The sequence below is a fragment of the Salarias fasciatus genome, chromosome 1, assembly GCF_902148845.1.
Source record: "Salarias fasciatus chromosome 1, fSalaFa1.1, whole genome shotgun sequence".
Lineage (NCBI taxonomy): Eukaryota > Metazoa > Chordata > Actinopteri > Blenniiformes > Blenniidae > Salarias > Salarias fasciatus.
The window spans coordinates 5,439,172-5,510,698 of record NC_043745.1 but is presented as its reverse complement, the minus strand read 5'-3'; the positions used below and the strand labels follow the sequence as shown (position 1 = coordinate 5,510,698).

At 45.9% G+C, this 71,527-nt stretch overlaps 2 protein-coding genes across 4 annotated transcripts; one reads left to right on the top strand and one right to left on the bottom strand.

Annotated features, from left to right (window-relative positions):
* Positions 1–12,588: 12,588 nt before the first annotated feature.
* On the bottom strand, positions 12,589–24,844 carry LOC115389472 (adhesion G-protein coupled receptor G5). 3 transcript variants are annotated; one of them, XM_030092874.1, is made up of 14 exons: positions 24,731–24,844; positions 17,937–18,262; positions 17,775–17,850; positions 17,477–17,618; positions 17,263–17,376; positions 16,494–16,613; positions 16,365–16,410; positions 16,190–16,284; positions 15,531–15,649; positions 15,182–15,450; positions 14,996–15,092; positions 14,455–14,584; positions 13,982–14,138; positions 12,589–13,568 (listed from the first exon to the last, which is right to left on the bottom strand). In XM_030092874.1, exons 1-14 carry the CDS (start codon positions 24,736–24,738, stop codon positions 13,474–13,476), a joined length of 1,794 nt encoding a protein of 597 aa, XP_029948734.1. In that variant the 5' UTR covers positions 24,739–24,844; the 3' UTR covers positions 12,589–13,473. The 3 variants fall into 3 exon arrangements, with proteins under 3 accessions (XP_029948734.1, XP_029948725.1, XP_029948742.1); XM_030092865.1 differs by lacking the exon at positions 12,589–13,568 and having other exon boundaries at positions 13,643–14,138; XM_030092882.1 differs by lacking the exons at positions 12,589–13,568; positions 16,190–16,284 and having other exon boundaries at positions 13,643–14,138; positions 15,531–15,636.
* A 3,946-nt stretch (positions 24,845–28,790) lies between these two features.
* mmp15b (matrix metallopeptidase 15b) lies at positions 28,791–51,249 on the top strand. The gene is made up of 10 exons (XM_030092854.1): positions 28,791–29,340; positions 39,532–39,680; positions 39,831–39,953; positions 40,073–40,380; positions 42,700–42,861; positions 43,099–43,295; positions 45,440–45,578; positions 49,624–49,774; positions 50,063–50,181; positions 50,339–51,249. Exons 1-10 carry the CDS (start codon positions 29,221–29,223, stop codon positions 50,845–50,847), a joined length of 1,977 nt encoding a protein of 658 aa, XP_029948714.1. The 5' UTR covers positions 28,791–29,220; the 3' UTR covers positions 50,848–51,249.
* Positions 51,250–71,527: the final 20,278 nt, after the last annotated feature.

Genomic DNA, 71,527 nt, shown 5'->3' with positions numbered 1-71,527 from the left:
TAAATGATGTCTAAATGACATCTAATTGTTCTTCGACGTCTAGTCTAAAATTGGTCCACCAGTGGTCTGAAAATGTAAGTTTTTTAGCGGTCTAAGCTAGGCGTCTTTTAGACGTCTATGCATTAGCCGTCTTTTAGCTGTCTATTAGCCGTCTATTAGCCCTCTATGTCTGTACGTCTCGTCTCATCTTAGACGTTTAAATAACCACTAATATACGTCTATTTGTAGACGTCTAAACTTAGACGTTTATTAGACGTTCATTTATATACCAAATTTATACGCCTCTTCTGATCTTAGACGTTTAAATAACCGCTAATGAACGTCTATTTATAGACGTACAAATTTAGACGTTTGCTAGACGTTTACTTTTGTACCAAATTTAAACCCCTTACAGAAACCGCTAGTCTTATAGACGTCTATCGAACGTATTAGGATATTCTAATAAAAATGCAGCCATTGCAATTTTTTAATTATTCATCACAAACCTGTATTTAATTTTCTTTAATCTTATCTCCTTTTTTAACCATTAGTACTGTAATCTAAACCAATACCTTTTAAATAAAATTCAAAAATATGAATGTCCAAAAAATATTTTTAATTTCTTTACACCACTTGAAAAGAGAAGCACAAACTCTAATACAAACTACCTACATAAAATATTTAAAAAAGTTTTTTTTTTTTTTAAATGTAACCCACTTCAGGGTATGTACACGTCACATACTAGGTTCGTAGGAGCCGAGTGAAACAATAACCACTGGACACAGAGGCAGAATGATTTGAAACTCTTTAGTTCCACAAAGATCTTAACAATACAAAACACAATAACATTACAACCTTGGGCCCATAAACTAAGAAATAAAATAAAATAAATAAATGTCCAAATGGGAGTGTTCCTCGGTGGTTTGGATCCAAAAGTCAAAGTCAAAAGTCAAGATTCAAGAATATCCAAGGAAAGCTTTCGTTGGTGCCGGTCAGTTGTACTGACACAAATCCTACCACTTAACCTGTTAAACCCTTGGGTTTTTTGTGGCAAGGTTCGCCTGAAAATGCCTATCCATTTTAAATCAACAATATCTCCACCATTATTTGGACAGTATGCATAATCTTGGTCTCAATTGATAGCTGAGACCTTACAGAATATAGTTCCAGTGTCAGAAACACTGTGAATTTTAACATGCCTGAGCAAATTGTGATAAAATAGAGGAAAAAAATGAAATTTTTACCTTCACCGAATTTTTTTTTAGATTCCGCATTGAAAAACTCCATGATGACAATGAAGCCAGCCATAATGATGCCACTGCCTGTATACAGTAACTCCTTGACTACAACTATACCATGTTTCATGAGAATAGCACAAAGCACATAGATTTTATAGGGGTCAGTTTGGATAGTACCAGGCGAACCCCCATTTGGCCACTTGGAGACCAACCTGTGCCAAACTACACTAAGTGGGTTTTTTTTTCTTTGAAAGGAATCTGACTTTAAAACACCTTTAATTTCCACTACAAGGGTCTGTATATATACAAAGGACCCTTTGGTTCTGACATTTAGCTACTATATTATCAGTTTCTGCACAGTTTTTGTAGAGAAACTTATAATTGTGCACAGTATTGTGCACAGTATGAAATACATTTTTATACATGACTGAACCATAACATTTAGCTTCCAACTAAAATATATTTATAATAATATAATCAATACCAAAATAGCCAATTATATCACTGGGAAAACAAAAAAATATCCCCTTTGAAATATGTAAACAATAATATCTGCAAAATGTGCATCAAGAAAAAAACAAAAACAACGTACAATTAGCTGTAAAAAAGCTCAATGAAGATAAATGTGCATGTTTCAGAATTAAAAAATTGCCAAATATATCAGAAACAATCACTAATTGCCATCCGCGTGCGTCTCACTCTGCAGTGCGCACCGGCGCACCTGCGATCCAAGATGGCGGCGGCGCTCGTGGGGAGCAGTGGAGAGACAAACGGAGACACGTTGAGTGGGAGCAGGTGCCAGCGCCATCGGGCCACTACTGCTGAAGTAAAAAAAAAGTGGTCCGACTTGAAGGTGAGTTGACATAATTCATAGTGTCTCAACATTGCAGAAACACCTTAAAAAAAGCTAAATATAAAATTGTTGTAGAAATTGGTTGCACAGTATGACGTGTTCATGCATTATCAAAATTGTTTTGCCTCTTGAGTCAACAGGATTTAACGCGCTGCAGCACATAGAGGCTGTGAACCCTTGATGATTCGGGGTTCGGACGTCAGATTTGGCCATGGCAAAATAGCAAACATTTTTTGTGTCAATTTGTCATTTAATTGAGAACAATTTGAAGTGTGTATCATGAGAAAAATTATGTCATTAGTGACAGTCGGCATTTGTAAGTGCAGAGACATTGTAGGTGTTTTTGTTACGTGATGTGTTGGATTGCTCCCTTTGAACTATTTATTTTGTGTTTATTTTAGCAGATGTAGAAAGGTGAGGGTACAGGATGAAAACATTCCAAAGCCACTGAACGTGACTTCCTCAAAGTGTCTCCCCTCATGTGCAGTCATCACCAATTCACTGTCTGTCTTAAATGTATATTTAAATTATATCGAACTTATGTCTGTTATTTATTTCATTATCTCTGTCTTGGATCTGGTGTAAATTATGTTTGATTTATATCTGTCGGCTTCTATCTATTATTTAATTATATGTGTCTTCGATTTGTATTTCCGTAATATTTAATTTAACTTGAATAATTAGTTGTGTCGGTCAGTATATTCCTGTTATGCAATTACATCTAATTTTACATACAGATTATATTTAACTTGCCCTTGTATGGTTAAGCTTTGTATTTTTCTACTTTTCTTTCTACGTTTGTTGCCGCTGCAACCCTGCATTTTCCCCATGCGGGACAAATAACGGACTTTCAATTCCGTTTCCTTCTGCTTTGTCGTCTCCACGTAGTTTTTCTGAATTGTGTGGTCCTGTACGGCAGCTATTTTGTTGGCGGTGAGGACCGCAAAGTCACGCGCATTTTTTCCCTTCGCAAAATGTGTATAGGTACCTGCTTTGGCGCAGTGGAGCCGCTGCGCAAAGTTTGGGGCTCGTTTTGTGCGCCGCAAGCTTTATAGGTGAGGCCCCTGAGCATCCTAAGATTAAGACAAGATCAAGAACAGAGCATCTCAAGATTAAGACAAGACTAAGGCCAAGACCAGAGCATCAAAAGACCAAGTCAAGACCAAGACCAGAGCATCCCAAGATCAAGTTAAGACCAAGGCTTTAAGGCAATAAGAGCAAGTCAAGACGAAGACCAGAGTATCCCAAGACCAAGAATTCAGGGGTGGAGACAAGTCTGAAGACCGAGACCAGTCACAGGTCCTACAAATAGTACAGCGTACTTACATAGAACTGGTTTGGCTGCTGTCAGCCATGGTAATCTCTGTAAATCCATAAAACTGCTTGAAGTCCTTCACTCCCAGAGAAACTGAAACAATTATTCCAGGAATTCCTGAAAGAAAAAAGAAAATCAATGACACACACACACAAGACCAAGACCAGAGCATCGCAAGATTAAGACAAGACCAAGACCAAGACCAAGACCAAGACCAAGACAGACTGAAAACAGTCTCAGGATGAAAACAGCTTTTCACGTGATAAGTAATCTAAAGTATGCTTCAGACAGTTTTAACTTGGTGAATCTACCTTCAGGATACCAAACATGGAAATTCCGTGTAAACGGAGTTGAAGCCTCATCTGACCTCTCTTGTTGCCCCCGGCAGGACTCACCCCATCCACCGAGCGACAGCTTGAGCAGGTAGTGTTTGTAGTCGATGTTGAACACCTTGATGAGCAGCAAGTAAAGGTGAAGCGCTTCGATGGCCATCCAGGAGAAACAGCACAGCAGAGAGTAATGCAGGAAAGCCGCCACCGACACACACACCCACGCCTGGCGGGCCGTGGCCGCCCACTCCGTCAGCAGGAAGGTGGAGTTCAGCAGGAACAGAGCCGAGCTCAGAGACACGTGGATGGAGATGGACTGGTCCAGTTTGTGTTTTCTGAGGACAGCAGACGCAGCAGTTGACCCTCCAGAGGACATTCACCCAAAGATATCCCAGGAGGGAGGACATCTAGAGACATATAAACGGAGTTTTTTTGAGGCTGATTTGTGTCTCTGTAGTTGTATTCAGTTTCTTTGTAATACATTTTATGATTTACTTGTGTTTAAGTGTATTGAGCAGCTTTACATACAGGTAATTTCCAACATACCTACCGACTAAACACATAAATGACAGGCGACAGAGCTGTGAAGAACGCTGAGAGGCCACAGCCTATGTAGCTGATGTATGACAGTATTTCCCACTGGACTCCCGCCAATGGTGTCCTCACCTGGGACAGAGAACAAACACGGGCAAACCTTGGATTTACAGTCAGGAACACAGGATGCTCAGCAAGAACATTGCACATCGCTGCAAATATACACTGAAGCACGGTGGTGGCAGCATCATGCTGTAGGGGATGCCTCGTATGGAGAAATTCTACACAAATCATTTGATTCTTCAACTTCATTTGGCAACAACAACAAAAAAAAAATACTGGATCTAAAGGATAACTAAAGGATCTTGTCGGATCGTGTTCTTGAAGTAATCAGTTTCATGCTTTATTTACTGTGCTAACACTGTGGTGAACGGCTTGTATAACGAGCTGGTTGATCACTGATTGTTGCCGTCAGACGTAACAAAGTGTGTGTTGTTACCAGCAGGACGGCGAAGGCTGTCGCATGGTCGCAGCGACAGGTGATGTTAGTTTGGTTGAGGTGAAAGTTGAAGGTTTCACATCCGTCTGGTTTCCACAGAGAAGCTGTGACCACAAAAATAAATAAATAAATAAATAAATTAATAAATAAAACAAGAACACAGCAAATCGTTTCTCACAACAGGCTGATTAAGTCAACACAAGTGTTAAATCAGTATTCTACTAAAATACAGCATTTTGATGCTCATAACTGAAGAGTAATTACCTGCTTCATCAAAATAGTGACAGAGGAGCTGTGAGTCGTTCTGTAAAAACCACACAGAGTTACAGTGAACTCAACAAGACAACAGTCTGCAGTCATTTCTCTCTTGGTGTGAAATAAAGGATTTGCTCTAAATCAGGAGATTTATCAGAACCGTGCACACCGTTCAGGCTGGTCACAGAGGAGAAACTTGGTGGAGGTTAGGCATGGGCCGGTTACCGGTTTTAAGGTATACCACGGTATGAAAAAGTCAAGGTTTCAAAACCACTAAAATTTTCCGTCATACCGTTCCGGCGGTATGAGCGTTTTTTTTAATGTGACGCCTAATCAGGGAGAAAGTAGAGGTCCCTCACGCTGTCTGAAGCTGCAGCCTGAAGCGCCCATCCCCCCTCCCCCCTCCCCCCGCGCTTGTTGTGAGTGACAAGCACGCAGCTCTGCAGGCTGTGTGATGGCTGGAGGAGGCGAGCCCCCGGGACTTTTTCCGCCGTCCAAGCGGACTTAAAGGGGCTGTATCATGCTTTTTTAGCTAGTCCAAACCCTAGAAATGGCTCTAACATGGTAATAGTTTATTTTTGGCGCTAAGGAAAAGTCATTTTGTGTGAAATAAAAGATTTTCTGGGGCTAATTCTAAAACCCGGAAGAGAAAACGCTCCGTTAAACTGATAATCCCGCCTCTCCCCCTGTGGACTTTGACTGACAGCGTACTTCAACCAATCAGCGCTTCAAAACAAATACGCTAGCTAGCTTTAGCTCTTTAGCTGTAGCTTCTCCACGCGCAAAAACGTCTTTTCCTGTGAGAAACTCACCAAGCGCAGACCCTTCAGACCCTTCAGACCCTTCAGACTCTTGCTCCTGCTTGACTGTTGCTTTCAGACGATGGTCAAAGTTTATCCTCGAAATCGGAGTTACAAAAAGCAGCAACGCTGATTGCCGAGGGCCTGCGGGAGGGGGGCTCAGGGGAGCCATCTTCACCGTGTGACGTGAACGTGGGAAAACAGAGCGTTTTCACGGGTGTGGGAGGGGCTGCCTCTCTGAGCAGCACAAACAGGAGGGAAGCTTAAACATGCAGGCACGGAGGAAAAAAACGCTTTGGGGGTGTTTTTGGTGAGTACATAACTATATCACAAGGTTAAAACATACAAAAAGTGAATTTTGCATGATATAGCCCCTTTAAAGTCGGCTGTTTGGGAATACTTCGGCTACCGTGAACGGCCACGGCTTGGAGGAAGAAGGTCGCCCGACGTGCAAAACGTGCTTGAGGACAGTGGCAGCCCGAGGAGGCAATACATCGAATATGATAGCGCATCTACGGAGCACCACCCATCGCTGTATGCTAAATTTAAGGAAAAGTTAATGCTGTCTTGAAATGAACGAGCGTATTAGCGTCTGACATTAGTGAAATGAGCTCGTTACTGAGGCAGATATGGTAACTACCATATCTTATCTTTTATTTATCTCTACCTTTTAGTGACTTTTTTAATATTTTAACTGAGGCAGATATGGTAACTAGCTTGCTAAAGATTTATCATAGCATGCTAGTTACCATATCTGCCTCAGTATCTGCCTTTCCTTTTATTCTCTTTTTTTCTAATGGATGTGGGATTCAATTTGTGCGATTCTTAAATGTGAAGGGGTAGATTTAATAAGTTCTTCGAACTTCTACCTGCTCTTTTTTGAGCACAGTTCAAATTTTACTGTACTACTACTACTATAAATGGACAATTGATGTTATTATTGTTGCTCAAATAAAGACATTGATTGATTGATCGAGTAAAAAATAAGTTATCTACAACTTTTTTCTTTCATCAGTCTTTATTGCTAAGATTGATAACTGATTACTCGCCAACATGTGAGGAAGAGAGACACAAGTGTAATGTTTTATTTTGTATGTCTTTTTTTATTTTTAGGACAGAAAAAGCAGAAAAAATAAAAGACTGTTCAATTGAAATGTTTTTCCTTTTTTTTAAAAAAAAAATACAGACACTCAAAGTACACATTTTAGAGCTGCAATCATAATACCGTGAAACCGTGATACCGTGATATTTTTGCCTAAGGTTATCATACCGTCAAAATCTCATACCGGCCCATGCCTAGTGGAGGTCAAAATGTTCTCAGCTGATACACACCGTAAAACGTCAAGCTGACCCAAACGAACTCACGTCAATGTCCTGGAGTGTGTGGAGGTTAAAAACCATCTGTATCGGAGGGTTCAGATTCCGGAGTCGCTGTTTTCCGAGAACCTCGATCCTCAGAACCTTTGATAAGATCTTTTCCTGGTGAAACTAATGAACAGATGGAAGTGAGCACAAACTGGTATCTATAAATTTTTCTTTACCCCTTGGATGCATGGCCCAATACCTGCACTCTTCCATGAGTGGGTCAAAATTTACCCCTATTAGAATCAATGTGTTTTTGCAAAAAACTTCAGAAATGTTTTTTATTTTAGCTACAAAAGATGGTTTTTGTTGTTTTTTTTATTAAAAGAGCACTTTCATTTTTGACATTACCATTTTTCACATTTTATAACATTTTATCACAAAAAAAAACATAAAAAAATGTAAAAATTCTTTGCTTGCGTGAGTTGGTTCATCACAGTTCTCACTTCCTTCAAAAAAGGTCAATCCAATGAAGGCCAAGAGCTCCTCTTTTGCTTATGTCTTTCCACTCTTTTCCTCTGACTGCTCATCCCTTCATGTCTGTGCGTGTGATAAATAGCTTCCATGTATCTATTGCTGAAACAGTGCTAAACCATAGGTGCAGGCTTTGACCGATTTCTTTGTTGGTGTTTTATTCTCAGCTTGATGTTTTAGCCTGACTGGGAGGTAACTCTGACCAGTAAGAGCCCGTATGGTCCATTCTGTTGGACTAAATATCCATGTCCTCTTTGGAGGACTCATGTTCTCTGTTCTAACTGATCTTGATCAGCAGGGGGAGGTGGATTCCCAGCTGACAATAGGTGGACAATAGACTGGGTCCTCTATATCTGAGATGGCAGATCCTGAGGCAGTCCCTCCAGTGTTATCTTCATCCCATCCATCCACGATCATTTGTCAGCAGGAATCTTAGCCGCCCTTCTACATGCTATGATACTCTAAACCCGGGTTCCTCAATTAGCGACCGGACCGCGGCACTCCTCGCTGTGGACCCAGGGCAAATGGCGCTTTTCCACAAAAAAAAAATCTTTCTTTAAACATATATTATTTTTATGAATCACCAATCTATCGCTACGCGCTACTATTCTATCGCTAATTTTTGTTTCATTTTTAGTCAAATATCTCTCATGTTCCCAGTTCTGTTGTATTCAATAGCAATCACTCAGCGCCCTGTGTGCTGTGTGTGTGCGCGTGTGTGTACGTGCATGCATGTGTGTGTTTGAGAGAAGAGGGAGACAGCGCTGATTGGCTGTTGCCTGGGTGACAGGATATTATGGGCTGTCATCTCAATGACAACGATGCGCTGATTGGCTGAGAGAGCGTGCATGCTGCTAGCAAGACGCGATGGACAGCACCTACAACCTGCCTTGTACATGACCGACATTAATAAATGGACCCAGGGCCGGTCCCAGGCATAGGCGAACTACACGGCGGCCTAGGGCGCAATGTACGGGGGGGTTGTGAGCACCGCTCTGCACCGCCCCGCTCGGCGGCGCGCTCCGTCGCACCGCACTGCCCGGCATCGCTACCTCCCCCGAGCTTCCCCCCCCTCACAGGGCGCTGAAGCCTGGACCCATGCTTGTATGTAAAAAACAAATGTGGACCTTCAAGATTTGTATTTGAGGACCCCTGCTCTAAACAAAACGCAAAAAAATCTAGAAATCAGGGCTTCTCAATCCTGGTCCCCACAGTCCGGGGTCCTTGAATGTTTCTGCTCTCTCCCTATCTCCCTATCTGATGTTGATGTCTTCATCGTGCATGTAAAATAACTCATAAATTCCATCAACACACACACGCAATTGAATAATTAGTCTTCATATAAAAGGCTATCTGACAGATTTGTTTTTTATTAGCCTGTGTTCCAGGGAAGTTGCAAATCTATGTATGTAAATGGATTTGGAAAATAGGAAAATAAGACTATAAATGAAGACAACACTGACATGTATTTGTTAAAATGAGCTCCTGGGTGGTGAAACTGCTGACATTAGATGTGTAACTGGGACAGTATATATGTATACGGAGAGTGACAGTTGATGAGAATCAAAGGTTTCTGGGGCGAAACCTTGAGGTTCCATAGAAAATGCCCGGGATCATTTTTGACCCCACTTACGGAAAAGCGGGGTAGTGATACAAAAGTTTAAATTTCCTAAAATATATGAAATATTTAGAAAAAAATACTAATGGATATATGTCACAAACATGTTTTATGAGGAATATTAAAGTATAAAAAGTTTTACTGTCAAAGATATTGAAGAATAACGACCCTCATTTTGACCCCACTTATGCATCCAAGGGTTAAATAACTTTCCAAACACTTGGATTGATGACTGAAACAAGTTTTCGATCAGACATAAGACGAAGAGCAGGATGAAGGACGTACTTGGAAGTTGCGGTGCTCCTTGTAGGTGATCAGACCGATCGTCCTTGCGTCCGCTGACGTGCTGAACAGGGCGCTGGCCGGCAGCCGAACCTCAGGGATGAATGATAAGTTCTCAGGCAGCAGCTGTCAGTGGACGCAGAAACATGAAGACAGAGGTTCGCTCTGAAGGCGGACATGAAACGCCGAAGGTCTCGGAGCGGCCGCAGTACCCGGGGAGCTTCGATCTGGAAACTATCTGGAGCTTCAGGAGAGCCGAGAGCGGCGCGGAACACGTTCAGGGACAAAGCCCTCAGGTCGTAGCTTTCATAGCTTCCAGCCTGGACGTTGGACGATCCCATGATGTTGTGGATCAACTGCTTTTCCAGTCTGAAAGAAAACGACTGCATCAGGCAATCATTCACTATGGAGACACGTCTCCTTATCGTACAAAAGGCTCAATCTAAGCCATCCGATACTTTTTTAAATACTAGTTCGAGCCTCATTGGTGAATCCATTCTGAAGCTGTGCTTCAAACCAGACGGCCTCTCACTCGATGAAGTCTGTCTTGATTCGACTGTCGTTGAAAAGCTGAGAACAGGAATCCTGCATGTTGAGGAGCAGCATCATTTCCCTCCACCCACATCTGTCGCACTTCAGAGACTCCATCATTTGCTGAATGGCAGTTTTGTTGCACAAGGTTTCAGAGCAGGTGCTGTCTGGGAAGAGAGACAGGAAACCGTTGAAGGCACTTGGGCGTCGTGAGCAAACAGGTGATTCTAGAAGACAGTGGTTCCCAACTTGACCACGTCTGAGCATCTCATTGTTTTCCATCTAATAACAGGACTGTAGAGCCACAGTACTTACAGTTATATATTTCATGCACCGTTTTAAAGGCTTCCGTCACGTTGGCCTCTAAACAAGCAGAAGATTCACTGAACCAGGTCTCATTGTTATGTGTTGTACATTCAAAGTAGCAGGGGGAGTTAACCGTCTTGCACTTCACTCCATCAATTTGGTCAAAAATGTGACCGCTGGCCAGAGAAATATCGATGTCGTGTCCTGAGATGTTGAGACACACTTAAGAAAGAAGCAGAAATGATGAATACACACCGAAAACATGTCAAAACATTTAAAAATTCACCAACAAACGGTTTTATTTGTGTAAATAAAGGCCTAAATAAAGACATGAGTACCTTCTTCAGTTTGGGATTGTTGCAGCAGCAGTAACAGAAGGAAAGGAACCATCGTTCTTCCTCTGAGAACACGCCACAAATACAGGAGAAGAAATAACTTCAAGAGCCCCGAGAAAGAAATATAGGTCTCTTCTCAGATCTCTCCTTCCCACAGACACAGGCATGAAAAGTCAAAAGAGAAAATAATCATAAAATTAGTTTATTCTCAAGTTTAAAGTCAAATTTGACTCCATTAAATATATTTAAAAAGAATAAAACCTTACAGTTTATCTCAAAAACATCAAGAAATGTCTTGAACTTTCTAATTAGACCAAAATCAACAACAACAGAAAAATTCTTCCAGACTTTGTCAGGTAGTTTTACCAGAAATAAAATAAATAAAATAAATAAAACGTCGACAGTCCAAACTCACCTTGGTTCTGAGTGCAGATGGAGGCGAGTGGAGGCGAGTTCCCAGTGAAACAGTAGTGCTCCTGTTTGTTCTTGGTGTTCATGTAGAACAGTTGTGGGAAAAGAAATATAACTCGTCACGATGCTGTGGTGATTTCCATCCCTCTGTTATCTTCACCTGCTTTACCCAGCAGAGTCCCAGCTGACGGTGAACGCTCCCAAAACTGAGAGTATGGATCTTAAAGCTCGTGTCCGGAGTTTTGAAAGAGAGAGGTTTTTTTTTTTTTAATCCAATGTCTCGAGGTTCCGCCCTACCCCGCCCTCCCTCTACTTTCATGAGCGACCAAGCCACGCCCCTTTAATTGTGCACGCTATTATCCGTCCGGTGAAAATGAGAGCCTCTGAGTCCTGCAGCATCCTCCATGTTTAGCTGTATACGGTGGATGTTCAGCAGACAGTGGATATATCCGAGGTAAACGGGGCGGCTGCTGCGGAGCTAACTCACCTCTGCCTGGGCGAGCGGCCGTGCTCTCGGGCACACTTTGATTGACAACACGAGAATGCGGAAGCTCGAACTCTATTGGCTGAAGCTGACCGGCGCTTTTTCGGATAACATGGGGGTCTATGAGACGAAGGCGGGGCTCATAAATACATTTTTATATTGCTTTATGCTAATATTATATTGTAGTATCGAACCAGACTGACACATTTAAGCTCTGTTGAAAAATGAAACATACATTGGAAATGAACGGAAACTCCGGACACGAGCTTTAAGTAAGTGAATGACAACCAGCTAATACCGTATTGGCCCGAATACAAGACGACTCCGATTATAACACGACCCATATTTTTCAAAGATCATTTTGTGAAAAAAAAAATGCTGAAGACAATGAGGTCACTCATAAAACAACTTTTTATTATACAATTAAGAAGCCTTTTCTGTGCTCTCCAATAAGAACGAGGCACTCTGCTCCACCAGATCTCCTGGCGGCTTGTTTGATGACTCTGCTGCGTTGATCACCATCAGTTTAAAGTTGGTATCATAGCTTCGCCTCTGCTGTTTGCTCAGTTGTCCAGTGTTCGAGCCCCTTTGTTCCAGATGATCCGCCATTTTTCATCAGGTCATTCGATCTCATTTCATCACTCCACGCGCTCTCTGCTCAGTGACACTTTGGCTCCATCTAGCGGCGCGGATGCGTATTGACATCTACCGTAAGTCCGCGATTATAACACGACCCCACTTTTTAGGACGCAATTTCTAGAAAAAAAAAACATCGTCTTATATTCGGGCCAATACGGTACTTATTTTTAACAAGAAAACTGCACAAAGCCTGCAAAAAAGGCTTTTTATTTCCAAGAAATGCATCACTATTAATATATTATTACAATATTAAGACGCTTTGAAAGAATTTTAATGTTTCTTCAATCAAATAATTCATTGCATTATTGACAAAATGTTGTCTTGAAAATGACTCAAAGCAGGGATGCATACATACCATTTTATTAAGGGTAAGTACAAGTACAAGTACAAGTAATAGCCTTTAGCTACTTACAGGTGAAAATATCATTTAATGCCATAAAGCTTATTTTATACTCCATATGCAAGTGATACATGAAGCAAATGGGGACATCCAGGCCAAAGTATGACTACAGACTGGAATCTTTCTGAGTTGTCTGAAAATGATCGATCGATCGATCAATCGATCAATCAATCAATCAATCAATCAATCAATCAATCAATCAATCAATCTGTCTATCTGTCTATCTATCTGTCATAAATCTTGTGGGTCATACAGAGCAGCAGAATCCTGAGGTCTGCTGGAACAACCTGCATTGAATACATCTCAAACTGGAAACGTCCCACTGGCAAAATGGGAAGTTAAAGACCTTCTTCAATGGAAATCCTGATTTTCATGCTGTTCACATGTTCATGCAGCATTTTTCTGACGCTTGAGAAAACTATGGCCAAATTGCATTTCTGAGTATTTCTGCATTTGAATGGCTGTGAACGATAATCCGACCACAAAAATGCAGATTCAGAGAGACTGGATTTGATCGGTCACAACCCACCCACTCCAACAGAGGCTCGGCACTTTGCCCGCTATCGCCGCCGAGCGCCTGGCGGCGTGGCTCTGCTCGGAGATTGACAGGCTGGAGGGTCCCTGGAGAGAAGCCCCCGCCGGCAGCCTGGCCATATTGAAACACTCCTGATGCTTTGAAATAGCTACAATAGGCGACTGGAAGTTGGAAGACTACAGTACACTGTTTTGGACAGTTAAGCTTAAAAACATCATGACTCAAAGCAAAAAAAAACAGTATGGTTGAAAGTTTACATTTCTCAGCAAAGCACACACGCTAGTGTGAGCAGGGCTAACTGTTGGTGCTTCGCGTTTCACTGCTGGTCTTTGTGGACAAGTTTCTGGTCTTCCTCAAAGACAAGACAAACCAGAGGAAGATGAAGAAACCTGTAGGTGAGAGAGAGAGAGAGAGAGAGAGAGAGAGAGAGAGAGAGAGAGAGAGAGAGAGAGAAGTTTGGATAGTGAATACATGAGGAACATGCAAATCATCTAAATGAAACAAAAAAAGACCCGATTGTGGAGGTTTATCACTGATCTACACCGGCGTCTGCAGCTCATGTAAAGCAGCATGTTCACCAGAGTGTGTTTTGCCTATTTAATTAAACACTGACCTTCATGGGACAAAGGAGTTCAGTTGAAGCTCTAATGAGCCTCAGGGCGGCCAAACCATGAGCCAATGACAACAGGAAAACCAACAACAGGTTCCAAGAGGTTCACGTAACCACCAGAGCTCAGAACCAGGACGAACCAGACTACGGGCCGAGAACCGGAAACAACCGGCCGGCCACACAGAAGCAGACCTTGCAGTGAGTTGAGGATGCAGAAGGCGTAGAGGCCGGGCGTGGTCAGGGAGCCCTGTGAGAAGAAGACCAGGCCCCAGGTGATGCCCAGCAGGGCGCTGATCCCCAGCAGGGTGCACGCCGCTCGCTTGCTCCTTCCACGCTCCCTCTGTCCGCACTGACGTGCCAAAGGAAGCACAAACCGGGGGGTTACAGACCTTTGGGTATGTGGAGAGTGGTCTCTGCAGACTTCAATATGCCTGTTTCCTGCTCCTCTTACAAAGACGTTGCTGTCCGTATTAAAATATTGAGACTTAATTAAAAAGGTACATTAACATCATAGACATTTTGCTTCTAAATCATTCAAATAAAATCTGAAATACCCAACATAATGCACAAAAAAGCAGCTATAACTGCTCTTAGCTGATGTTCCTCACTAGATCTTTGTCTGTGAAAGAACATGTGAAGAGAGAAGGCCTTTAATAACCGCATACCTCTTTCCTGAAGTGGAAACTCATAATCCGCTTGACCGACACCCCAAACATAATAAAGTTGAAGAGGAAGACGAAGCAGAACACCCCCAGCGTCGTCACCATCTTCACCGTGTTGTCGGTTATGTAACATCTGAAATGTAGAGGACCAAAGAAATCCACTACACTCCAATTATCAATTGAAATTCATTAAAAACAAAAAAGCATCTGATGAGGTTTGGCAAATCCTCAGGGAAAACGTAAAACACCCAACAGCACTGCTGCTGACTGGGAGTTGAACCTGTGGTAACTGAGCTGTGAACAGGCCAAACGAAGGGTCCCGCGGTCTACAGAAGTCCTTTAATAAAGGACTATTACACAAATAATATATATATTATTATACTATATTATATCAAATTTTTATATATAGAGGGAAACTGTTGTGGTTGTTAAAGTAAATGTATTTTATAACGCTCAGTGAGTCCTTGCATTTCAAAAACACTTGATACACAAAAGAAACCAAATCTTAGGCATCCTTGTCAGTTTGCAGCAGTTTCTTCCTCACATTTCCGTGGCGTTGGGGTTGGAGGAGTCCATCGAGACACGGCCGTACGAGTCCGTGTCGATGATCGCCACCAACGACACGATGACTGCAGGCAGGCCTGAAACCCAAACACAAAGCGACGGTCTCAGTGCGAGGTCATCACCCTTCAGCAGGACGTTCTCCGCCCCCCACGGCGCCGCCGCTCACCCCAGCCCACCACGCTGAGCTTCAGCAGGTACCACCTCACGTAGATGTTGAAGACCTTGATGAAGAGCCGGTAGAGGTGGTAGCCCTCCAGGGCCATCCAGGCCAAGGTGGCCAGCAGCGAGTAGTGAAGGCCGACGGCCACGTAAAGACACGGGCCGTCGGACTGGAGCGCCGCGGCCGCCTGGCTGGGCAGGAAGTGGAGGTTGAGGAGGATGAGGGCGATGGCCAAGTTGACGTGGACCTTCACCGACAGGTCCGCTCTCATCTGGCTGTTCAATGGTGCAGAAACAGCGTTTGATTTTCATAGGGATAAAAAAGACATGAAGAGATGAATGAAGGAATGAATGACCTGTTTGTGGCAAAGAGCAAAACCGTGATGAGCAGGAAGAAAAGAGAAAGGCTGCAGCCGATCAGGGTGATGTACGTCAGGATCTCCTGGTCTTTGTCTGACACATCTATCGGTGAAAGCTGTGGAGAAAACACCAAATCCATCAGAGTAAAGACACAATAAATACATCCTGCATGCATCAAGATGAGAGGATTCCTCAGTAGAGAAATCATGACTGACTGTAGCTTAGAGTACATCTAGTGGCAGCACTGAGAATAACAGTGTAACACTGCTTTCTTTCTTATGAACTGGAAGAAGATGACCAGGATCTTATACCAACAACAGGAAGTGAAGAAAAGATGATATTAAAATGCAACACTTTCATTTTTAGCATATTAATGTAACAAATTGATACCAAATAGCAAAAACATGCCCGTTCTTAACAGTGGTCGCAGAAACATTTTGTCAGCTTCTGCATCCAAATGGATTAGTTGTGGATCACATTCAGCTCTTCTAGCGAGGCTTTCCTCAACATTTCGGAGTGTTCATGGGCATTTTGGACCATTTGATGATGGAGGAGAAGGCCTGGCTCACAGTCTGGACTCTGTTTTGTCAGACTGAGGTCTGGACTCTGTGCAGGACTCCGTGATTTTCACACATAAAGAAACAGCAGTTCCTACCAAAAGTATGCCAAAGTACGTGAGATGATCACAGGAACAGGTGATGGATCCCCGGTCCCGGTGCCACTCAGTGTCACAGCCACTTTTATTAAACTCTGGAGAGAGAAACAGAAACACACAACGTCTCTCCGCACCCCCAGAAACTCATGGGATCCATATCTGCTCTGATACTCACTTCTAGTGGAGAAGTCATAGAACTGACACTCGGGGGTTTCGTTTCTCTGTGATATTGAACGTTTATATGAGATTATGTTTGTTTTATCCCATAAAGGTTGCAGAAGGTAAGAGAAGAAGTCGTAGTTACGCTGATGCTGGTGGTCAGCGTCATGCTGATGTTTACACGCTCCTGGAGTCCTGAAACGGTCCTCCCCAGACTCAGGCCGACCAGTCTGCTGTCGTACAGCCTCGTGGATCCACCTAAAGACTGAAGGACAACACACAGGCCATCGGTTACACACACCTCCAAAAACCTGGAAGGATCTCGTATATGACTGTGTCTACTGTACGAACATGGCAGCACAACTATCCCCTGTATTAACTCATTTACAGACATGTACAGTCATTGACCGTCATTTATCGTCATATGCAGTCATTTGCATGTTTCCTGGTAAGCTCACTTGTGCACCGTCACGGTGTGAATGCAGAGAACAATGGTGTACTGTGAAGCTGGAGGATGTTGCCTTCTGTCACAAACTTTCTTCCTGTTTTGCAAAAATACTTTGCCCCTGTGCGGTTTGCTTTGTCATCATGAACTGCCTTGACGCTGACTGCAATTGTTTTTTTTTTTTTGTTTTTTTTTAAAGTGTTCCTCTTTTTTTTAATCTGACCTACATCTGAGTTTCTCCGTCACTTAGCACATAGCTTCACTAGAAAGGTGCTGGACTTCCTGTTTTTCTGCATTTGTGTATCATTATGAAACTTTTTTCTCAGACCAAAGCTCAGGTCGATTGAAATATTCGCCTGAAGAGCCAAAACATTCATAGAAAAGAAGAAAAGAAAAATCACTCGATGGCGTTGATTTAACAAGGCGCTCAGTGTCGGGTTGCGCGCTGAGAGAGTGTGGCTCCACTGACCCCTTCGCTCACGTTCAGCATGCAGAACACGATGGTGTCGTTCGGCGTCGGGTTCAGCTCCGCCGGCAGCCAGACGCTCACTCGGCTGTTTGCGACCGCTCGGCTAGGCATCGCCTGTGAAAGACACCAAACAGGAAGTGGATCACTGTGTGAAGACCTTCGATGCTTTGAGAACTCCTGGTTCAGAAGTACGACCAGGCCGAGTCCATTCTACCTCACTGTCGCTGGCAGAGATTCGGAGACCGTGGAAGCGGCCTCGGTGTTTGTGCAGAAGCGCCACCACGTTGTCGCTGGACATCGGCGTCGTCTCGTTGACGTCTGTTCTCTCCAGAACTTGCTCCAAAGACTCAATAGCACTTGCGGGGTAAAACAAACATCGTGTTATTACTTTCACTAGTACTCCACCAGTACTCCACCTGATACCTGACACTGGGATCAGTATCAGCATCGCCGCATCCCTGCTAATTTATGATAAGGAATTAAAAAGACTTGATATAAAATAAGATTATTACCCAATGACGTCATCACGGTTCCCTTTTTTCAGAGTGTTGGTGATGTTGTTCATGCAGCATCTGGCGTTTGAAACACCTGAGGGGTGAATAAAGATGCAGATGTTGAACAAGACAGTTTGGATGATGAAGATGATCTGAAGGACATTTATCGAGGCTTCTTACCCAGCTTTCTATGAGATGGAATTCCGCAGTGATTCTTGCAAGAACCTCTGTTGTTCTGGGGATTTCCCTTGCCTTTGTTTACATTTCCTTTCTTTTTTTTCTCAGGCCTGTGTTTGTTGCCTTCTGACTTCTTGTCTTTACACTGTGATTTTGTGGAAGTCTTTATTTGAACCTCCAACAATCCCTGTCCGGATTGTGAAAATTCAACTGAATCCAGTTCCTCACTTTGATGCTCTAAAGAATGTTTCCTTTCTGGATCAGAAAGACAGGGACCCTGCTGAGACATGAAGCACAGGAACAGCCACCAGAGGAGCCCCGACATCACCCTGTGGAATCAGAATCCTCGTCAGATCTCCAGATACCGTCGGCGTATTTTGACCCTCATTGGGAGATACTCGGTCCAAACAACACGAGACTGAATTCAAGGCACTCGAACCCTTTGGAAGCTGCTGGTACACACACCACTCTCTGAGAATCAGCGAAAATATTTACTGCTTGTACCGACTACAGTCTAATAAAAATAGATGCCGTTTCAATTCAGTCTCTCGGATCTTTTTACATATTCCTTCACAATGATTCCATATCCATGTTTATACAGATTATATGTGTGCACCACTACCGGCCCATTAGATTTTTATTCATTTATTTTGCTATATTTTACTTTATTTATCTTCCCGGATAATGAAATCAGCTCATTTACGACATTTTCAGAGGCAACATGTTTCAAAGAAAGTTGAAATTTTTCAAAACATTTTTATGTTGTGTGTTGTGTGTAAATATCTTTTTGACTGGTGAAGTGCATAGTATGCTAAACTTGCCAGTGTGTGTGGGTGTCTAAGGACTTGTTGTCATGTCACTACATGACTGAGCTTCAACTTAATTTTGAACCATCGTCAGTAAGCATGCTTAGAATATTTGAACTTTGAAATTTATTTTGAATATGTGAACACAGTTAAACAATGAATAATAATTTAAAAGAGAAAAAGAGAATGAAAGAAAGAAATGAAAGAAAAAGAACATCCAAATACGTGATAAGTCTTCTTGTTATCCATGTCCGAAAGGGAGTAGGAAGAAGTCAAAAGCCCATTTCATCTTTGTCAGTTTGATAATTTCAGTGCCTCAATGAGCCAAAAGTCTACAGTGAAACCACACCCATCACCCAGTGACATAAACTAAACGACCCTCTAATCACAGAATCCTGGATCTATATGCCCATTTAAACTCAGTTACATTTGAGATTTGTCTAGTTTCCACTGATAATTTGTTCCATAATTTTCCTCCCAGTATTGTGACACAGAAACTCTTCAGGGCGGTTCGGATTTTATGAACTATAAACTGGAGCTCTCCCCTCAGATGATAACTTTTCTTTCTTTCACAGAACAATTTTTGAATATTATGTGGTAATAAATGATTCTTTGCTTTGTTTATTATTTTAATAGTTTTAGACACTACAACATCCATAAATTTCAAAGATTTTGAATATACAAACAGTGGTTTAGTGTGTTCATGGAAGTCGACCTTGTGAACAATTATTATTACTTTTTTCTGCAGCATAACAAGTCTTTTTAATTTCCCCAAATTTCCACACAGTAAGTGAAATATGTCAAAATCGGTGATTTGTATAGAATATGGAGAGATTTCTGGTCCAGTACATTGTGGGCTTTGGGCAGGACTGAGATGCTTCTTTTTCTTCTGAATTTGTTTGATGTGAGGTTTCCAGCAAATGTTGTCATCAATTAATACTCCTAGGAATTTGTTTTGATTCACCCTCTCTATGTTTACCCCCTCTATCTGTGCATTTAAATGATAATTCATATTTTCCAAAATTCATGAATTTTGTTTTACATTAATTTGAAGATCAAATCAAATCAAATGAAATCAAAAAGTATGAATTATTGATAAAATAGTATGAACAGTTTAGGTCCCAACACTGATACCTGAGGGACCCCACACACAATATCCAAATGTTCAGAGAGACAGTCTCCCAACACCACAGACTGTTTCCTGTCCTCCAGAGAGCTTCTCACCCAGTTCAGTACAACTCCTCTGACTCCAATCTGCTCCAGTTTACTGATTACGTCATGATATATAGAATCAAATGCTTTTTCCAGCTTCTGCTGTGAGTTTTTTATTGTTTGTAGAATTAGTAGTTACTAAATGTAACTCCAGTTCTACGAGTGTGTGCGTGCCCACCTACGGGCTTCGCCATTGGTACTCCCCTCTGGCGCCAGCCAATCACTGAGACAAGTCCAAAACGCCAATCACCTATGTGCGCTGGCACACTGCCACGCCCCTCACCAAGAGGATATAATCAGCGCACGCAGGCTCAACTTCCTTCTTCTGAACAGCCAGTAGAAAATGAAGCAGGGCAGCTGGGCCTGCAGGTAGGTGGTCACTGGGCATGCACACACTCGTAGAACTGGAGTTACGTTTAGTAACTACTAATTCTACTTCGTGTAGTGCTTAGCCCACCTACGGGCTTCGCTATTGGTACTCACCAAGGCGGAGGCCGTAGGGATGAATGTACTCCCAGCTAGCATGCTGACAGGATTGGTGCAGAAAAAAGGAGAAAACAGACTGTACGCCCAGTACAGCCACATCAACCTCCAAGACAACAGCGGCAGGCAGCCTCGCGCTGTGGTACCGTCCGCAGACGTGTCCAAGCACCGTAACAACAGCACACACACGCCGGCCGAGACACAGGTCATAACGGCGGGCGGTAAAAGCCTCAGTATGCTTCCCCGTTGCAGCGACGCTGTTGCAGTGACACCGTTCCTACGCCGTGTACGTAGCACCCTACGCAGCGCCTACTCCGGGGCTTGACGTGCATCTCCCGAAAATCATGACTTCGCATCGAGGCGATGCGTGGTGACGTGAACGTCAAGGAATGTGTGTAGAACTCACCCCGAATGCTTTTCTGATCCGAACAGTGCTTCGGGAGAAATTTAGTTCCAAAATTGAGCGGCGCACATCCCTATACTGTTAGCAGTGTTAGCACTGCTAGCAGACAGGGCTATGTGTATAGCCGCTCCTAAAACGGCTTTAATCGTCCAAAAGCTCATTAGTTTCACCAATATTTCATCATGGTCCGCTCAGCCTCTCCTCCACGGCAGCCCGGTGTTGCCAGATATGTCATATATGCAGATATATGTTCGGTAAGTGCACGCATGTCTAGATATGCACGTCTAGAAATCTATGTCTATAGATCTATGTCTAGGTAAAGCCGGAGCTACGGAAGCCGCGTTGTTGTTGTGACTGCTAGCGGCTTGGCGGTGAAATTGCAGAGGAGGGCGTCCCCTGCGACTGCGCGCAGAAAAGCGGCCGAAGCCGCCGTGGCCTGCCGTCGTGGCCCGCCGCAATGGCCGATGTAAACACTGTGAGAGTGGATGCAGTGCAACCGCTGTCCAGCAGGGCCTGCAGAAACTCCAATACTCCACCAATAGCGCAGGAGACCGGGTCCAAACCTCTCTCCGAGCACCACGACGTGAAGAGATGCCACCGAGAATTGTAGGCCTTGACAGTAGAGGTGGCCCTGGCGCTCTGGATGGTGGAAACCACTGCCAGTGGGAGATCTAGTCCCACTAGTCTCACCCTTTCAGCTTCCACGCGAAGAGTCTCCTGCCCAGGACAGGGCAGGACTGGAGGGCGCCCCCTGCCTGCAGTAAAGTGTTGGGCCCGTCAGAAATCGGCCACGGGTCTTCGACTGCCAACTGGTCCAGGTCCAGGAACCACGGGCGCTCGGGGTGTCCGGGGCCACCACAATGACGTGGAGGCTCTGCACCTTCACCCTGCGGAACAACGGGGCTAAGAGGTGGGTCGGAGGAAATGCATACAGGAGGCCCGTAGGCCAGACCCTGTGCGCGAAGGCGTCTACCCTGAGAGGGGGTCCATCTGATGACCTAAGCGAGAACCAGAGTGGGCACTGTGCGTTCTCTGCACTGGCGAAAAGGTCTGCCACTGGGTGGCCGAACCTGGACCAGAGTCCGGCTGCCATCCACAGGGACAGGCCCCACTCATCGCGGAGTGGGCCTCCCTGGGACATCCTGTCTGCGCCGACGTTGAGAGCCCCGGGCATGTGTCAGGCTCTCAGAGAGGACAGGTGCCGGTCCGCCCACAGCAGGATCTCTGCCGCTTTGCGATGTAGGTGGGGAGACCGCGTCCCCCCGTCTGTTCAGATACGCCACCACCGTGGTGTTGTCTGACCTGACGAGCACATGGCTGTCCTGCAGCCTGGCTTGGAAATGGAGCAGAACCCGCTGCACCGCCGTCATTTCCGGCACATTGATGTGAATGGATGTGGAGTCCCAGGCACCGGCCACCGTGAGGTGGCCTAGGGTGCCTCCCAATCCTGTGAGAGACGCATCCGTGAACACCTCAACGTGATGCGACACGTAACCCATGGGAACTCCTTCCATAAGGAGAGCAGGATCCATCCAGAAGAGGAGATCCTGACGCGCCTGGGGTGGGATCGAGACCTTTCTGCGTCCGTCCCGCTTCCCCGAGAGGCGGAGGCGACTGAAACACCGTTGGAGCCTGCGCATGTGCAGAAGGCCCAACTGAACCACCGGGCCCCAGGCAAAAGGGCTGCGTACAGGGGGAGGGGTCCCAAGAAGTACCGCGCACCAGTGCTTTGCTGTAGCCGAAGCTGGTGGAGGCGGCGTGATCCCGAGACATTTCGGGCCGCTAGCCTCCCCAAAAGATGCTGGGGTCCGAGTGCTCGCCGGCGGGGACGTGAGCCGGCATAATCCCAGCGCTCTGAAGCTCCACTGTGCTCATACAGGGAGAAGCAGGTGGGAAACCCAGCCTGGGGCGCTTGCGAGCTGACGGTAAGTCATTGGAGGCGCTCCTTTTGCGCGTCACGCACGGCGTGAGGGCAAACGAGTCCGGCTTGCTGCTGTGACCTGCTCCCACGGTCGCAGAGCGGCGAAACCTCTGTGGAGGAAGAGCCGGTAAAGGAGCAGGGGGAACGGCGCTGAGCGCCCCTCTCTTGAGGAAGAGGTGTTCAGGCCCGGCTCGCCGCTGACTGTGGCGCGCCCCTCTCTAGAGGAAGTGGCGTGAAGAGAGGATCTCAGCGGAGCGAGTGCGACGCCGCGGACGCGCTCCGCTCTGTCCCGCAAGGCAGATGCGGCGCAGGGCTGCTGCTCGCCGGGGCGCCCGGACACCATCGCGAGCGCGCCGCTCACCTCGACACTCCGCTTTATGAGGCAGCGGAGGGAGAGAGAGGGAGAGCCCTGCCGGGCTTGACATGCTTCAGTCACGGGCCGGCTTGTCCAACTTGAAATCTTGCATCTTCGTGATGAAACCTTGAAACCTTGAAGTGGCTTCGTAAGTCTCAAGGGCTGAGAAAGAAGAAGGAAGTTGAGCGTGCGTGTGCTGATTATATCCTCTTAGTGAGGGCCGTGGCAGTGTGACAGCGTGCGTTGGGGATTGACGCGTTGGTTTCGGACTTGTCTCAGTGATTGTCTGGCGCCAGAGGAGAGTACCAACAGGCGAAGCCCGTGGGTGGGCTAAGCACTACACGAAGTAGAATGTGTAATTTCTTTTCTTTTTGTATACATTGTTTATTGAAATACATGTATGTTGAATACTTTATGCATATACTGATTTAATCAATATTTTATTTACCGCAGATCTTATTTAGGGTGTTTTTTTTTCTTTCTTTTTGCTTTTGTGTTTTTTTGTCTTCTTGTGTTTTTGTTTTTTTTTTCGTTTTGTCTTGTGTGTTTTAAATTATTCTTGTGTTATTTGTGTTGTGCTTTACTTGTTTGTTGTCTGTCTGTTTCTTAAAATGGAAAATGAATAAACAGATTGTGGAGAATGTGTAATTTCTTCAGAGAATTCAGTTAAAGCAACTGTCGTTGACCAGTTAGCTCCAAATCCATACGGACTATATGACAGTCAGTTGAATTCTTCTATGAAATTATCTAATCTGTCATGATTTTGTTTTGGAGGATACCAGAGAACTGTGGGGGAAGGAAATAAGGTTTGCAGCTTGCGAAGTAGTGTCTGTCGCTGTTTTTCTACAGAGGAATGACTGTGGCTGTTTTAATTTAATATGGAAATTTCCCTGTTTGAAATGATATATTGAAAGATATGAGTAATGACCAACACGTTAATTCCGTCACAGTCAGTGGAGGTTTTGTTTTTACATTTCTTAACAGTTTCTTATTTCTTTTTCATCAGTAGCTTTGAAGAACATTGAATTTGGGGGTTTTTTTCTATTAATATCTCATCACTGCCATATGCTGCAACAGGGCTGTTTGCCAGGTTTGGACCAACGTTAAAGATTCATTAAATTTATTTAATGTTATTGATATCATTTGGTTATCCTCTGTTATCACTGTGATTTTCTTTTTTTTTTTGTATATTGTTTGATTGGACAGTGTTTATCATACAATAAAATAAATATTCTTAAACTTTCATGAGTATGATCAATTTGTTTCTCTTTATAAACTGGTTCCCAGTTATATGACTGCAGACCGTTTTATGGTTTATTCAGAGCTTCCTCAGTTCTGATTCGTCTGTGGAGAATCGTGTTGTCTGTCTTCGTGTTTCCGTAATTGTTAGTGAAAACTACATATACATGTATTAAAAAATGTGAAGAAAAGTGTAATTTTAGGTGAAAATCTAAATATTTTTTCATCAGATGATCTTAACCTGAGATAAGGAAGTAGGAACTGATGATAGAACTAATGATACTAATATATGATGATGTGTGGATCATGAGCATCAGCGATTTCTCAGGTGTGCTAACAGATCAACGTGAAGACAACGAAGAGAAAAGCAAGACCTACCTTGGCATGGTGCTCAGTGGAAGTGATCACCTGAGGAGAGGACAGACGTGTGTGACAGCAGAGGAACAGCAAGAGAGGAAACCTGATGGAAGACCTATATTTTTTAGGAAGTTAACAACAAAAAGCTCAAACAAACCGTGCAAATGAGATTGTGACAGAAAAGAGGAAACCAACACATACTACAGCTGCTGAAAGTGGTCACAAAATAACACGGGCAGCAGCTTCAGCTGCACGTGTTCATCATGATATCACAGAAGTTTTAATTGGATTGGAGCTCGAAGGGTTTTTTTTTTGTCTTGTCGTGTCGCTAACAGCTGCGGCCAGCAGGTGGCAGTACCGTATAAAGACTCAAGTGTCGCTGCTGCATTGAAATAAATAAAAAAATAACCTCCATATTTTGCATTTATTGTTGTTTTCTTGCTTTAAGAGCATAAATAAAAGACATAATGGATTCAGTGGTCGAATGCAATCCGACTGGGTAAAAAGTTAACGTTAAATGTCTGTCATATCTCAATCTACTTGACTTTTTCTTTCTTTAATGTCAATAAACAATAAAACAATTAAAACAAAACTAGGTCAATGTGTCGTGCTGGGTCAAGTGAGTTAATATAATTTCAAAGATGTTTTAAAAGAAGTCAAAGAAAAGGCTTGTCTGATGTATGAAGGCAGATTGTTCCACATTTTAAGGGCAGCGATTGAAAATGCTTCGTTCCCTCTGAGACTCTGCTTTGATTTAGATATCACCAGTTTAAAACCATATTACAATCAGATTAAAATCAGTTTTAAAACAGGTTAAAACCAATTAAAATTAGGTTAAAACCATTCTTCAACCATCTTAAACCCAGATTAGGAGCGTCTATCGTTTCTGCGCTTGCCCACTAGGGGGAGCAGGATGTGTGTGTGCGCACAGGTGATGAGCGGCAGGTGTGGATGGCAGAAAGCCTGTCGACAGTGTTTCTGTTGGGCGTGCCAGACGTATTGAGGAACGACATTAAAAGGGAACTGTATCAGTGAGCTTATCGGCTCCAACTGCTGCAAACAGACTCTATAAACTGGGTTTATATGAGTTATAATTGTAGGTTATAAGGTTATAAGGTTATACTGGGTTTGTAAATGGGTCACCGCACCCCTGTGTGGAACACTAGATTATTGGTTCATATTGGAGCAAATGGAGCCCTCTCCACCCTCATAATGAAAACTAAAGTGCATTAGTCCACTTTGGAAGAGGGCTGGAAACCCCAATTCTAGTTTAAAACCAGTTGAAAACCATCTGAAACCCAGTTTAAACCCAGCTTTAGAACCAGTTTCAAAACATCTTAAACCCAGTTTAGAACCATTTTAAATCCAGGTTGCCCCCAGTGTACAACCAGTAAACTCAAGTTTAGAACCAGGCCCTGTTCCTTCTAACCTTCTTCTTTGATTGGAGCGTCATCATCAGCAGTTGATCATCTGCCCTGAGAGATGGAGCAGTTGTTTAAAGCAGCTCTGAAGGGGTTTTTATTATTGTGGAGAGAGACCATTTAAGAATTACCTGAAAAAAAAAAACAAGCAAAAAATAAATAAATAAAAAATAAAAACACACAAAACAAAGAAAAAACAATCAAAAGTTTTTAAATGCACTCTAATCTGCAGGCAGTCGGTGAAGTGAAGCCAGTTATAAACATGAAGAACCAGTGTTTTCAGGAACCTTCTATTCCAGCACAGATGCAGATGTTCTGCCTGCAGCACCTGCAGAGTGTGACGCTGTGTGTGCACGGGCGTGTCCCGTCCTGCTTTTCCCATCAGCAGGTTTACTGGCTGCGCCGTTCAGGACCACACGGTGAAGCCTGCAGATGGATGCTGCCTGCTCGGAGGGGATTTCCCTGCTTCTGGGCTGACGGCTGCCAGTTGAAGTCATGGCTGCGGGTGGAGGTTGACGGATGTCAGCCTCTGGGGAGGGAAGCCAGCTGTGACACTCGGTCAAAAGGTGCTCAGCTGGAGAGAGAGTTAGGGGTGAGGCACACACAGCAGGCGTTGGACAACAAACGGCAAAAAGACATCTGAATCAGTCAGCAAACAAAGAGGTCCAGGGTGTCGAACATATGGCACGAGGGCCACAACCAGGCCGACACAGCTCAAAGCTTCAAAACTAAAGTAGAACTTACCTTTAATTAAGGTGTAACACAACACTGAGCCCTCATTTAAACGTTTCAATTGAAAATTGATTATTTGGTGTTTTAGTTTCAGAAAAGTTTTGTGTTGACACGTTTTGAAAACAATGTTGACATGTTGACCCACCAGTTGGGGATGTTGTGTGTTTTTGTAATGAAGCATGCACACAGAGAGAACAATATGCTGTGAATATTAAACAGTTGAAGAACACAGACATCAAGGACAAAAACTGAATCGTTATAGCGAGTGACTGTCATTAAAGTTACCACGTCCAGGAGAATGTTGACGCACGAACCTGTTGTTCATGCACAGTAGCAGCATATCAAAAAGCATACGCTTTCACCTGTTTTCACATAGAAGGCATGATTTTGAAAAGTTGCATTTCCCCCATTCCCATAGGGTGTCATAGCATTTTCGAAAAAGTTACGTTTTACCCCATTTCTGCAGGGTAGAACAAAAAGTAGAAAAAGCTGTGTTTTCAGTGGTTTTGACACTGCTGTCCTGTAAACGAATGCAGTGAAACTCAATGAAACTCAATGAAAGTTTTGCATTTTTACTTCAAATCTTGGTGTAAACGAACCTGAAATGAGTGATGCAGTGAAAACAAAGAAGTGAAAAAAGTAAATAAATGGAAAATGCATCAATGCATTTGAATATGAAGGTGAATTTGTAACAAGGTTGCAGAGTCAGTTCTGTTGTTCTTTTGCTCCTTCAAAAAAAAAAAAAAGAGAAACAGATCACAAACTGACGAAATCCAAGCTGCTAATAGATGACATTTTTTTTACATTTACCCTCAGCTAATATGAGTTTGACACTGATTAAACTCAAGTGTGCTTCATCTATTGCTTCTTTTGCTTTCTGATGAATCAACGTGTTCAGCTTGTTTTATTTCCATTGACACAAATCCATTATGTGTGAAACGCACTGGAAAATGGAAGGAATTACTGAGCACAAAAAAAAGAAAGAAAACAGTTTACAAGATTACTACACACTATCTCCTGCAATAACAAACACAAGCTGAATAAATAAACCAAGTCTCGGTGATCTGAAGAGAAATCACATGAAACTATTGTGTTTCTGAGTCCTTTCAAGGACCTAGTGACTGACATTTTGCAGTATGTCTTCCAGACATGGCTATTGATTGGTGATCCTTCCCCTATGCCTTGGATGAGATCCTCTGATAGGACATCCGTCACAAAGAAACACTGAAGAACTGCTCAGCATCTTCTTTCATACCTGGAGGCACGTGGAGACACTAAACACAGCAAATGCTCAGCTCACTTTTTAATGTACTGTCGGAAGGATGGGTCACAGACAGAATAAAAGAGGGCCACCATCTACTCTGACGATGCACATGGAATGAATCTCAGAGAGGACTGGTTCATGAATGATGATTTTAATGTGCGTGCATGCGTGCCAGTGTGTGGTGTTGCTCGTAGAGCAGGAGATGGGATGGATTTGTGTGTGTGTGTGTGTGTGTGTGTGTGTGTGTGTGTGTGTGTGTGTGTGTGTGTGTGCGCGCGCGCGCGTCCATTGAATCACTCAGAGGCCGGCCCACATTTTGCCTTCAACAGAAAAGAAAAATTATTCGACTTTATCTTTTCTGTGAGAACAGGACACTTTCCTTTTACTGATTATACAACATCTCATATTAAATGTATGTATTTACAACATAAATACAATCCTACACAAACGTAATGTTTTCGCACGGCTTCAAAAAAAGACAAACTATGTGAGAACAGTCGGTGACTTTTGTTTTGAAGGCGGTGGGCGGGTGACGTCACCGCGGCGGCGTGACTTGTAGGCTGGTCCACGCGCGGGACCGAAACACTCCGAACAGCTCCGAACTGCTCCGAAACACTCCGATCAGCGGAGCGCCGGAGCGCCAGACCCCCGGAGCACCGGGAGCGGAACGCGACCTGCAGCGGAGGGGACGACCCTCCCACAGCGAGCACTTGAGCGCCGCGGAGAACTTTAATGCGGGTAGGGGGGGCTGCAGGAATATGTTCTAAAAGAAAGCCGAACTTTTCGCTGACAGTCAGAACTTTTCCTGCGCTCCCGGTGTGGATGTGACCATGTTAGCGGGGACATGAGGTAGTGACAGCGGGTGGAGCGGACTGAAGCGGCCGTGGAGGAGACCAGACCCCCCCGCCGCCTCCTCCTCCTGCGGGGAGAAGATGTTTGAGGAGCGGACCGAGCCGGTTCACACGATGTGAGCGGACTCTCCCACTCTGCTGGAGGATTCTTCCACACGGAGAGCTTCTACGAGCCTTCTGAGACGCCGCATCGCCGCTTTCCCGAACGCTGCTCCCCCCCGGACCATCCGGACCGTCCGGACCATGGCCCCGTCACGGGACAGCGGCTCGCGGTTGCCCTGGAGACGGAGCGTGCTCGCGCTGCTGTGGCTGTGTGCGGTGGGCACGCGCGGAGCGGAGGACCGGAGCGGCTTCAACGCCGAGGTAAAGAGAGCCACTTCCCCCTGGAAGCAGGCTCCACTTCCCGCTGCACTTCCAGCCCCGCTCAGGCTCTGCAGAGAGACCGGGCATCCGCACAACAACTCACCGCCACAGTGAATTTATATTTGATACATATATGACCTGAAAAAGTGTAAAAACCGCACATGTAAAGTGGTGTTTATAGTGACTCTGAAAATCTAGAAATTCACCAAAAACATAGGCATGAGGCTCACAATACAAAATCAAAATACAGATTTACTGGGAAAAGCCGGAGCAAAATAAGTAGCTTCAGTAAGCACAAACACAGCCTTGTAATCCTCCACATTTTCCCATAAACATCAGCATTTCTACGACTTTGCCTGTTAATCTACTTTGGTTTTCAAAATGAGCTGAAAAAACGCCTGCCTGTTCACACAGAAACATCAGAAACTCTGAAAACGCTTTTTTTTTTTTTTTTTTTTTGGAGGGCCTCTAGTGGATGGTGTTGGATGTTTGTACAATAAAATCTCCTTTGTATGGCAGAGAACAACAATCAACAATGGTGATTTCACAAACGTTCATTGACAGGAATAGTGTGATCCTGCCTGAGATGACGATATAAAGTGTGAAAAACGGCACACGTAAGGTTTTCCAAAACAGTTTATAACAGTGCTATAGATATTTTACATACATCATATTTTTACCTGTAAATCTACTTTGGTTTTGAAAATTAGCATCTTTCTTCTCTGTCAAAAATTTCACTTGTCCAGGTTTTCGTAGAAATCTTGTTTGAGGCTTTTCATAACGTACCTGAATGTAATAAAACACACTGAGTGCTCGGTGTTTATAGGTCATCCTTTACATTTTGACATTAAACTGGATTGTAAGTGACGTGGCCTCTGAGCATGAGTGAGTTTGAGGAGCTCTGAATGAAGCCCATCTTGTGTCATTAAAATGACAGTGTCGTAACAATCTGAACTGCACAATATGAGGTAAACCCAAACTCTATTTTATGCAGATTTCTTCCCTCTCATTTCTATATCTGCAGTTCCTACCAGCAGCACTTCAGAGCAGTTTGAGTTTATTCTTTTTTCAGTGCTATCACACTTTTTAAATGAGTTTATTGCTTAGTTTTTGTAAAATATCCACTCTTTCTTTCATATCTGAAGTTCTCTCCATTTGAAAAAACAATATATTTGCTCTGTATTGTCCGTGTTAGTGATTACAAAAAAAATATATTGTGCAGCCAGCCCAGGCTTGAATATCTTCCCACTCTCATTATTTTCCCATCTCATCACTGAAGGGTGTTACAGTGTATAAAACTCCTCAGATTAGGAGTGTGTGTGCTTCATTTCTAAAACTTGTCACTTTGTCTTTGTTTGATTCGTCTCAACGTCTTTCTGCTTGCTTGAATAGAGTTTAAGAGTGAATGGAAACGCTCCTGCCTGGGAGCTGGTATCGCTCATCAACAATACGTCCTCCAACAGGAGGGGGCTGTTCTTCCTCCGGGGCAGTTATCTCTACCTCTTCAACAATGAGGACACCCGGACGTTTGCCCCGTGTTTATTTAGGTGTGTCATCACACACTCGGGTGTCAGGCTGAGACTTAAGCAGCAGTCCAGCAGTTTATGGCCACATTTGTTTGTTTTGAGAGACAATTAAAGAGATAAGAGCCGGCCCCAACCGGTAGGAGGTGATTAGCGCGCGAGCTTTTGTTTATCGTCTTCCTGAGAGACAGAGACGGGCTGACAGACACAGAGACCCCCCCGGGGTGTTAGAGATGAGCCGGCATTACCAGAATCAGGGTGACAACTTGACTGTGAGCTGGTTATTGTGCAGCTGCAGCACTGATGTGTTTTAATGCATTTACCCACAGTGGGGTTGAGTTCAGGGTTAGGGTGACTCTGCGTGTGTGTGTGTGTGTGAGCACACAGGTGTGTGTTAATGGCGTGACTTGCTGAGACAGCAGATGGGGTTTTTGATAAGAAAAATCTCCCTCCTCGTGTTGCTACATGTGGTGGTGTGTGTCAGCTGAAATGCGAGGAGGGATTTCAAGACCTGTCTTGTCTGATTCGCTTTAAGGAAAATCTCTGACCTTCACGACTAAAGCCCCGTTTACACGACAACATTGTCAAGAGAAAAGGAAAACCCTTCGTCGGGATTTCCGGGTCAGATTTCATGACTGTGGTGCTCAGATCCGCCGAGAATGGAAGTATGTCAAGGTGTCAAGGTCGAACCTTTTGAAAGCAGTTACATTTGTCTGTGTACCTGCCGTTGTTAATGCTCGTGTGTTTCGGTGTGTGTGGTTTCATTACATGAACAACCAACCACCTCATGGCCCAACATGCTGACTACACCATTTTCAGCATTTCTGCCAATAGCAATGTGTTTCACTTGAAAAGTCGTGTAAACAGGGTTTGATGGTTGGCAGATTCAAATCTACTCATCTTTGATGCATTTTTAGTTGTTTTTTGGCTTCACTTTTCTTCAGAGCTACTTCAACTTCATATATAAATCTGCTTTAAACAAGAAAAGAAACACAACAGAAGAGAACATTTCACAGTGATATCAGTATGAGATCTATTTTTTTGGGAGAAAATGTGAACATTTGACGGGTTGAGAATGTATCTATAATCAGAGAAAGTACTCTTCCTCATCTTCTGGAGTATGTCAGTGGATATGGACCTCTGTTCTCAAATATATATAAAAAATATCATGAACAAAGCAATCCAGGGTTACATATTGATATTGAAGACCTTTACCAGAGCAGTGTCATTCAGAGGGACCAGGAGCTGAGCCGTGCAGACATCCAGCTTCATGCTCAGACTCACAGTGACACGCTGCGATGGAAATGTTTTGACGTCATGATGAAACCTCACAGCTGTCGTAGCAACATTCATAATATCTGTCAGTGGTGAGAACAGAGCAGCTGCAGTGGAACCCTTCAAATCTCTTCAGTCGTTCTGATCTCATCCAGTTCACCTGAACATGTGTTTCTTTGGACTGGGGAAGCCAGAATTCTTGGCACAGGGAGAACATGCTAATTTTACTGAGACGGCCTGTTGGTGAGCAGACTTCAGCTCTCAGCCTTTGTTTAAAGAACTGTTTACGCCACAAGTCAAAATGTGGTTTCATTGCAAAAAAAAACCCCAAAAAACCAGCCTGCAGCGCCAACCCGTGGCCTGGCATGCCGACTGCATCGATTTCAGCGTTTTCAAAACGTTGCTGTGTAAACAAACCTTTCTGAAACGGAGTTTAAGTGCTTAAAAACCCTGCCTGCTGATGGTCCCGATCATAATCTCCCACTCATGGGTTTGGAGAGCGTGCATTTATGGAGACACTAATGGTCACACTGTGTCTTTGCGGTAGATGAATATTTCTCAGGAGTGTGTGGACTTTTGCTTTCACACGTCAGGAATTCAGTCTCCTCTCTGAGATAAAAGCCTGGTTACAGAAAAGAAAGTAATCAATGATTAAAACCAGCTCGGCCATGCGGGATTGTCTTACAGATGCATTAAACACCTGCTGGGTCGTGTGCTCACATGTCGGAGGTTTGAAACCTCAGCTCCTACTCTGTCTGGACCGAGAGGATGAAGTGGAAGCTTTAAAGGTTTGAGGAGGAGAAGACGGATTATTAGAAGTGTGTGACAAGCATTATCAAACAAAAAAAAGGTTGAATATGACGGTGTCTGCAGAGAGTGACGGAGTCGTTGTTGGAAGTTGACGGGGACCGTAGCGGTAGATCTCAGCTGTGCAACATGTGATGGCTGAATGTGACAGCTGTTCTTTAACTGGGACACACACACACATACACATACACATACACACACACACCGTGCACAGGCATGCTGAGGCCTGGGACTCTGAGGCATCACTGGAAATACAATGGAGCCTCTTGTCTGAGGAGAAAGAGCTGTGAGAGCGAAGTGGTGAATGGGGCGAGAAGAGGGCCCGACGGAAAACATGGCCGCGATAAGAAAGGCCGGCCGTGTCGGGGGCAGCCGGTCAGATACAGGACGGCTCGCGTCCGCACATTGAGCGCTCGGCTCCGTCCATCCGTATTCTCCACGTGTCCGTGTAATCGGCAGCACGCCGTTTCCTCGCATTCCTGCCACTTCCTGTCACACCGCGCTGCGATCGGCCGTCACAGCGTCGGCAGAGCCCGAGGAAGGGAAGCTCTCAGCGTGCGCCCTGAATTATTCAGCTGCTTTTATAGGAATATTTTCTGTGTTTGTTTAACTTCGGCATGGCTCTGTTTGTTTTTTGGGCTCTGAGTAGTGTGAGTTCTGTCATGCGCTGAACTTTCACACGAACTGATCTGGTGTCTACAGAGATTTGGAGACAGCTGTTTCCTTGTTTCAGTATTGTATTAATAATGAGTTTGAATGTTGGTATCACGGGAACTGTATGAGTAAAGAAATCCACTCATTGAATTCTCCTCCTTCCTCCTTCCTCGTCGTCCTCCTCCTCCTCCTCTTTCACTCTCACTCCTCCATTTACTCATCCATCCTCTCAGCGAGACTTGGGGGGGTAAGAGGTGGCAGCGGCCCAAGCCAGAAGAAAAGCTCTGTTAGTATCTTGGCTGACATTGTGGCGGACACAGACACACACACACACACACACACACACACACACACACACACACACACACACACACACTGGCAGGTTTTACTACTCCTTGTATATTGCTTGGTCTGGATTTGGCAGGTAGTCTCAAGGACTCTTTGAAAGACCGTTTAATAGACGAGGCCCGTCGTGCACACACACACACACACACGCACACACACACTCTTTCCCAGGGTTGTTTTGTATTCAGCCAGCTGATGAGGGAAGGTGAGTGTCCAGACTGAGGTGCTTTACTGTTGTGGACGACGGGGGTGAAGGTTCACCGGCCCCCCCATACGTCTTCCTAACAGCACTGTAACTCTGCGGCGGTACCCGACAGCAGCCCGCCGTAGATCCTCCCGCGGACAGGCTGGAGCTGGAAATGCATCACCACACACACACACACACACACACACACACACACACACACACACACACACACACACACACTTACTCCACATGTGCAGCAACATGAAAAGTTAATTTTCTTTTTCATTAAGTTTCTACATGAAGAACATGCAGATCACAGAGAGGGAAAGAAAGCAGCTGGACCCTGAATAAACACACATGAGAGGGTACTCGCCGGGTCACTTCATTGTATTTCTAATCCAGAACGTAATTTTAGCACATAGTTGGTTTCTTCGTAGCTGATCGACCATTACTGGGTATATTACAGCATGGCAGAGTTCTTTGTTTTGACCCGCAGACAGTTTGAAATATGAACAGCATTAGCCCAAATGAAATGAAAATCAATAGTGCTCATTACTAATCAGCTCATGAAAGATTTTCTGTCTCTTGGGGGCATGTTTTCTTGTCATTTCGGAAATTCATTCATTTTCTTCTACCCCTCAGTCGGAATCCAGCCCCCAAAGCACCATTTAAATCAAAACCTCGAGATGAATGGGAGAAAGTATTGAGCAGAATTATTCACAATATGCAAATGGAGATATTCACTTTCAAATGTGTGAAAAAATAGAACCTCGTCAGACTGAATGGTGGGAAAAGCTTTTCTTTTTAGCTGGGAGGACCAGTGCTGTGACGCACTGCTGCGTCAAGCCTCGACGTTAAACTGCAGTAGTTTGTGTTTCGTGTTCGACCACACAGGATAGTCTTCACAGCTCACGTGCTTCGCTGAGCCTCGGACGTCCGTGATTCCACGACGCTGCTGTTGAATCACTGCCCGTCTGCCCTTGCTTCTCTGCTTTGGATGGATACTGACCACTCTGCCGTCAGGGAGACGTTCGGACCCAGCCGTCCAGCCGTCACGACTCCGCCCCAGTCAGACTTCATTAAATCTTTAAACCCATTTCCTGCTTTTAACTCATCAAGGAAAGGAAACGTTTGTTTGCTGACCAGTATAAACTGTACTGATAGCGTGAATGCTGAAGGCTCAAATCTTTATTTATTTATTTATTTTTAATCTTTATTTTTTAAACAACTTTTACTGACCAATCATGGAACGTAGGCGCTACAAACTTTTCTTGATTTTTGTGCTTCTGATTTCTGCAGTCACCAGGTCTGAAACAAGACCGAGGAAATGAAGTGAAGTCCTGTTTTCAGTGCATTTCAGTACATTGTTGAAGTATTATTAAGTTCCCTGTGGAATCCTCCATTGTTATCCAGTCGATCAACAAGCACAGAGCCCATGTGCCGCTACTACCGTCCACACTCAGCCGAAGCTGTTTCCACCTGAGAGCGTCACGTAAACACGGCCTTGGACGTCTTGTTTGTCCACATTTTCCTGACTTGTTTCTGTCTCTTCCTAAACTCTCGACACACACACACTCACGCTGTATTGGAATACGGTGTTTCTTTTGCAGTTGACAGTGTTTGGAGGAGAGAAGGTCCTGACGTGTTTGCATCAGAGTGAATTTTCTGGGCGGCAGGTGAATGTGGAGCAGTACAGCGTGGTGAATTATTGACGAGAGTTTGGCCGAGCTTCTGAAGGATGAAACGCTCTCAGTCCAGCAGCTTCCCTGCGACGCGTCCAGATTTCTGCGGCCGTCTTCTTCATGAACTCACGGCAGAGGAGCAGCGTCGGGAGAGCGCTGCCACCTGTTTTTCGAGTGTTCAGATAGGGTTTCAGGAAGCGTGTGTTTGCCTCTGCCGTCATGTGTGATTGTGTGTCAGCGTGTTTGAAGCCTCCTTATCTCGGCGCAGAGGTGGGTCATGGTCACGTCCCGCTCAGCCTCCCATCTCCTCTTCCTGCTCCCGCGCTGCACGTGAGCATTCTCTCAGAGCCGAGACGGCCGCAACGTCACCCTGAACCATCAACACCGCCCTTTAATTACTTCAGAATTTGCCTAATTTTATGTGAGCTTGTGAACCGAGCACTTTTACATCTTACTGTTTTTGTTCAGCACTCTGTGGTGTTTTTAAAGTGCTTTATAGATAAAGCTGCTCTCTGGCTTGACCTGAACTTAAAAATCTCAGCATCAGTTGAGAACCAACACACACTCTTCATTAAGGCGTCTGCAGACAGAAAACTCTCCAGGGTAAGTTGTGAAGAGCCTCAGGGCTCAGCCGCTCTGGAGTTTCATCTTCCACCTGCTCAGCCACCGAGCAGACTTTTAAAGATCTCAAAATCTCATCTGCAGCATGACAAAGGATTTTGACTCTTTGAGGCCCCATTTATTTGACATTTCATGTGACAATGCAATGTTTTTTCTTTTTTTTTAAATATTTACTCAGCAACATCTTGAAAACAATGTGTGCTCAGATAGAATGAAACCACACACCTGCTCAGAGAACAATACGCTTTAACATTAACAGTGTACACGGAGATTTGTATGGACGGGCGAGCAAGTTGGAGTACGTTTGCAGAAGAACTTCTCTCTTTGGCCGTGGTGCTCATGTGCAGTAGCAGCAATTCAGAAAAGTGGATGTTTTCCACTTTTCCACAGAGAAGGAGCTTTTTCAAAAAGTTCCACCCTGGTGGTTGTTTTCAAAAAGCTGCATTCGGTGGCTCTGAACACCGTTGTTTTGAATAGACACTCAAAAATGAAAGTTTACCATTTTCACTCGACAAGGTTGTGTAAATGTTGTTAATTGGAAGGCTGCAGCTTGAAGAGTAGCTCATTGGCATTGTGTATATATTTTTATGGAAGGTGAGTGATTGTTAAATATGGCTGGATATGAACAATAAGATCTTGAACTAAGTGAATGTCCTCAGCCACACACTGACTTCCTGCCGTTGGCTGGAAGGCTCTGCTGATGGTGGAGCCAGACGCTGCTGTGATGGTAGATAGGGGGTGCGTTTAGCTGATAATCCATGAATCTGGTCAGAGTCAGTCACACTACCCTCTGCAGCAGCAGCAGCAGCTGCTGACGCTCCGGAGCGCCACTTTACTCACGATCGTAGGTCATTTCTGAAAGATCGCTGCTGCTTTATTGGTGGTCTTCTTAAAGGATGAAACTCTTAGATTTAGAACTACATAGATCAGTGTTCAGACATGGTCTTATCAATCACTTTTTTACTCTCATGTCGAAGCGGACCTGCCATTTTGCTTTACAGACACTTCAAGTCAGACGTAATAAACTAAAAGCCACCGTCTCTGTCACAACCGGATTCATTTCTGTGCATCATGCGCCTCCCGTTACTTCTAGGATTAGTCATCAGTCTTATTTCCATTATTTGGCTGACTGAGTGACCTTCCCGCAGGTTTCACTGACAAGAAAACGAAATCGTTTTGATGTAAAACCTCAACCTTCAGGGGGAAAAAGAGAAGAAGAGCCATTACAACAACGGCCGTATATCCGGTGAGGGATTGCAGCGGTCCACTCCTTTAGCTGATCAGGAAAAGGATGAGACGCTGTCAGGATGCATCTGACTCAGCTCAGCTATTGACAGTGATTGATTGATCGGGCATTATACCCTCACCTCACAGTGATAAATCACATCAGGCAGGAAGGACATCAGACAAGATGAGGAAACAAAGACAACAGTTCAACAGAAGTTAAAGGATACTGAAAAAACTGAACTAAATTAATAAACATCAGCTTAATCTGTGTTGAACGTAGCTTAAGTTGCAGTGTAAACACTAGAAACGTGTTCTGAACATGGATAAAAAAGGCTCGGGTATCTGGTCTGTGGGCTTAGAGGGTTTGACGATTACACTGTGATCAGCTTTTTACAAGAAATGCACTGATTCCAGGATCCGATACTGGAGGGAGGACTTGTACTTGTGAACGTGGCGTCATCTGTCAGTTGTTCGGATGTAGCGGTGACTCACAGCAACGCATAGCCTTCACGTACCTTTAGCACATAATCAGTACTGGTAATTTAAGGTTAGAACGCTTGTCCTTGAAAAAAATTGCGTTGTTGCGTCCTTACGTTTTACTTTCAGTTGCATCAGTGTTTGAAATTTATACTCACTCGGACTCGCCAACAACCTGTTAAAGATAAAGCGCGTGTGCCCGTTTTCTGCATGACAGATCTGAATTTATAAAAGAATGGAACAAACAAGGGAGGGAGGCTTAATCATTAACTGCTGTTAATGGTGTTGCCGGGAAGACGAGGAGTCAAACACACATGACACAGAGTCAGAGAAGCACACTGTCAGATTGCAGTGGGACAGAATCCTGGTATCTAACTCCTAAACTTTATGTTTACACACGCTATTTTAGCGATTCAGCTTTGGTCGGACATGTTTCTGAACTCAGAGACATCATTGCTTTAATCAGACCCGAGAGGCCTGGTGACCTTTGTACTTTGAGTGCAGGACCCATTTTACTGAGCTGCCAAATCAGAATCCAGTCTGTTTTCTGGATCTGAAGGAGTGGGTAAGTAAATACACTCCTTTATCAAGCATTCTGGTGCGCATTGTGAAATCAGGGTGTGACCAGGACACACACACACACACACACACACACACACACACACACACACACACACACACACACACACACACACACACACACACACACACTTTTTTTCCCAATCCCCTCACCACCATATGTAGGAGTATCTGGTGTCCCAGACTCCCCAGTATGCTCAAGCTTGTCTGTGTGCGTGTGCGTGTGTGTGTGCGCGTGTGTGTGTGTGTGTGTGTGTGTGTGTGTGTGTGTGTGTGTGTGTGTGTGCGCATGATATCGAGTTTCTCCATAACAGGTGGGATGGACTCTACGTCAGCCGTGATAGGGTCGAGTATCAGGCTTTCTGCCTTCAGTCTGTCATTAACCCCCCCCCAACAACCCTCTGGTGGCCGTAACACACTTCCACCGTAGAGTACGATACGGGAGGGTTCAGTAGAAACAGCCCGATTCTGTGTAGAACAGAGCAGAAACAGTGTATCCTCCTTCTCGATCGCCTCCCTGATGTGAGTGTTTCCCACAGACTCTGGGTTTCAGGGCAGGTCTCTGTCTGTCCTCGCGTTGCACAAGTGAACCTGAGAAGCAGTGGCTTAAGTCTTCTGCTCTGCCCGCTTGCTCTCGGCTGTGATTAAAGTGCACATGTGCTCATAAAACAGCTGTTTCCAGAGCCGTGTCGTAATTCACTTCTCAATCACGCAGCTCGTCTTTGGTTTTTCCGGCATGTGTGTGAATGCACCTGGATTAGTCGGTCTGCAGGTCGGTGGTGGTAACCGCTCTGTTTTCTCTGTGTGTGCACAGTCATGGCTGAGGATGTACGGTTACCTGCCCCAGGCCAGCAGGCAGATGTCCACCATGCGGTCCGCTCAGATCTTGTCCAACGCCGTCAGTGACATGCAGAGGTTCTACGGGCTGGAGGTCACCGGGCAGATGGACCCTCAAACCATCAGGTGAGGAATGGGTCTGATGTTTGGTCTGGCTTTTCCCAGAGCTTTGGGAAGTTATGAGCTGCCTAAGAAATCGCCCATGTGGGTTTTTAAGCTGTAACGTAAAAAGTGCTTTAAAGTGTCATGCATCCTGTCTCCTTTCAACTCCCGCAGCGCCATGAGGAGACCGCGCTGCGGCGTGCCCGACAAGTTCGGAGGCCAGATCAAAACCAACGTGCGGCGGAAACGCTACGCCCTCACTGGACACAAATGGAACAAGAACCACCTGACTTACAGGTATCGCAGTAGTCCAATCAGAACACTGAACACACACTCACAAAGTCTCACTCACTCGCTCACTCAGCTTTTGGTCTGATTTTTCAATTTCTCCCATTTTCCCCTCTCTGTTTCCAAAGCATTCAAAACTACACACCCAAGATTGGAGAGTACAACTCATACGAGGCCATCCGCCGAGCCTTCAGAGTCTGGGAGAAGGTCACTCCCTTGACCTTCGACGAAATCCCCTACCAGGAGATCAAATATGGACGCCGAAAGGAGCCCGACATCATGATCTTCTTTGCTTCGGGCTTCCACGGGGACAGCTCCCCCTTTGACGGGGAGGGCGGCTTCCTCGCTCACGCCTACTTTCCCGGACCCGGAATGGGCGGAGACACACACTTTGACTCGGACGAACCGTGGACCATCGGGAACCAGAACGTACAAGGTACAGAACAGAGGCAGGAGCGATAATGACCTGCAGCCAGCACCTTGTAGGACTTCAAAACAGGACTTCACAGGCCTGGAAGTGGGTGTGTGTTGACCTTATGGGGGAGGGGTTTGTTTGAATCTCGGTGGATGATTGAGGGGTTTCTTTACTCCACGGTCACGTCGGGTTGTGGACGGTAATGAAGCTCCTCCTCCTCCTCACTCAGCCCAGGCTGGAGCACTGCATTCAGCACTCCCGTCAAGCCTCTGCTGCTCTGCTTACGTTTGGAGAAGTTCAAAGTGGATCTGTGGTCACAACACGCTCACAGCTTCAACCAGATTACTCTCAGATTCACCCCGACGCTTAGCAAGTTGACATAATCCTTCATGTCAGAGGATTATGGTTACATTTGAAGAAAAATCTGCTCAATTCTCCCAAATTACTGTGTGTTAATATTTCACTCGATCCAGTCCCAGCCTTTAACAAGTGTCTCACACTAAGCTAATTACCAGCAGAATGAAGAGACCACTCTGAGTCCCTCTTCCTGCTTCCACCCTTTAGCCCTGTTGATTAGAGAGGGATTTTTCCCTCGACAGTGGGCTTTCCTGCCCTGTTATCTGCATGCATGCTGAGGGCTGAGCTGAGCTTTGTGTGTGTGTGTGTATCTGTGTGATCAGCCGTGTGTGGGATGTGTTACGGGGCAGATCACAGGGCCGCTGGAATGCCTCGGCCAGTGGGAGTGTGTTCCACTCGGCCAGATCTGTAGACTGGTCCCTTTGTTGCACCACACTTCTTTAAACAGCTTGAAAAGTAAAGGACAACCCAAATTACAATCCGCTCGCCACTTCGGTCTCCACACGTCTTAACTACACAAACAAAACGCAGCGGGAAGCAGAACTCGGGGATGTGGACACATTTCCAGGAGCATGTTTGAGGAAATGTCGCTTTCACCCAGAATCGCTCACTTTGCTCGAATATTACTGCATGATCAAGACAAGATACTTCTGTATTCTGCTTATCTTCGTCACAAAGTGACAAACATGAATACATGTTGTGCTGATGCTGATTGGTCGGTGACTAAGTGCAGATTTGCTCTTCCAGATATGTTTTTAATAACTGTTGATCTGTTTTTGTTTGGGTTTTTCCGTCACATGTTCCTGTGCAGAACTCGGGAAGTGAAGCAGTTTGTTATTTGTGGTCATTTTTCGGTGTTTTATGCCTCTAACGTCTGCCCCGTTCCAATCAGAGGGATAAACAAACTTCCTAATGAATAGCTGCGCACACACAGTAATGACAGTAGCTTATTGTGTTCGGAGCTTTATATCTAGTCGCTCTATTTCCTGGGTTGAGTTCCTCTTCCTGCTCTTCTTCCTCAATCTGAACCCAAAGCAGCTGGCTGAAGAAACAATGCTTTTCCTTTTCCAAGGAATCAGTGACTTAGTGTCCATTCTAGTACATGTCGAGGGCTACAAAGTCTGGATTGTTCGTTTGCTTTGACCTCTGACCTCCCTTCATTTACTTTGTGTTAAATATTAGCAGTAGCGTCATCCATTCAACACACATCAGGTGCTTTCTTCCTCTGCCATTGAGCAGGGTTTAGGGGAATAACTCATTTTTGGTGTGGAGCTTGTGATGCGCTGTGTGGATAATCTTTTAGGCTCCAGGCAGCGCAACACAAACATCTTTAACGTTTCATCCAAACAACTCCACACACCTTCCAGAGAGGCAGCTGCAGGCTGGAAGCAACAAAAGGTCAGAAGCTTTTGTGGCGGGATGAGACTAATGTGAGTCAGCTCCTGGCAAAAGACGCAGCGAACTTGGAGAGTGGGTTTTGGTTGTCGAGGAGCTGCTTCTTTCTTCGCTCTGGGAGTCCCCTCTGCTGATGAATGAGGCGTGAGACGTGGAAACAGGCGAACAAAGCTTCAGGAGCTCACTGGTAGAAGTCTGAAGAAGAAACAGACGCACCGGCTGAACTTGTTACTGTGCCAAAATGTTTGATGTTTACTCTTGAGTTTCACCTCACAAAGGCCTCTTTATCTGCCCTCCGCTCGCTGCGTCCTCATTGGTCCACGGCTGTCTCCCTCATGTGTTAGCTGCATCTCAGCAGGCACTCATGTGACTCTGAATCAGAGACAGTGGGGAGGGTGAGCATCCCTGCACAGGTCTGAGTTCACTGCTTCATGAAGCCCCCCCGGCCGCCCTGCTCTTATATCTGATGGGTGTAGCGTCCACTGAACCCACACACAGTAAACCGATCACGTAGAATTAATCCTGAATAGATGTGTTTGATACGACGGCGCAGCACTGACAGCGTTAACAGGCCTCGTGTCCTCACAGGGAACGATCTCTTCCTGGTGGCGGTCCACGAGTTGGGACACGCTCTGGGTTTGGAGCACTCCAACAACCCTCTGGCCATCATGGCGCCTTTCTACCAGTGGATGGAGACGGAGAACTTCCAGCTGCCCGATGACGACCGGCGGGGCATTCAGCAGATCTACGGTACGACCACAGAATCCTCCCGCAAGTCCTTCCTGCTTCCTTTTTGTTTTTATGATGATAAAAAACAACAGTAAATATCTAATGGGCTCTCCCTTAGCAGGACGAACATCCCAAATCCAATTCTAATAGATATTACTATGTTTCGGGTCGCTGGTGCGATCGGACAGAGTGTTTATACCCCGGATGCTTTTCGTAGGCTATCTCAGGCTAACCGGCTCTGTTGGGTCCCCCCTGCAGGTCAGCCGGACGGCAGCCCCACCCAGGCCCTGCCCACCGTGACCCCGCGCCGCCCGGAGCCCCGGCCGCCCGCCGCACCCCCCCGGCACCCCGACCGCCCCCGGACCACCGACAGACCGGACCACTACGGACCAAACATCTGTGAAGGGAACTTCGACACCGTGGCCATGCTCCGAGGGGAGATGTTCGTTTTCAAGGTAACGGCTTGAAAACCCGCCTCGGAGACGAGGGGAGCGTGTGTTCCTGTGGTAACCGCTGCTTTCATGGTGGTTGTTTTTTTTTCTTTTTCCCTGACAATACTCAACATGTAAAAGCCAACAAACGGTCTGTTTTCACTCAGGTTGTTGTGGATTGTAAAGCAGCCGCTTTATGAGCTGGAGCTCTGTTAAAAGCCTGGGGAGGGGGGGGGTGGAGGGGTGGTCAGGTACCGGCCACAAACAGAGCTGAAGCAGCGGCAGACCATTAGAAAGCCGCCAGCGCTGGTCATCATGCTGCTCACAGCTGGGCTCAATCACATAAACATATCACACAGTGCCACACTCGTGGACATTACTATTAATGATCCTGCGCTCAGTCAGGCAGTTCGAGCCGTTTGGAAGTGTTAGCCAACCAGGCGCTTTCGCGTTTACTCTCCACATTCTAAACTCTGCCCGCTGTTTGAGTGCTCCTTTATCTACTCCTGTTGTTTGCATGCAGAGCAGAACCCCGTCTCTCCACACACTCGTCTCCGACTGGAGGTGTGTGTGACGCCGAGCAGCAGTGCTGCACATGGCCAGTCCTCTCGGGTTTCAGCCCGGCCAGGAAAGCCCATCTTCCTGGGTTTCATCCAGTCATCTCAGCCCGGACGTCTAGTCTGGACAAGCAATAATCTCCGGCCATAATCACCTGATCCATAGCCCTGCCAGTAGCTCTTAAAATAACTCGCAGTCCAAAAGCAGAGAGGACCTTTGGATCAGTGCTGTTTCTTCATCAGTGTGTTTCAGAAAGACCATTCGAGGTTTCTAGAGGCTGGAAAGATTTCTGTGTTACTGTCTCCAGCATCTATAAATTGATATCTCGATCTGCTTTAGGATTGCAGAGTGTTGGATCCTAAACAGGCCAATCTACAACCCAATGCTTCCAAACGCCACACCGATCTTCACGCAATGATTGATTGAGTTTCAGTTTGTATTTTGATAGTGTTTAATAAAGAAATGGGTGTTCAAGCATTATTAAAAAAGACAGATGCCTAACACAACTTTGTCAATGCAAGTATGCTAATGTGCTAAGTTAGACGTAATCTTTATCTTTAGCATTAACATGTTGAAAAACAGAGCCAGTGACTGTATGTTGTTCAGGTTGTGGTAGGAATGCACCGATGTCAGGTATCACGCAGTACTCATACTCCCAATTTGAGCCGACGAGCGTTTGGAGACATCATCCTACAGCAACGTCAGCAGCGGGTCGACCGGAGAGGACGAGTGGAATACTTTCAATATTATTGAGAATGACAAAAGTCAGACAGACTGTAAATTATCTTGTGGAAAGACGCACTGCACATAAATATAGCGGTGTTCTGTTTGGCTTCAGAGATGAGCTGCTCCAGCAGGGAGACCCGGCTCTGTTCAGCATGTGGGGAGTTATCTCTGCTCCTCACAGCAGAAGATCGTCAGGCTGCTGTCACTTCCAGACGGCGTCCTGTCACTTCAGTCCTTATCTGGTCATTGTGAGGATCTGGATCTGTCAGAGCAGGCTCATGAAAGAACCAGGCCGGCTCGCTCTCTCTCTCTCTCTCTCTCTCTCTCTCTCTCTCTCTCTCTCTCTTCTGCGCCTCCTGCCTCGTCCTGCGTGAAGGACGGAAAGAAGCGTCGCCCAGCACTTTGCCGTTACATTATCCGGCGCAGGCCGAGCTCCTGACTCACCGTGTGTGTGCTCAGTGTGTTCACGACAGCGGATATCAAAGTGTCACGGAGGTGAACGAGCCCCCGCTGAGCTCCCATAACTGTTCTGTGCTGCTGACTGGACACCGAGGCCGAGTTGCTTATGAAGAGCGATCCGTGTGCCGGCCACGGCCAGCCGAGCGAGAGCTATAAGGGGACCTGATGAAACCAACCGAGCGGACGCTCACTATTATTAGCCCGCTATTGTTAGTATATTGCACGTTCTGGTCTAGTTATCCTGCAGATGCTATGTGACCTTAGTGGGGGGTTCTAGTTGAAATCAGTCCACCCGTCTTTGGCTTTCCTTAGGTTTACATGTGTTTTAAGGGTAAGGAGTCTGTCCCTGATACAGTTCAGACGGTCATTTTGGCAACACAAGCGTCCCCTGACTCGTGATCGTGTCCACCATGTTGTGTCCTCAGGGCCGCTGGTTCTGGAGGGTTCGTCGGAACCGGGTTCTCGATAACTACCCCATGCCCATCAGTCACTTCTGGAGGGGTCTGCCCGGAGACATCGACGCTGCCTACGAGAGGCACGACGGCAGGTTCGTCTTCTTCAAAGGTAAGCAGCAAACACTGCAGGATTTATGGTTTATTTAGTTAAAAAAACAAAATTACAAGACAAGGAGACATGGGTCATAGACATGTCACTGTATTTTTCAGTGTTGGATTGTGGTGACTGTCAGCTCTGAAACTACCAAGTCCCAGACAATACGGACTGACACTCCGGAGACAGACGTTGTTTTCGTCCATGTACTTGCTCGTGTGCAGCACAAATATTCACTACAGCCTTGGTGCACATGTGCAATAGCAGTGCTTCAGAAAAGTGGCATTTCAGTTGACTCCTGGCACTGTTGTCATGTAGACGGACCTCCAAAAGGCAATGGAGGTTTTTCGTTTTCACTTGAAGACCTTGTGGAGCTGCAGACTGCTTCGTATCATGTTGAAATGAAACAGAGGGAATATTTTGAGATGTTCACAAATGTGGATTTCTCCTTTATAATGCTGTGATTTTATTCTTGAGATGGAATGGGAGTTCACGTGTTTAGTTTTTTTAATACTTTGATCACTTCTGATTGCCCAGTGACTCTACATTTTTGACTAAATCCTTCATTGGTATTATGTTTTTATTACTAATAATGTAATTAATAGTATTCTGATTATGATAAAAACAGGAATTAGCTGGCCAGCAGCCGTAAAGTGGTTAAAACATACTTTTAAAGTAAAGTTTCTGTCTGTAAAAACCATGAGAAGACTGTTGCTCATATTTTAAGGAATCGACATAAAAAAGCAACATGGCTGCCTCGTGACGAGGCTGCAGCAGTGATTGATGCAGAACACTGATCGAAATCACGATCAAAGCCGTCATTGATTGTAACCTGCTGTAATCCAGGTTTCATCATAAGTCACTCTGCCTCACAGCATTCCAGAGGAAAGATGCTCGTTTCATCTTTATAGATAAGATGCTGCAGCTCTGTGAGCATGTGGGCCATAAGTATATGAAAAACACGTCTGCCGTACGGTTTCTTCTTCAGAGATACGGTCAGATCAGAGCAGTCGAGAGAAGTTTTTTCCCTCCGTGGTTAACAGATAACGTTGAAACATGTTCGTACCTCCACCTCCTTCACTGCGTATCCTACACGCCCAGCATAAATCTGTTTTAGCACAGCTCATTATTTTCAGCAGCCGTCACAGCGAGCAGCTGTCGAATGAAAAAAAGAGGAGCTGATTCGGGGGCTTCGGGGGGCCGTCGATAATGAAGGCAGTGACGTCAGGGCCGAACCTCCCGATGTGACGCTCGGCAGCGAGCCATCAGCCGGCAGCTCCACGCTCCCACTGCTAACCACAGCTTCAGGCCTCCTTCACACAACGAGTCTCTCCTTTTTCGTTACAGAAAAGTTTCACATTTACACTGCAACACTTTGAAAACGACGGAACCAACAGAAATGCTGACTACGATGTAACAGCAATGCAGTAATTGAATTATGTACAGCAGTGTTTTTATGTCAGTACATTCGTGCAAAAATTAGTTCTTCAATTTTCTACAATAGTAATAATATATTTATCAGTTCAACGTTATCCACAAAAGAGACCAACTCTCAGTCATTATTAAATACTGTATCTCACAAGAGTCAATTCTTTATATCTCTTTTAAAGTGAATTATGTTTGATATTTGTTTCATCTTCACACACAACTTGTTCCACAGTTTTACTCCACATATATAGAAACTTTTCAGAACCTTATGAATCTTTAAATTTAACTTTCCCGTTAAATTACAATCTTTCTCTCTTTCACAGAACAAATCCTGAATATTACCCAGCAGTAACTTATGCTTGGCTTCATGAATTATTTGAATAGTTTGGAATTCCACAAAGTCCATGAATTTTGAAGTTTTAGATGGTAAAACTGGTGGATTGTTGAGTTCACGAAAACCAACAGCCGTCTGTAAAACTACCAGGACCAGGAGAATCTGGACTGGGAGTCACGACACTCTGGAGACAAACTTTGTTCTTATTGTCCGTCTACTGAGCATGTGCAGAAGAACCATTTACTGCGGCCGTGGTGCACATGTGCAGTAACAGCGTTTACGTTGTCAGAGGTTTTGTGTTTTCAGTAGAAAACATTGTGGTGCAAGCGAGGCCTGAATGAACCCACCACATCAGTCATCCAGCGCTGTCTCCGTGTTGCTGTTGTGTTGTTATTCAAGAAGTCGTCATTCTCAGGCCAGCAGCACTTCCGAGTACTCTCAGTCTTCTTCTTCTTCTTCTTCTTCTTCTTCTTCTTCTTGGTTTGACTTTGAGAGCTGCAGCTGTGTTTTCTTCCAGAAAGTCTCTCAGCAAACGCCTCACATCAATCAGTAGTAATGGCTTCTGTCAGTCTCCGTACTGCCGCCGCACACCGCCTGCTCTTCTTCTTCTTTTTCTTCTTCCGTGGGACGGATTGTTCACTTTCACCACATATCTACGTCGTCCATCTTCAACATGCTGGATCACTGTACTCCCAAATCAGATCTCTCTGATATCAGGAATATCAAAAACATGGTAGTAACATCCATAATCATTTCCAGTCGAAGCAGCGTTATCTCAGCAAGCTCCAATAAAACTGAATTACTTCTAAATGAAACCAGAGGCAGAGCTGCACTGACTGCACAGTGTAAAAGTCTGGGAACAGTCCTGTTTGTGAAGCTCCAGGCTCACTGCAGTGCAAAGACACTGGTTAACAATCGCAAACAGTCCGTTTTACAGTCAATTAAACATCCGTACGTAGATCTTTCTTTTCACGTCAGGATTTTTACTGTCACCCTGGTGCTAAAACCTCCGTGGACCAGACATTTGAAGCCCGAGCTGATCCTGGATCTGGACCAGAACTCCCCTCACATAGACGCTTTGTCGCCGTTGGTTTGTGATGCACTTCAAGACAGTGGGGGTTAAAAGGCACCGTCTACTGAGGTCCATTTACTTTAATGGGTTGTGTGGAGGTGGTGGAGGGTGGAGGAGGGTTATCGACCTCATTATGAGCAACCGCTATTGCAGGTTCGAAGGGCAACAATGAGTTGAGGAGAGCTGCTCATGGGTCAAAGGTCAATCGGTCCACACACATCAGCACCTGAGACTGTTTCCAGTCAGTGTGGCTGATGGATGGATAGGTGGGTGGGTGGATGGATGGATGGATGATGCCTGTTTGAATGGATGGTTGGAGATTTTGTAGTTCAGATAAAATATTTTGAATATAAGCGACATCTAAATGGAAAAACGTATCTGGAACCATCAGCAGGGTTCACAAGCTTCACTGACGTAGCATGAAAAGTTTCTTCCTTCATCAAGTAAAGTTGTAAAGTTGCTGGATGACAAAGAGGAAGCAAATTGGTACTTTCCTCACAAACAAGCTTGGCTGGATTAGAGAAAAGCATTATGGGGGAAGCAGGTGTCCAAGCATGATGTCATGGAGAAGCTGCGATCAGATCCTGGGATTTTACATGAGGTCTGTGCACCGCAGGAACCCTGAGGAACACCAGTCTAGTGCTGGGTCCAGATGCTGAGTGCACAGAACAAAGGGGCCCCAGGTGGGAGTATGGATGTATGGATGGATGACTGAGTGAGGGGGTGAGGGGGTGAGGGCGTGAGGTGGGGGGAGAGGCGAATCGAAGCCAAAAAGAGATGTAATGGAGGAAGGCGGTCCGCCTGTCCGACACTGTGAAAAACCATAAAACCTTCCCCTCAGCCAGAAAGCTGCTTTCTCCTGACGTGAGACAAGCCGCCCCTAATGGATAATTACAAGCCAAACTCAAATTTCTCAGTCGATGATGTTGTGCTCGCCCGAGCTCGGCTTCTTGATGGCTTGCCAACAAATCATTATTGCATTCTTATAATTTACAAGTGTGTGTAAATGCTGCTTTGGTTTTCAGGGTTATTCTTATCCCAGATTGCCAGCAAATTAAATGTGTGCGCACAAGCATTTCTGAGCCCGTCGACTAAATGTGTGTGTGTGTGTGTGTGTTAACATTTTCCAGAGTCCGTGAGGGTTATGAGTGGGAGTGGATGGGGAATGTCCAGATGTAGGCAACAAAAAGGATTATTAAGCGCCCCGTCTCGTCTCTTTGTGTCAGGAAACCGGTTCTGGCTCTTCAGGGAGGCCAACCTGGAGCCGGGGTATCCGCTGGAGCTGGTGGACTACGGTCAAGATATCCCCTACGACCGGATAGACACAGCCATCTGGTGGGAGCCTTCAGGCTACACTTACTTCTTCCAAGGAGACTGGTAATGCATCTGTCAGCCGCCGCTTCATCACCTCACATCCCTCATTTCTTCCACACAATACATCACGCATTTATATGGTCATCAACATTTGAAGCATGCATGTCACAGAAGACTGAGCCACCTGCAATAAACGGGTTTCAGAGGTTACTGTGGGACGGTTCTACCGGTCCTCCTGAACCAAACGATGTGACGCCCCTGGCTGATGCCGTCTGTAAAGCTGCTGCTCACTAACTGTGTTCCTGCTGATGTGAAGTCTCCTCTGTCCTGATGAAGCGTCTCTGCCTGCAGGTACTGGCGCTTCAACGAGCAGTCGCGCTCGGCCGACAGAGGCTACCCCAAGCCCATCAGCGTGTGGGGGTCGTCCGTGCCCTCCACTCCCAAGGGGGCTTTCCTGAGCGACGACGGAGGTGAGCTCAGAGCTGCTCAGACAAAGGCCGGGGGTGTGGTCAGCAGGGAGGGGGTGGGGAGCTGAGCTCTGTGCCGGGTTTGAGTGTCACAATGCCGAATGTAACAAAGACACAGCTCTGCTGTTGACGTCCAGTCTGTTGTTCTGGTGTGTTTCAGCGTTCACGTACTTCTACAAGGGCTCCAAGTACTGGAAGTTTGACAACCACCGCATGAAGAGCGAGCCGGGCTACCCCAAGTCCATCCTGAGGGACTTCATGGGCTGCACCGGGGACCTGGACCCCGACAGGGACGCCGACACGGACTCGGGCCGGAAGTACCCGGACGTCAACCGGCCGCCGTTCAACCCGGACGCGGGCCGCGACGGGGACAAGGGCAGGGACAGGACAGACCGCGGCGGGACGGACAAAGACGCGGGCAAGGGCTCCGACGGCGGCGCGGACGAAGACTACCGCGAGGGCCGCGAGGAAGACACCAACGAGGTGGACGTGGTGCTGAAGGTGGACGACAGCGAGGAGCGGACCATGAACATCCTGATGGTGACCATCCCGCTGGTCCTGGTGCTGTGCATCCTGGGACTCATCTACGCCATCATCAACACACTGCAGAGCAAAGGGGCGCCGCGCCTGCTGGTGCACTGCAAGCGCTCGCTTCAGGACTGGGTCTGACCCCCCAGTGCCGGGGGGGAGGTGGGGCTGAGACCCCCACCAACATGAGGGGAGCATGGGGGGGCGCTGAACTCTGAACTGGACCTTAGAAGCCCCGCCCATCTTCCTTTAATCCCAACCTAATCTAATCCCACTCATCCCGTCTCAGGCTCCTGCAGCTAGTAGTGGTAGTAGATCCATGCAGATACTGTACGCACACACACACACACACACACACACACACACACACACACACACACACACACACACACACACACACCCTAACCTCATCCTGTCTCCCATGGTGCTCGACAATGCGGTGACTGTAGTCTATTTATACGAGAGAAGTTTGCACATTGTGTTTTTTTTCCTTCATCTTGTTTTGGTTCATTTTGTGTGACTGTTTGTTGTTGGTTTTTTTTTTTTTTAATTGTTGTTGTTTCTAAACCAGGAAGCTCCTTCTTCTCTCTCCCTCTTTCTCTCGCTGGCGTCCCGACATCTGCTCCTGCGATCACGGCTTCTCGTCTCGGGCTGAACTCAGACGTCTGGAGGCGGCTGAAAGACAAACTCGACAGTACAAAGGGGAAAAAAGTGTCTCTTTTAACTTCTTTTGACAGAGATTAGCGTTGAATTTGAAGGTTGAGTCAAAGTTGAAGCAACGCTTTGAAGGATTATTACAACTCGGATCTTTTCAGCCTTTTTTTTAGTAATATTCACAAAAATCTGCCGACATCTGAGAGTGGAAAAAAAAAGGAATATTTCACACCCAGACTTGACGGTAGAGAGGCCAGTCTACCTACAGCTCACCTGCTGTGATCGTTCTGAAGCAGCTAGCTGGATCTGATCCTCAGAGGTCCTGATTTACTGAAGAGTTCCAGGTTTTGAGGCCCGGTTCACACCACAGCCTTTCAGGTTAATAACAAATCATCATTTCCTGAAAAGTTTGCCATTTCCACAGCAATGTATTGAAGATAATGTATATTTTAAAGAACGTATAAATCAGCTCAGCCTTCCGTAGATGTGCTGTTGTTGTTATGGCCAGAGACATTTCCTCACCTGGCTCCCCGTGACTTTTATTGATGGACTTCATTTATCTTGTGGTGCCTCTTCGTAGATCATATCATCTCTTAGCTGCTAGAGTGTCCAGATGTAGCACAATTCATACAGAATCTGTTGGACAGATACCTCCAGCTCAGTGTGGACTTTACTGGAACAAGGTTACAGCTTTGAAATATTTAGAGTTTGACACTGAAGACGAGTTTTTGTCACGACTGTAAGAGACAGAAATGTAAGAATGAGACGCTGAATCTGTCCTCCAAGTGCAGACCTCTCTCTCTTCTCCATGTTGTGCTCACTCAGCTGGACGGCCGTCCACCTTGTTTCGTCTCCTTATTTGGAAGATCTGAAAAGCTCCTGAGCTGAAAATGTAAACAGACAGAGCAAGAGAGAGAGAGAGAGAGAGAGAGAGAGAGAGAGAGAGAGAGAGCTGCAGGCTTCCGAAGAGATGAACTAATTACAGTACAAAGTCAGCTAACTGTAAAACAACACAGCAGTGTGTGTGTGTGTGTGTGTGTGTGTGTGTGTGTCTACGTGTGTGTGTGTGTGTGTGAGAGCACCAGGGTGGGCTCCGTCCACACACACTAATCCTCCCCATCAAATAGCAGCAGGTGTGTGTGAATGCCCTTAACCCCCTGAACCTCTGCTCAACCCCAAACTGCCTTCATCAAAACAGCTGGAGGAGCAGTGGAAGGACCAGAACCCCGCCATATCAGCTCTCCTCCTCCTCCTCCTCCTCCTCCTCCTCCTCCTCCTCCTCCTCCTCCTCCTCTCCACCCAACAGTCCCAAAGACACAATTACAGAGGGCTTAAAGCTCATTGAACTGTACGGAGACGTGCAGATCAGCCGGAGCCGTGGCTCAGGAGGGAAGTGTTGGAGCGACCTGAGCTGATCACTTCTTAGACATAATTAGGCCCAGTTTCCATGACAACACTTCAAGAGAAAATGCAGATTGAAAACCATGTAGTTGCTGTAGCAAACAAGTCCGCAGAGAACAGTGTACTGTCAATGGAAACACTGATTGATTGATACCTTTTATTTTGAAACAGAATGAATAAGACAGCTGTAGAAAAGACAACAGAGAACAATACACTATGCACATTAATAACTGGCATTCTTGTAGACAGACAACACCTGAAAACACCTCAACAGCGCTCGTCCAAACAACGGAAAGACTCTTCTGGACCCTGGAACCTCCTCAAACCCCAGCGTGACTGGAGACCATAGTTACAGACGGTCTGTGAGGAAACGTGATGGCGCTCCAAACGCAGAGGCCACTTTTCACTGGAAACCCCTCCACCTCCGCCTCCACCTCCACCCCCCTGCACCGGCACCTCCATCTCCCTCCACCTCCACCCGCACTCAGCCCCAGGGGGCCATAATAACAACAATGGCTGTCCTTCTCTCTCTCTCTCTCTCTCTCTTTTCCTCCTCCCCCATTTTCTCTCTTACTTTGTCTTATTCCCCCTTACACACACACACACACACACACACACACACACACACACACACACACACACACACACACACACGGACACACACACTCGGAGCTGTCAGGATGTCACTCTCTGGGCCGTCTGGACTCCTGCTCCTCCCTCGGTCAGCAGGTTGCTCTGAGCTCCCTGCAGCCTGAAGACCTCCTCCACATCCACACACCTCCAGAAACCCCCGAGCAGAGACTGAAGCCCGGGCTCGGCCGGCCCACGAGCTGCTGGTGTGTTTTTTTACTCCTCTTGCAGCTGAACGGAGGGGACCTGTGGAACCATCGGAGGAGGAAGTGAGCATCTCACTCTGTAAATCCTCCCGTCTGGAGCAGACTTTGATTTCTTTTGCGCATTTTTCTCTCCGAACTTGATTCTTTTTTTGTTAATAACATTCCAGTTAGTTTATTTTTGTTTGTTTTATTTTGTTTTTTTGATTGGTTGTTAGCGGGGTTAATTAGAAAATGTCAGATTTTATACATTTGTGTTGTGTGTTCACCTTTAGTTGAGTGTGTTAACAAGCCATGCTGGACATGTACACATTAAAAATGCTCTGAAAACCAACACAGTGGTCTCGTCTGGCTTCTTACACACACACACACACACACACACTTCCAGTGGTGAGGTCACTGTCCACTGCGCCTCACTTCCTGTCTCACACAGGACGGCCCGCAGGACGGAGGAGGAAGAGGGAGGAAGGGGAGCTGGCAGGCCACCAGGAAGCCATGTGAGCAGACAGGAAGTTAGCTCATGAGCTAACAGCCAATAGGAAGCAGCGTGTGTGACGATGTCATCACCCCAACAGGAAGTTCATTGTTCACCGCCGGGTTTTTTTTTTTTTTCATGGAATTTGTCCAAACAGCAGAATAACAGGCCTGCTGCAGAAAGGCTTTTCTGGATTTGCACAGTGGTCAGCACTTTCACCTCACAGCCAGAAAAACCCTGGTCTGAGTCCAGACGTAAGGTTGTCAGGTTTGAGATCAACTGGTAGCTAAGGCTTCGTTTACACCAAAACGTTTCAAGTGGAAACACATTGTTTTGGGGGGATTTGTATCAGAAAAGGATACGCAACAAAACCTGTGGTTTGACTCTGCATGGCGCTCTGTTGTGTTGTGGAGGCTTCTGCAGCCTCTGTTATCATATTCATGTTGATCAACTCTGAGAAAAGGAAATCAGTGCAAAGTTGTGGCAACAAGCCAAAAGGAGGAGATTCAACAAACTCTGAAAAAAAGATGAATTCGGTGGTAATCATCATGAATTATTCATTCCAGCTCTCAGATGTGGAAATGTTTTTGTTCTTTAACCTAATTGGTAACTAATGATATCTAAACAGTGTTTCTTATCAGACTCAAACCTCCAGACTGACCCAGTTTCAGACGTTACGTCGATGATATAAAGTCAGAAATACCTCTGTGCTCTGGAAACAAACAACTTTAATGGTGCGTGCCTTATGTGCACATGTTATACTGTGTTTACATGCTTCTAATGCCTGCGTCTGTGTGTGTGTGTGTGTGTGTGTGTGTGTGTGTGTGTGTGTGTGTGTGTGCTTGTTAAAAGTCTGCCACAGTTATCGCCAGGTCGATCCCGCAGAGCGCTCTAATTACTGTCAGTCGTCTGCTTCCTCCAGCTGGAAAGCGGCTCTTTCATCCGCAGGACGTCCGCCCGGCTGAGAGCGAAGAGGTGAAGTTAATGAGTCAGCTGCACACACCAACCCGCCACCTGCTGGAGGGCGTTTACTGCCCTTCCCCTCCCGAGTCACCTGCCGGTGGCCTACACGGTCCAGGGTTACTGGGTCTGACTGGTTCTGGCCCTTTCACATGCTAACGATCTCAAGTGTTTGTGTTTCCGTTGATGAAGCTGGACACGGGTTTGTTTCAGAAGGAAGATTAAAGCAGAGATCAAGTTTTAAACTTCTGTCTTTGACCTTTTTAATTTTATTTTTGTGCCTTTCTGCTGCTCTTCGTGTCACGCGGTAACAGTTTATATGTTACACCGACTCCTCGTGCTTCACTTTAAGCTGCTCGGGAACTTTAATGTGGTGATTTGTTGTGAGAATGTGATTTTAATGTGGGACAGTGTGAGCAAGTGTCCTCAGACTTACTCAACAAAACGTTTTTGCATTTTCCTTTCAGAAAAGTTTCGCACTTATGTGCTTTCTTAACGTTTCCATGGAGACAGAGTCTGACTGTTTTAGAGAACGAGTTCCACCTTCGGAACTGTTCTCAAAAAGTTGCGTTTTTAGTGACTCTAAGTTCTGTTGTTGTGAAAACAGACTCAGAAAACAGACTTTTCTGTTTTCACTTGAAAATCAGACGATGTGCACATTATCCACTGTTAAATTATCGAACACAGTTCAAAAAAACATAAAAAAGAGTTTAGTTACTTGGCCACGTGAATATTAAAATCAAGATTTCTTCCATTTTTTTTCAAGGAAACAACAAAGCAAAGTGAAATTTGGTGTCTTTTCATCAGAATCTGACTCTACAGCAGAGTTAAAGGTTAGTTTTAAATTGTACTTCGAGAATTTTTTGGTCTGTGCCTTTTTTTCTTTTGACAGTAGAAATTAAATTCTGAGACTGACTTTGAGACAATTCCAGAAATCTTTTTTTTTTTCCATTCCTTTTATCTTTTTGTGTTTTTTGGGACCAGTGAAGTCCTCTGAAAGTGTGTTCTTGGGCCTTTTTTTCCCACCGTGTGACTGCAATAACTTAATTATTGACTTTTAAACAATCACTGACCGGGTCAGGATCTGGAAACACACGATTCTGAGAACTTTTTTTGAATTTGGAGGGATGGACTTTCACTCAGATACAGACATTTAGCTACTCACTGGTTTTCCTCAAACTCCACACGGGAAGCTGTTTGGCTTCTCCACACAGCGGGCGAGGTGTTAAACCTTCCAAACAGTGGATGAGGGGCTTAATGCGATGAAATAAAACTTCCGAAAGTCAATTAAATGTACTAAAATTTATGAATAGATTATTAATGTAATTCTGTTTTACCCTCTGGTGTTCAAAGAAGCAAAACTGAGACTGGAAACGATTCATGCAATGCAGTTTATTATTATTATTATTATTATTATTATTATTATTATTATTATTATAATTATTGTGACTATTATTAAGTACAGATAACGCCATCTAATTTTTCATTTTCAAGTGCAGTTCTTGAAAAGTTTCATCTTCTTGACACTAACCCATGAGGTCTAAAATGTCGGCCGTGCTGCTGTTGGGACCTGGGAGGGTTGAGCGCTGCAGACCGTGAACGTGAGAGTCTGTGAGCTGTGCTTCCTTTCCCTGAGAGAAGTGGTTTGACCTGGTCTCCACTGCCCCACACTTCCCACAGCCCCTCATGTCCCGATGCTCTGACCTCCACAGGCCCACGAGAGACGAGGCGCGCCAGGCCGAGGCTCAGCGCGCTTCAACAATGCTAATTTTGTCTTCTCAAAACACAAACATGAAGGGATTCTATTCCATGTCGACCAAACCATTGGAGCATTGAACTCACTGCAGATGATGGGATGCACGAGAACACTGAGGACCTGCTGTATGTCTGGATCCATGTCGGGGACGAGGGCTCACACAGGATGGAGCAGGTTAACTATCCTGGGGTCTAATTCTGGCAGGATTACTGAAAAATTGTGGATTTGAATGGATGGATGGATGGATGGACGGACGGATGGGTGGATGGATGATGTATTGTCCCCCTGGTTTTCCATCACTGTCTTTGGATCCGTCCCCTTGCGTCTGCTCAGATGGAGCATGTTTGAGTTTCCTCGTGTTCTTCAGCTTTACGTCTCCGTCTCTCACTTTTATTGCATCACTCTGCAGCACCTGAGGGCTGAAGCTCCACACACACACTCTACAAAGACCAAGACTACTAATAGGCCCCTGGTGGAGGTGCTGCGGGTGGAGGCGGGTGGAGGCGGGCCTGCGGTGTTCCCGTGGTCTATTAGGATATGCACTAACCCCGTTCACCCCCACATCCTCACTATAAAGCCCCAGTCTGTGTGTGTTTTTGGATGAAACCTGCACACGGCCTGGTTTCACGCTGATGTTAGGCCCGCTATCATAACGACTGGCAGGAAAGCTCGTAAAATTATGGGATGTAATAAAGTTAATGAGGAAAACATCACAGGGGATGCATGCTGGTGTGTGTGTGTGCACGCGGTGTAAGTGAGTGTTACTCAGAGTCGGCCTCCACAGCATAACACAGAGTGCTGGTGTTACAGTCACACAGTATTACAGTCTAATTGTTTCTGGGAGTGAGAACAGAGCGCTCAATGATATGAAGAAACAGCCACGGGGAGTTAAGAGTGTTTGTAATCACATAAGAGCATATCAGATGAAACTGAAACGTTCAAATGCATATTGTCTCATTTAAATTTGATGGCAGCAATACATGGAACACAGAAGAGGGCGTTCAGAGTCTTTGATGGACTGAAGAGGACAATACATGCTCATGAAATCAGAACACTGTGGTGTAAACAGAGCCTGAGGCAGTCGTTTCTCCTCTGAGCCGTTCAGGCGTCTTCCGGAAGCGTTTGGAGGAACGCTGGATGGGTTCTACTCTCACCTGGCAGAAGGAGAACCAGAACCTCGTCAGTCTGGTTGGTGGTGAAGTGGCTCACCGGGAAGCTGAGGGCGCCTCGCTGTGTCCTGGTTCTGTTAGTCAACCCCTCCAGACTCCTGTCACGTCACACAGGTTTGATGAAGTGGTGAAAAAGTGTTCTATAAGCGAAGTTTACAGAATGATTTGTGGAACACCAACAAATAATACTGTAGCGTTACGACACTGAAGCAAATACTGGGAACTACTTTTTCTTTTGAAATCACTACATCCAGACGCCATATTTAGTAAGTAGTTCCGTCTTAGCAATCTTCGCATAAACAACTCAGTCTGGTAATTTTGCATTAATATTTCACAGCGTAGTGAATGTGCGGATTATAACGTGTCCACCAAAGTGTTTTGGGGTTGTTGGATTTTGTATTTGATGAGTTTGATGAGGGGGAACAAAAATACCATCCACTTCCATTGTGTCCGTTCAGAAAACCTTCCCTGACTCGCCTCTGAATAAACAACAGCTCGCCCTCACAAAAAAAGTAAGTACGCTGTTCGAAATGACTAAGGAATTGCGCTAAATGGGCCAATTTGCCAAAATGTTGAAGTATCCCTTTAAAACTCATCTAGTGATGCCAGCGTCACATTTTCAGGTCGCTCGGAGCTGTGCCTGAGTTGGTAACAGAAAAGTAACTGGGATCAGGTAACATCAGGTATCAGGTGGAAAAGCAACAATATTCTTGAGACCTTTGGTCATTTTTTGCATTTCTTATATTACTTCACTATATTTCAGTATCAACATTTACTTTATTTGTAGGTTTTTAAATCTTTCATTTCCTGCCACCTGCTTCCAGACGGTCTTTCTTGGTGTCCACTTCGATTCCCTCTGAGAAAGATTCGCCCTCAGCTCTAATGTGCCAAAACATTACAGTGAAGCCGTCATTCAATCTGGATTCCAGAACGGGTATAATAAAGATTTTCCAATTTTTAATCACTCCAGGCTCAAGCCCCCATGTGTGTGTGTGATCTGTCCATCCACCCCACCCTCCTACTTCACACTGAGGCCTCCAGCAGCCTCTTCAGACAGCTGTTACCTTGTTAGATGGCTGCATCTTTCTCTCCTGACACAATTAAATAATCAACAGATACAACAACAAAATACACACAGTAATAATGCGAGATTCTCCATGATGGGAATAAACACGAGTCTGGAATAACGCGACCCCGACCACATTTCCTCTGACCTCAGCTCAGTGTTCAGCCGTCCATCTGATTCAAACAGCACTTTTCCATAAACACTGTGTGTGTGTGTGTGTGTGTGTGTGTGTGTGTGTGTGTGTGTGTGTGTGTGTGTGCGGGTGTGGGTGTGGGTGAATGTGTGTGCAGGTGTTTTCTGCAGTATCAGGTTAATAGCCAGTCATAAACACACTAATGACAAACACACACACACACACACACACACACACACACACACACACACACACACACACACAGATATGCGGAGCATCTGGATACAGGATTAGTCAAATGCTCTCTGCCCGTGTTGTCTGGCAGTCTAGCAGCTGTTAGGGTGGCACTCCCTCACACCCACCCACACACCTCTACACACACACACTCACACCCACAGCCTCGTGTCCTGCAGCAGTGCGGGGACAGCTGGAGCAGAGAAGCTCTGGAGATGCCGTCATGTTTTCCAGGCAGCTGCAGCAGAAAACCAGCAGAAAACAGACCGAAGCCAAATGGAGAAAGGAATGAAAGACCCCCGTGAGTGTGTGTGTGTGTGTGTGTGTGTGTGTGTCCTAAAAGTAGACGGGGAACTCCGGCCGTGTGTTGGATATTTTCCACTCATCCAGTCGATGCAGCATCACTCCTCCTCTTGGAATTGCAGGTATGAAAACGGTCCCTGGTAAACCCCAGGAAGTGTTTTACCCTCACAAACCATCGCTGGACACTGGATTTAAATGTTTGAACTGCACAACTTCAATAATTACAAGCCCAAACCAGAGCGTGAGTTGAATGTATCACGGAGCTCATATTTTATTCACTATCCAACTTGCGGGCAAGAAGCTCAAAAAGAAGACAAAAAGAAGCGGCCAGGCCAGTTCTGACATCCTTGCACCATTTTTCTGCCTCTTCAGAGACACTTTAATGTTTTCCTCCTCTGAAGGCAATGAATGAGGAAGGTCTGAGTCAAGTGTTTTCACATTATACACGATCAAACCCTGGCAGCAGTCCTCACATCAGAGAAGGCTTAAATTCTCCCCTTTAAAGATTTAGACTTGTAATACTTATTTCTACAATCTATCGCTGTGCAGTCCAGCTTGATCTTCTATTCATGTCCTTTTTCTTTTAAAGTCGCGATTTTGCACTTTATCATAGAGTGCATCGGCTCTGTTCATTACAGCTCAAGTTTTAATGACATTTATCCCTCTGAATACCTGAATAACTCTCTTACTCTTGTATTTGTATTCACTGAATTTCTTTATACCAATATATGTACTTGAAGTGAAGTCATGTGTTCACAATGTGTTGTCAAGACAAAATTGATTGTGACAATACATTATTACGATTTTGAACGCCGTATGTAAATTTCATGTCTTGGTTCAGGTCTCTGTGTTGTGTTCACCACTCTTAAGACATTTGTTGAAAATTCTATGTTTTATTTGGAAATGTAACCATTCACTTGGTGGTTTGGCCGACTGAAGACTCTTGAGGGCCGCTTCTGGCCCACAGGCCTCTTGTTTGACACCAAATCAATAAAAACTGCATTCAACATTTCATTTCACCGAACACCAGGACATAACAGTGCGAACACTGGATAAACTGGAAGGAAGTGAGAAATGCTGAGTGTAAAAATAAAACATTATTGATCCCAGCTGGAGCAACAAGCTCAGTGAAGTAAATCCAGCTGTTTAATAATCAGTCACGGACATGTTTCTGTGGTAACGGGGGACGTCTTTAACCCTGGTTATCAATCCAGATCCTTCAGATCTTCCATCGGGAACATTTCTCCTGGACTGGGCGGCGTGGGCGCTGAGAGGAACCTCTGTCACATCAGGACCCGGCGGCTGAAGGTCTGGAGAGAGGAAACCTGCAGAGCCAGAGGTCAGTCCAGGGACCTCGCTGCTCAGCAGACCCTCCAGGGCCCCGGCGCCGCCCAGCAGAGCGGTGGGCGTACGGGTACGGTGTTTTCTGCTGCACGGCACACCGCCGGCGCGTCGCTGCGTCTTTGAGCAGGAATAGATCAGGAGCGCCAGCATCCTGTTTCTAACCAGCTGCAGCGTCTTTGAGGTTTTATTTACAGAGCGCGCTCCAGCGCGCCACACTCCGCCTGGGTGATCATTAAATGGCGGTATTCGAACGCGCCGTGCGACGGCGAGCCCTCGTGCTCCACCCTGTCCTGGAGGATCCCCGTGACGAGACGGGATGAAACGAGGCCCGGGTTCACGCTGCCAGGGCCTGCATGGCTTCTCTTTCGCTGCACGTCACAACCGGAAAGATGTGAGGAAACTTTTATTACGCGGGGAATAAAGAGGAGGCAGAGAAATGTGGTCATTTCTGGGGTGAAATCCTGCAGAACTTGAAACCAGCGGAGGCGGGCCCGGTCCCCGTTTGAAGCCCCGGGCCCTGGACAGCTGGTTATCAGTCTGCTCGCCCCCTCCTCCCTCCGCTCTAATAACTGCTGAGCCTTTCCTCCCATGTCTGCCTCAGAATAAAGGATTCTTGTTTCCTTTCCGACTCTCTCGCCTCTGCACACATTCCTGCCGCGGCCTCGTCCCGGCTGGGAGGAACCGCCGCCGCGGTCCTGACCGGATCAATGGCAGGGCGGCCGGATCGATGGGAGGGCGGCCCCGTCTTTAACAGGATGGTCCCCGATCAGAGGGCCGTCCTGGAAACACCCAGCTTTTATTCTTCTCGTTCCAATTCAATACAGCAGGATCATTTGAGGTCACCTTTAGTGAGAAAAACCAACAATTCAAAGAACAATTCAATGGAGACCCTTTCAAAATAAGAGTCAGACCCTGGTTCAGGCGGGGGGGGGGGGGATCTCACCATGTTCAGCTCTGCTGGATGGAATGACTCTGTGTGTGTGTGAGCAGCATGATATGGTGAAAATAATCATGAATTCATGAGATTACAAGTCCACTAATTTAAATAAAAGGTTCAAATGTTTCAATGAAACTGAATACTTTGAATGTTAACAGAGGAGCTAATAAGTAAAGTGGGACTCTGATTCATCCGTCGCACCAGCAGGCGACAAATCAGTTCCATAACCCCGATGTAGCTTCTCTTAATTTGGCTTCATTCTGGGATTGTAGTCATTTTTGTAGGTATTTTGCTTGGATTTTGTGAAAATTTTAACATTTTCATCAACTCTGCAGCCCAACCTGAAAAACATCAAAGTTTAAATTTGAATGTCATTGTAACTGGACCATTTCAGTTGTTCCATCTTTCTTTTTAACTGAATGAAGAAGTCTGATGGGACCTATAGAGAACAAATGCAGCATTTTGAAGTCGACAGTCTTGTGTTTTGTTCATTTTGAAGCACAGGTTCAGATGGTCTCCAGTTCGCCACACTAATCCAACACAGATGTTTTCCTGATGTATCGATCCGCTTTGCTTAAGTGCAGACTGCTTTGCACTGATTATGATAAAAAGGAGGGATTCACGTGAGGGCAGAGACATGATTGTGGCTCTTTGGACAAATGGAATCAGCACAACTCGATTGTCGGAGGCTAAATGTGATTTGTTTCTGAGTCTGCTGCTGCTGACCTGCTGAACGTCTCGTTCTGCCCTCAGGATGAAGGTCGACTCGTCCTCACATGCTGGGAAAGACCCTGCGAACGGCGTGATTTCAGCTAATTGTCTTTTTATTTGGTTGAATTCCCTCTGAGGAGGACGAGGCAAGCCAGGCTCTTTATCTGTTATGCTAATATTTCCTGGAAATGAAGCGGTTTTCTGCGGTCGCTGTGGATATGATGCGACTGCGCCCTTCTCGCCTCGCTCCGCTCTCCTTTCCTAAATATTTGTGAAAGCTTGTAAATAAGTATGCAGTTGAGGAAGAAGCTCGTCAGCTGGAGCTGAAAACACACGGATTCATCTGAAGCTGCTTCAGACCGTCTCAGCTCCGTTTCTTCTCCCAAACCAGGAAGTCCAAAACATGCAGTCAGCTAATGTTTCTTAGCTACTTGTCGATATGAGTCCTTATTAAGTGGCAGAAAGTCTAATTCATATTCCATATGTAATGATCAGCAGAGCCTTGGTCCGGGAGGCGTGGCCACCTGGAGGCCTCCTCCTCCACCGGAGCCTGACTTCTTCTTCTTCTTCTTCTGCTCTCATTCTGAGCGTGGAGGCTGTTTGCGTGTCCTGTTTTTAGCTCATGTGATGTTTTCCCCGCTGGCTACCGGAGTCAGACAGCGACGGAGATGCAGACAGATATAGAGCTTCCCCCCGAAGTGGCGCTGCTGCAGCGGCGCAGCGAGACCAACTTTCTGACAGACTTCCTCGGCAGCGAGAGGAATCGCAGGTCTGAATAATTCTGTCTGATGTCTCCGAGAAAGGTAACGTGTTCTGACAAATGTTCCACTCAGAGAATCAGTCGAGCCGCAGCGAGCAGAAGCAGAGGTCTGATGTTCTGCCGCGCAGCGTTTTCCCCTCCGTCGGCTCCATTTGTCCGTTCGTCGCAAAATTAATGTGGATGTGAAAAATAATGAGGCAGTTTCAAACAAACCAAGATGTTTCCTCCACAAAAAAAAAAAAAAAACACTCACTTTTGACTTCTGCCACTTTCTCTTCCTGTGGAAAATATCAGTACAACCACAACCGGCAGGTATGAGGAGGAATCAACAGCAGGGATGTGAGGCTGCAGCTGGATCCAAACGATACCGGGATCACCCGGAGCTCCACGCCCCGGGAGGGAAACGTGCTTTCAGACCATGACAGGAAATCTGAAGATGACAGGCAGAATGGGGTGGGGGGGGGGGGGGTGGGGGGTGGGGGGGGGGGGGGGGGGGGGGGGGTTACGTCTGTCTGGATGTGGCTTCATCCAGCCTGCCGTCATGGAGTCTGATGTTGAACACAATACACGGCGATCCTCCGACTGGAGGAGCTTCTCATGAAGGAATTATAATCTGGGACTGAACAGATTCAGGCCCTGCTGTGACTGATATGCATCAGAGAAACAATATTACAAAAATCAGAATGGATGAAGCTAGAAACTGAACCAAATCCATGTTGAACAGCGTTAAAATCCCAGATCAGATCAGATCAGATCAGATCAGATCAGATCAGATCAGATCAGATCAGATCAGATCAGATCAGACCTGCAGCTGGTTTCTTTGGAGGCGTTTGGCTTCAGGGTCGTCAACCTGCCTCAGACCTGAGTCTTCAGGGGGAAAAAAAAGTTTGAGAAAAACTGATTGAATCAACTAATAATCATCAGGAGAGGAGTTAACATTCTGCTCTGGTACTTTTGAGGTTCAGCGCCGGCTTTAAGGCTGTCTTATCTTTAATGTGGGTCCCCCCGGGTGCCACGCTGCTACGTGCTGAAGAAACACTTTCACTGAGTTTGATTCATCACTTTTTGAGACGAGAACATTTCCCTTCAGCGCAGAAACACTTCTTCAGCACTAAAAGAGGAGCTGCTTGCCTTTTAAACCTCGGCATCCCGATACAGAAAGACAAGCGTGAAGGTTTCCTGTCGGAACGTCTCCAGGCCCTTTAGCTTCATGAAACATTCTCCTGTTTGTACAGATCTGATCGTCTTTCTGAAATGGACAGACGACAGCGGCTCTCCAGTGATTTCATGGTGTGTAAACTTCAGTTTGTACTGTAAACATATTCTAATACTGTGACGTGTAGTGGGGACATGTTTTATTTCTCCTCCTCTAACAGACAAACCACAATGCAGCTGCCATCAGAACCATCAGAACTTTACGTTCTTGGAGGTGTTGTGACATTTGGGAGGTCATTGAAGAGAGGCGGAGGCCTGACGGGGCCGGCGCTTCAGTGTTTCCATGGAAACCGTGGCTGCAGGCATTTACAACCGAAGCTGAAAACATGCAGAAGATGTTTGGTTTGGAGTTATTTAGGTTTTAAAACAGCTTTCAAACCTGCTTTATGTTCACTGTATTATTTAAACTAATACAAAAAACATCTCTCTGTATGCAGCTGGTCTAATCAGATAAATGATACACACACACACACACACACACACACACACAGTCTCATCAGTGTGTGTTCAGCTGGTCTTTGCAGCCAGGTGGACACACAGCGCCTCTCATCCCCTCTCTGCGGTGTGATTGTGTGTGTTTTGCTCTTCTGACTGGATTCAGGTGTTTCCGGAGCTTCGGTCGTCTGAACCCGAGCAGGCGGCTGGCTCGGACTCCGAGGGTCTGCAGGGCTGACAGATGTGTTATCTGGGTGATGCATGCCGCCGTCACACACGTTACTCAACCTGCCGAGAGGGAAACTTCCAGAAGGGGAAAGCCGTAGCTCAACTGCTGCACAGCTTCCCAAGTGTCCTCGGGCTACAGTTTCTACCTGAATGAAAGTCTGTTTAAAAGACAATGAAAAGGCAGTGAGAAGGAGAAGTTTGATGACTGGTTTATTATTGATTGTTTGGGTCCATTTTGTTGCTATCTGTTCTGAGTTTGGCTAAAACTGAAGATAAAACAGAAAACGTTTGCGTTTTGAGTGTTTAATCACATGAGAACAGTGCTTGAAGCCTCTGGAAATGCAGTGTCCTGTTCTGCTAATGTTAATCTTCATTTTTTCATCACAAAATCGACCAGCAGCACCCCCTAGTGGCCATTTATAACATTACAACGACATCATTTCTGCCTTAGCCGTGCGAAAACACAAACTTTTCCGAGTGATGAAACGAGGTGTAAACGAGGCTTCGGCCTGTGACGGTGTGCAGGTCTGGCTGTCAGAACTGAAGTCGACATGTTTACGATCAATCCGGCGGCGTCTCTGCGGATTTAACTGGAGAAACGAGCGGCGTTCAAAGCAAACATGGCTTGTTTTTACTTCCTCTGGGTCCTTGGTGAGCGCCGGCGAATGAGTTTTTCCCAGCGTTAGGGGAAGACATGAAAACGGGTCGCCGCCTCCGCCGAGAGCGGATGGGTTGGATATTTGGCATTTACAAGGAAGCAGACAGATCAATCTGAAAACATCAATTTCCAGTCACGTCGTTTAAACCCACAGAAAAGTCCAATTTTCAAAATATTGAACTTGTCTGGGTGCCTGTGTCTGTTTTATCTTCCAGTCTGGAGAAGAGCTTCTGGAAAACACACATTCTGTCCGTATTATAACTTCATATGTGCTGACATGCAGCTTCAACCAGAGCCACAAGACTTTCATTTGAATAAAATCCCAAGAAGTACGTGAGCCATGATGATTGAATAGAAAAATACCCACAGATTTAAATATCACACCTGAAATCAAACAGAAAAAGGCAAATGTTCCAAAGATGACAGGGTTTCATTAAAATGTAATCCAGTAGGGAACAAAAAAATCAATTTGCAAACACAAGGAAAAGGAGACTCTTCCATGTTCTCTCTCTGTGTGAAGATTGACTGCAGACAGAAACCAAACACTTCTTTCTTTCTGACTGTTTCTTTTAGAATTCAGTCTTAACTGTGGTCCAGCAGGTGTTTGGTGGTGAAATCACAGATAAACTGGACCAGCTCACAGTCAGGAACTGAACTCCTGGATAAGAGGTGGGATCCCTTCCCTTCCTAGATTTCCTTCCCTTTGGAAATCTACAAACACCCCTTCTGGTATACTCTGGATGGGTGAAGTTATGTCTTTTATAAGACTAGAGAAAATAAGGTACTCCAGACAAGGTAATTTAAGAAAATTCAATTTAAAGTGGCAATCATTCATGTCATTTTTCAGCACTAGCTAGCCCATCACTCCTTCAAAAAATGTCCCTGTGTGTTTTAATTATTGGTATTATTACTATTTTTTCTTTTCTTTTTATTGTTTTGTATTTTCTCTTTTTTTTTCTTTTATTGTATGGTATTCTTAGTTTATAAAGGCTTCCTTTTTTTGCGGGGGGGGGGGGGGACTTAAAAAATTGGAAAAAGATGTTCACAAACATGATGATCATTCGCATTAAAATGTAGTCATGGCTTGATGTATGTTAATAAACATATGAAACAGAGAAATGATCCAGGGTTCTCATCTGGTTCAGTGAACACAGCAAGCTGCAACCAGCCTCTCCAGAGAGGTAAGGTGCTGTATTGGTCATTATACAGTGAATGTACAATGAAATTTGTCCTCTGCATTGAACCCATCCTTCGATGCCGCTGAAGCATTCCGTAAGGAGCAGTGGGCAGCTGCAGGGAGCCCGGGGTCCCATCTCCAGATGGAGAGCCAGGCCAGTGACTGGAGGATTGACCTATAGTGCATGTTATCAGAAAGAACATTTACAAACACAAGCTTTTCTAAGATGTGCTGCTGATTGATTGGGAGTCTAGCCGTGGGTTAGTCTAGTATTTACAAAAATGAATATTTCCCCCTCTGTATTTACAAAAAAAAAAAATCTCCATTTGCACAAACCCGCATACAAACCACAATAACAGCTGCTATGAGCATGCTGAACCTACAGGGGGCAGTGTGACCAGAAGCATGAAGCGGGGTGAGCCAAACAGAATCCTCAAGGTGGAGTCTGTCTTTATGCAGATGATGTTGTGCTTTTGGCTGCAGACCTCCCAGCCTGCCTCTGGCTTCATCTCTGCTCTTTCTGTTCACATGAACTGAGTTTTCTCTGCAGGGCGTCGGGACGGACGCCTGAAAGAACTCATTACTGTCACTCAAGCTGATCTTTTTTTCTTGTTAACACCTTTATTCACTGTTTCATGGTATCACAATGCTGAAAAGACTCAGTTTCACATGAAATGAGGTCACGATATTCAACTTACATAAGAAATCTGAGGAAAAAGGGATCAATGAAAAAAAAACTGTGAAATGCAGGATAAAGCAGTCGTGGGATCTTTTTCTTTGAGAAGGGTTGGAGGATCCATCGTCTGCTGAAGCGGCTTTTCTCTTCACAGCAAATAACATGAAAATGGATGGAAAACAAAACAGCTGATTGAAGAACCGTTTCTGAAAAGAAACATTTGCCGCAGCTGATGTTTAGGTTCATGTCATCACCTTCACAGCAAGAGACTTCTGAGAACACCAGTGGGAAAAGTGGGAAATGTCCGTCTCACACACACACACACACACACACACACACACGCTCACACACACACACACACACACACACACACACACACGGCCACGTTCTTACACACGTGAGCGTGTGTGTGTGTGTGTGTGTGTGTGTGTGTGTGTGTGTGTGTGTGTGTGTGTGTGTGTGTCTGAGTGGATTAGACTCACTCTACAACCTGAAGGGTTCCTCTGTTACTAAACATCGTTGGGTTCCCATCATTAGAATGTTTGTTAATAAGGAAACACTGAGATACGTCGAGAATTTAAACCCAGTCATAGTCATTCTTTATGATTTGAACATGACTTTACCAACAACAAAACAAAGTTTCAAGAGTGTGAAAATATCAGAAGTTCTTGCATTTGTTTTCTTTTGATACTCTGTTCTATGAAGAATGTGATCTTTTCTTACTCTTTTAACCAGATGTCCTAATATTCCAAAATACTTTTTTTATGAGGGTAAAACTGACAAATGATAAAACAGCAGCTGTGGTTACATGGGCCAAAACTAATCTCACTAAATGGCAACATGATTAAATCTGTGCCATGTCTGATCATAGTCGCGCACATGTGCAAACCGCAGACGTCACACTGCAAAGCATGATGGGATTGATCCGCTGAAATTATTCAAGTCACTTCTTGGTACATATGAACTGGCACAGTGTTCGGAATTCTTTACTCAGTGTTCCTGTAAACGAGCCGATCTGATCCTCAGATCAGAAAGAATTCAATCTGATTCATGAAAACCGTGGCCATGTAAACACAGCTACTGATACTGGTATTGATCCCTGATACTGTTGGAGGAAATCAGTGTATCTCTGCCAAATCCCTGATGTATTCTTAGTTGTAATTTTAGAATTTTAAAGTAAATTTCATTTTAGAAAGTTATTTAAGAAATTTTGTCACTAAATTCTTAATATGATGAAATCTTTTAGTGTGTGAGGATGGATCTGCGTTGTTGTTACTGACAAAATAAAGTGATCATCATCAACTTTCCCGATATAATGATTTACTGACTTGGCTGCTGGAAACATGCGGTTTCTGGCTTCATGATGCTGAAGGTGGCTGGCTGAGATGAACCGATGTTCAAAATGTAAATCAGTCTGATCTCTTTAGCTTTAGCTTTAATGCTGGTTAAACTGATCTGAACACAAGTCAATGATCAGTTTTTATGCCTGAATTCAACATTAAATGATTGGTCGTTGAGTTTTTTGACCATCCTGCTCTTGGTGTTTCCTCATCACTCAATTGAAAGTTAAATACTGAGATATTCTCTCCAAAGAAGACCATCACACTTCACGATTTAGAGGAAGGGAAGTTGGAACAAGCTTTCATCGGGTGAATATGTGGAAGGATCTTTTACAGGCATTAACTCCGTCTGATGACTCTCCCCCTAGAACTGCCACCTTAACGTGGTGGGGGAGTTTGAGAGCCCGCATGATCCCAGGAGCTATGTTGCCGGGGGGCTTTATGCCCCCTAGTAGGGTCTCCCATGGCAAACAGGTCCTGGGTGACGGGCCAGACTGAGAGCAGTTCAAAACCCCCTATGAGAAGAAAAAGAACAAAGGTCGTTACGTCGCCCGGTATGGCGCAGCCGGGGCCCCACCCTGGAGCCAGGCCTGGGGTTGGGGCTCGTAAGCGAGCGCCTGGTGGCCGGGTCTTTGCCCACGGGGCCCGGCCGGGCTCAGCCCGAAGGGACGACGTGGGCCTGACCTCCGGTGGGCTCACCACCCACCGAGGGAACCGTAGGGGCCGGGTGCAGTGTGGATTGGGTGGCAGCCGACGGCAGGGTGCCCGGCGACCCGATCCCCGGACACAGAGACTGGCTCTAGGGACATGGAATGTCACCTCGTTGGCGGGGAAGGAGCCCGAGCTTGTGAGGGAGGTTGAGAGGTACCGGCTAGATATAGTCGGGCTCACCTCCACACATAGCCTGGGCTCTGGAACCCAACCTCTCGAGAAGGGCTGGACTCTCCACTTCTCTGGCGTTGCCCGCAGTGAGAGGCGGCGGGCTGGTGTGGGTTTGCTTGTAGCCCCACAGCTCAGCCGCCATGTGTTGGAGTTCACCCAGTGAACGAGAGGGTTGCATCCCTGCGCCTTCGGGTCGGGGATAGGTGCCTCACTGTTGTCTCGGCTTACGGGCCGAACAGCAGTGCAGAGTACCCGGCCTTCTTGGAGTCCCTGGGAGGGGTGCTGGACAGTGCTCCGACTGGGGACTCCATTGTTCTACTGGGGGACTTCAACGCCCACGTGGGCAGCGACAGTGAGACCTGGAAGGGGGTGATTGGATCGCACGGCCTCCCCGATCTGAACCCGAGTGGTGTTCTGTTATTGGACTTCTGTGCTAGTCACAGTTTGTCCATAACGAACACCATGTTCGAGCACAGGGGTGTCCATAAGTGCACTTGGCACCAGGACACCCTAGGTCAGAGGTCGATGATCGACTTTGTTGTCGTGTCATCTGACCTCCGGCCGCGTGTTTTGGACACTCGGGTGAAGAGAGGGGCAGAGCTGTCGACCGATCACCACCTGGTGGTGAGTTGGATTCGCTGGCGGAGGAGGAAACCGGACAGACTTGGCAGACCCAAACGTGTTGTGAGGGTCTGCTGGGAACGTCTGGCGGAACCCTCTGTCAGCATGGCTTTCAACTCCCACCTCCGGGAGAGCTTCTCTCATGTCCCGAGGGAGGCTGGGGACATTGAGTCCGAGTGGACCATGTTCTCCACCTCCATCGTCGAAGCAGCTGCTCGGAGCTGTGGTCGTAAGGTCTCCGGTGCCTGTCGTGGCGGCAACCCCCGAACCCGGTGGTGGACACCGGAAGTAAGGGCTGCCGTCAAGCTGAAGAAGGAGTCCTATCGAGCCTTGCTGGCTCATGGGACTCCCGAAGCAGCTGACGGGTACCGGCAGGCCAAGCGAACTGCAGCCCGAGCAGTTGTGGAGGCAAAAACTCGGGTCTGGGAGGAGTTCGGGGAGGCCATGGAGGAGGACTATCGGTCGGCCTCGAAGAAATTCTGGCAAACCGTCCGGCGCCTCAGGAGGGGAAAGCAGGTCTCCGCCAACACTGTTTACAGTGGAGGTGGGGAGCTGCTGACCTCAACTGGGGATATTGTTGGACGGTGGAAGGAATACTTCGAGGACCTCCTCAATCCCGTCGCCACGTCTTCCGTGGAGGAAGCAGAAGCTGAGGTCTCAGAGGTGGACTCGTCCATCACCCAAGCTGAAGTCACTGAGGTGGTTGGCAAGCTCCTCGGTGGCAAGGCACCGGGGGTGGACGAGATTCGGCCTGAGTACCTTAAGTCTCTGGATGTGCAGGGACTGTCTTGGTTGACACGTCTCTGCAACATCGCGTGGCTGTCGGGGACGGTGCCTCTGGATTGGCAGACCG

Coding starts and splice junctions, on each gene's coding strand:
- LOC115389472 (XM_030092865.1), bottom strand. Junction 17,619..17,774: donor AACCGTGATGACGTCATTGG/GTAATAATCTTA, acceptor TTACCCCGCAAG/TGCTATTGAGTCTTTGGAGC. Junction 15,451..15,530: donor TTGCTCTTTGCCACAAACAG/GTCATTCATTCC, acceptor ACCATTGAACAG/CCAGATGAGAGCGGACCTGT.
- mmp15b (XM_030092854.1), top strand. CDS start 29,221: ATGGCCCCGTCACGGGACAGCGGCTCGCGGTTGCCCTGGAGACGGAGC. Junction 39,954..40,072: donor AAGAACCACCTGACTTACAG/GTATCGCAGTAG, acceptor CTGTTTCCAAAG/CATTCAAAACTACACACCCA. Junction 49,775..50,062: donor TACTTCTTCCAAGGAGACTG/GTAATGCATCTG, acceptor CTCTGCCTGCAG/GTACTGGCGCTTCAACGAGC.